This window comes from Kogia breviceps, chromosome 16, assembly GCF_026419965.1.
Source record: "Kogia breviceps isolate mKogBre1 chromosome 16, mKogBre1 haplotype 1, whole genome shotgun sequence".
NCBI lineage: Eukaryota > Metazoa > Chordata > Mammalia > Artiodactyla > Physeteridae > Kogia > Kogia breviceps.
The window spans coordinates 38,076,614-38,148,702 of NC_081325.1; positions in this window are offsets into that span (position 1 = coordinate 38,076,614).

Here is a 72,089-nt window from a genome sequence, read left to right on the forward strand (position 1 = left end):
TCTCTTGTAACAGTCTTTATTTTGAAGTCTGTTTATCTTACATGAGTATTGGTACTTCAGCTTTCTTTTCATTTCCATTTGCATGGAATATTTTTTCCAACCCCTCACTTTCAGCATGTATGTGTCCCTAGGTTTGAAGTGGGTATCTTGTAGACAGCATATATATGGTTCTTGTTTTTGTATACATTCAGCCAGTCTGTGTCTTTTCGTTGGAGCATTTAATCCATTTACATTTATGGTAATTATCAATATATATGTTCCTATTACCATTTTCTTAAATGTTTTGTGTTTGTTACTGTGGGTCTTTTTCTTCTCTCATGTTTTCCACCTAGAGAATTTCCTTTAGCATTTGTTGTAAAGCTGGTCTGGTGGTGCTGAATTCTCTTAGCTTTTGCTTGTCTGCAACGTTTTTTTGTCTGCAAAATTTTCTCCACTGAATCTGAATATGAACCTTGTTGGATAGAGTAATCTTGGCTGTAGGTTTTTCCCTTTCATCACTGTAAATATATCCTGCCACTCCCTTCTGGCTTGCAGAGTTTCTGCTGAGCACCTAATGGGGATTCCCTTGTATGTTATTTTTTGCTTTTTCCTTGATGCTTTTAATATTTTTTCTTTAAATAAAATTTTTGTTTATTTATTAATATGTGACTTGTTGTGTTTCTCCTAGGGTTTATCCTGTATGGAATCTCTGTGCTTCCTGGACTTGGGTGGCTATTTACTTTCCAATGTTAGGGAAGTTTACCACTGTAATCCCTTTGAATATTTTTTTAGACCCTTTCTTTTTCTCTTATTCTTCTGGTACTCCTCATTGCTGTTACACCAACAACTCCTTGTTGGTGCATTTATTGTTGTCCCATAGGTGTCTGAGACTGTCTTCAATTATTTAAATTCTTTATTCTTTATTCTGCTCCTTGACAGTTATTCCAACCATTCTATCTTCCAGCTCCCTTACTTGTTTTCTGCTTCAATCATTCTACTCTTGATTCCTTGTAGTGTATTTTTCATTTGTTATTCTGTTTTTCATCTCTGTTTGTTCTTTAGTTCTTGTAGGTCTTTGTTAAACATTTCTTGTATTTTCTCAATCCATGCCTCCATTCTATGTCTGAGATTTTGGGTCATCTTTACCATCATTTCTCTGAATTCTTATTAAGGTAGGTTGTCTTTGTACACTTCACTTATTTGGTCTTGTAGGTTTTTACCTTGCTCCTTCATCAGTAGCATGTGTTTTTGTAGTCACAGTATTTTGGTGGGTTGTACTGTGCTCCTGTCTCACTAGTTGCTTTGCCTGAGGTGAGGCTTCCACCACTGGAGTTTGCAGGCAGTTGGGTATAGCCTGGTCTTGGTGCTGAGATGAGGATCTCTGGGAGACCTCACTCTGATTAATATTCCTCAGGGTCTGAGGTTCTCTGTTAGTCCAGTGGTTTGGACTCAGCCCTCCCACCACAGGACTCAGGCCCAACCCCTGGGTCATGAACCAAGACTCCTCAAGCTGCATGACATGGCAAAAAAAAAAAAAAGGAACAGAACAATAACAAAGAAGAAAAAAATTAAATGAAAAAAACTAACAGATATATTACAAAGTATAAAAATATAAAGGAAACCACAACCAGAAGGTAAAACAGAAACACAATAGCAAAAAGAAAAGAGGGAGGAAAATTCCTTGGCTGGGCAGTGGAGCTTAGGTGGGGACAGAGCCTATGCTCAGCATCTACAGAGTTGGAAAACGTCTTGGGTGGGCAGGGGCAGGGCTTAGGCTCAGTGCAGTTCCTTTGTTGGAGGGCAGAGCACCAGGACCAGGACCCCAACAGTCTTCCCAGGACCTGAATGGGTGGGGGAAATACTAGCTGCATTCCCCTCTGACCTTCTGAACCCGTGAGGGTCTCCCCCTGCCTCTATTGATCACCTTGCAGTGAGTGGGTCTCTCCAGAGGTGGGAACTCATCCCATCACCCAGCTGCCCCTCTGGCACATGTGTCCCATCCTGCTTCTACTTCTCCTCCATGACCACCCCCAGCTCCCCTCTATGTCTTACCAGAGATCTGGGGTTCCTCCCATCCTCTTAGGTGTCGAGGTCCTCCACCAGCATCTGGTAGGGACCCTATTTGTGAGGAGATGTGAACTCTGCATCCTCCTACTCCAGTATCTTTGTCCCTTAAGATTTCCAATTATATTAGATTCAAGCATTTGAACTAATTTGGATGCTGAGTTATCAAGGATGGTGTCAAGAGACTATTAAGAGACTTTGTATCATTCAGGTCCATTCATATATATTTATTCTCCTTCACACATTTAACTATATAGGAGACCCATTATGATCCAAATTATTCCCTTTAAATCTGCATCTCAATTGTTTGATGATTATTGTGTCCCAGAAGGAACTAAAGTAAAAATGCAACAAGTTGAAATGATCTAAGGCTTTTGAGTCAGACTCAAGGAACTTTGTCAAAGCACACACTTTGGACAAGATAGTAAAATTTTCAAAATATTCATTTCTTATGTATTGAATTGTGGGAATTTATTGCTACTCCATGATGTTACTATGAGAACAATGTAAAATGGAAGACACATAGTAGTATGATCAGAATTATTAGCTACTATCTTTCCACAATGTCTATTCCCGACCATTACTTTGAATTAAGATCACCAGTCTTTCAGTTTTAGTTAGAACATACTGCCCCACATTTAGCAACTAAATCTGAGTTTGATCTAGACAGGCAACCTGGACATGAGGTTGTATTAGAGGAGTGTCATAAACAAAAATTGAGTCATTGAATATTTAAAATCTTTTCTCATCATTAGTGATTTAGTTACAGAATTTTGGAAGGCAGAATTACCTTCAAGATACAATTTGATAGCACTGTAAATATATTTCAGTGTTTTTCTCAATTTTCAATTCTTTCCAGGTAGCTCCAAGATGGATCTCTGAGGAGGATTAGTGCTTTATATTCCCAGACTTTACTGAATACTGAAATCATGTAGTGAGCTTCTAAAATGCTTGATGGAAAAGTCATATCCTGTATCAATTAAATCTGTATGCCTGAAGGTAAGAGCCAAGAATCAATATCAATTTTTTTTTTTTTTTTTCAGTATGCAGGCCTCTCACTGTTGTGGCCTCTCTCATTGTGGAGCACAGGTTCTGGATGCGCAGGCTCAGCGGCCATGGCTCACAGACCTAGCTGCTCCATGGCATGTGGGATCTTCCTGGACCGGGGCATGAAACCGCATCCCTGCATCGGCAGGCAGACTCTCAACCACTGTGCCACCAGGGAAGCCCCAGTATAAATATTTTTAAAGACCCTTCTCTTCTTTCACCTCATGATGATTCTACTGTGTAGCAAAAGTTGAGAATCTCTGGCTTTGGGAAATGTTATCTTCCAATTTGGGATTCAAAGATTTTTATATGTAGGCTGAAAAAAAAATAAGTTATAACATAAATGAAACAATCTATAGTTATTTACTTTTAATTATCAACTGCTGATAAAATTATTAGTTTTCTTCAAATATTCACAAATTCTATTATTATTTATTGTTTAATATGCAAAGTAATATAAAACTTACATTATTGCATTTCTGTAATTGCAAAAATGACTCTTAGCTTTAATTGTTTGGATTCAAATGGGGAAGGAGCATAAATGGCAGAAGATTTAAATATTGGTCAATCAATCTAAATTCAGATGTCTAAGGATTTTCTCCCTACTTTCTTATTGAAAATATAATGTTTCCTGGTTTTTTTCCTCTACCCAATCTGCCAAAAATCATGATGACATATAATCATCATCTCTCAGCTTATGATTTTAAATCCATTCAGCAGGACTTTTTATCAGAAATTGTATAATAAACTCCATTATCAGGTAGATATTACTAGAAGTTGTTATCAGTAACTCAAGTTGTTTTTCTGTGACTTCTTCTAGTATATCTCATTTTATGATATTTGATTCCACTTAAATTAATTATTTTCTTCTCTTAAAAATTACTTCTCTAACTACCATTTTTTTAGCTGCAATAGCCTTCATTTACTACACATATTGTTGCAGTTTATCATTATTTAGGCAAAATTTACTTTTGCTTAGGACTTATAAGTTTTATCCTTATCACTAAGTTTTGTATGTATAACACCTATATATAGAACATATATATATATATATATATATATACTCCTTTAGTATGTCACATAGTTTCTTTCCACTCAGTGAGTTGTTGACATGATGTAAAATTTGTGTCAGGAAATACAACTGTCATAGAAAATAACCCAATTGCCTGCTTAGTGGTAAACAAGCTGAAAAGAAAATAGTGAAAGCACAGATCAAGTAATCATGTTCAATCATTGTCATTATGTAGGATGCTTTTTTATAAGAGTGCTGGGTGTTGTTCAGTCTTGTTCCTTTTTTTCTTCTTGCAGTATGATATCAGTATATATATTCTGTTAGAAAAAATATCATATATATTATTCTATCAATACACTTTTATTTTATTATTTGCAATGAGGACCTAGAAATCATAACATGCTGATATAATAAACTAAGCATATTCTATACTGTATTTTATAAATATATATTGCATGAGAATCTAAGACCAATCACAATGTTGCCATCAAACTCCATTGACAAAATATAAGTGGCATAAAACTGCTTGAATGAATAATTAAAATTTACTATCAAATTATTTTTAAAAAGCTCTTGCACAGCCAGATCATGCTGATTTTGTGACTGTCTTATATCAGCAATGGGGGAACGTTAGGAAATCTATGTACATTCTGAATAAAAACTTTAAGTAGTCATGCAGTTATTGTGTGGTGTACCTGGCAATAGAGTGTGCATACATTAATGTGAATATATAAATTGTACTCAAGGTTTTAAATACGAAATGAACATATTAGAAACTGAGTTTTTCTTTAAAGTATCCAGATGTAGAAAAAAATTGATGACACCTATTACACAATAATTTGGGGAAGTTATTAACTTCTTAATATTTTTGCAAGAAGAAATCATTAAATTTATTCATGTTGCTCTTTGGTGCTCAGTGTAATCCAGTAATTGTCTGAAACACATGTGCATATACTACTTAACTAATCATTATGCATATAACAAAATGTATATTCACACAAAAATAATTTCTACATTAAAAAAATATGTGCTAAACATTATCCCTAAACCAACACTTTCAGAAAATTCAGATTTCATGTTTTTTGTTTAAAGTTGCTCCAAACTTCTTTTTGCATTTTAAGACTTAATTTGTATAATAGTTATTGTCTATGTAGTAACACTGAGCTTTTCATGGTTCTCCAAATAGTTCCTCATTATCCACTTCTTCCTAAATGGACAACAAGTTTCAGAAATTCACATATTAAACTTCTGTTTGATCTCACATCACTTACCACTTTGCATAATGCCTGATTTTGATATCCTTTTTACATTGTTTTTCAAATTAATATCCACTCTCCAAACTATCAATCTGTATTAAGCTGTAATCTGTATGAATGTTTGTATCATTACTAATATTCCTGCTACAAGGTTAATATTTGTATCATGCATTACAGTTTTATAATAATTTTATGCCAAGATTACCTTACATTTACTTCAATTTCCAGCAAGTCTGCCAGAAACATTTTTTTTGCCAGAGACTTCTCAGTGGAGAAGTGATTCTTGTAGCATGTAAAAACTTGAGTGCAGCACTTTGATTTCATTAGTATCAATTATGATAAACTCAAATAACAAAGCAATGATAAAAAGTATAAATTGCAAAGAACATATTATATCAATGAACAAGACTGGCCATTTGCTACTAGTTTGTTTAGAAGGACTATTTATCGTATTGACTTCAGTTTTTAATTTTCTATATCATTGGGACAGTTATTTTGTGAAAGTATTTCTCTTTCACCTTAGGCTAACAAGGGTAAGGTGAAGTATTTCTGCTAAACAAGTACTAGATTCCTTTGTTTTTACTTTTTTTTTTTTTTTTTTTTTGGTACGCGGGCCTGTCACTGTTGTGGCCTCTCCCGTTGTGGAGCACAGGCTCCGGACGTGCAGGCTCAGCGGCCATGGCTCATGGGCCCAGCCGCTCCACAGCATGTGGGATCTTCCCGGACCGGGGCACGAACCCGCGTCCCCTGCATAGGCAGGCGGACTCTCAACCACTGCACCACCAGGGAAGCCCCCATGTTTGTTTTTGAAAGAAAATCTCATTTCAGACTTCTTAAAAATAATGTGAAATAGTTCATTGGAGGAAAATACCACATTCAATTATTATGTACTGACTTTATTTAGTCAATCCCCTGGTAAATTTAAATCTGTCTATATAAAACTTTAATTAAAATGTTATGATTGGTAAATTTGATACCATCATAAATGAAAATTCTACTAAATTATTTTTAATTGGAGAAAAGTATTTTAACTGAGAATAATTTATAAAGCATTTTAGAATTCAAAAACAAACTAGTCTAAGGAAATTCAATATATTGTGAACAAGTTATCCTCTCCTGAAGAGGAGACAGGAAGGTCAGAGAAAGAGTAGTGGACATGATGATGGAAGCAGAGGTAAGAGAGATTTGAAGATGCTGCACTACTGTTTTGAAAATTGTGGAAGGGGGCCATGATCCAAAAATTTGAGGATAGCTCCTCAAATTCTGCAAATTCTCAACTTTTTACAAGGTAGATGGGTATAAAAATTATTTTCAGTCTTAATTTAGCACATTAAAATTTTATCTCAGAAATTATTGAGTGCAGGTATACCTCATTTTATTGCACTTTGTTTTATTTATTTATTTTTTTACAAACTGAAAGTTCATGGCAACCCTGAGTCAAGCAATTCTATTGGTGTCATTTTTCCAACAGCATTTTCTTACTTCCTGTCATTGCATGACATTTTGATAATACTCATAGGATTTCAAACTTTCTAATTATTATTGTATTTGTCATGGTGATCTGTGATCAGTGATCTTTGATGTTGTTGTTGTAATAGTTTCAGGGAGCTACAAACCACCCCCATTAAAACTGGTAAACTTAATTGATAAAGGTATGTTCTGACTTCTCCACTTACACTCCATTGTTTATCTCTGTCCCCCTCCTCAGCCTCCCTGTCCTCTGAGACACAATAATAATCAATTTTGGCCAGTTAATGACCCTATAATGACCTCTAAGTATTCAGGTGAAAGGAACATTTGTCCATATTTCACTTTAAATCAAAAGCTAGAAATAACTTAGCAAAGAAGGGATGTTGATACCTGAAATAGGCTGAAAACTAGGCCTCTTGTGCCAAACAGTTAGGTATATTGTGAATACAAAGCAAAAGTTATTGAAGTAAATTAAAAGTGCTACTTCAGTGAACACATGGATGAAACAGCCTTGTTGCTAATATGTAGAAAATTCTAGTGGTCTGGATAGAAGATCAAACCAGCCACATTTCATTAAGCCAAAACCTAATCCAGGGCAAGGTCCTAACTCTCTTCAATTCTATGGAGGCTGAGGGATGTGAGGAAGCTGTAGATGAAAAGCTTAATCTAGCAAAGGTTGTTTCATAAGGTTTAAGGAAAGAAGCTGTCTTCATAATATAAAAATGCAAGATGAAGCAGAAAGTGCTAATGTAGAAACTGTAGCAAGTTATCCAGAAGATCTAGCTAAGACAATAAATGAAGGTAGGTACACTAACAACAGGTTTTTTATGTAGATGAAATAACCTTTTACTGAAAGAAGGGCCCATTTAGGACTTTCATAGCTAGAGAGGAAAAGTCAATGCCTGGCTACAAAGGAAGGCTGGCTTTCTTGTTAGGAGCTAATGCATCTCTTGCCTGGAAATTTAAGCAAATTTAAGTTCATTTACCATTCTGAAAATCCTAGGTCCCTTAAGAATTATGCTAAATTTACTCTGCCTCTGCTCTATTAATGGAACAACAAAGTCTCAATGACAACAAATCTATTTATAACATGGTTTACTAAATATTTGAAGCCCACTCTTGAGACCTACTGCTCAGAAAAACAAAATTCTTCTCAAAATATTACTGTTCAATGGCAGTGCACCTGGTCACGTAGGAGGTCTGATGGAGATATAAAATGATATGAATGGTTTTTTCACGCCTACTAATACAACACTCATGGTGCAGCCCACGGATCTAGGAGTACTTTTGACTTTCAAGTCTTATTATTTAAGAAATACATTTTGCAAGGCTATAGCTGCATAATGATTCTTCTGATGGATCTGGAAAAAGTCGATTTAAACTTTCTGGAAATTATTTGCTTCTTATGGATGAGCAAAGGAAGTGGTTTCTTGAGAGGGAATATAGTACAAATTAAGACTTGAAATGCAAACAAAAAATTTAGAATATTACTAAACTTAGCTGATAAATTAGCATCAGGCTTTCCGAGGATAGACACCAATTTTGAAAGAAGTTTGACTGGGGGTAAAATACTATCAAAGAATTTATAGAGAAATAATTTGTTAAAGTAAGAGTTAACCAATGTAGCAAAATTTACTGTTGTCTTTGCCACAGTCACGCCAGCCTTCAGCAACCACCACTTTGATCAGTCAGCAGCCATCAACATTGGGGAAACACTCCAGCCTGAGAGGCAGAGAGGACAGTCTCACTGCATGAGTGACCTGTAGGAGAGGCAAACCCAAGATATAGGCGGTGCAAGAAGGTGGTCTGGAGATCAGTCCAAGGATTTGGAGAGTGTAGAACTCTGCCAAAGGATTCTTTTAAAATCTGTTTTAAAAAAAGTTCTGCTGTGTTCTAAAAACACCAGACCAAACCAAACAAAACATTGAGGCAAGACCCTCCACTAGCAAAAAATTACAAGTCATTGAAGGATCAGATGACAGTTTAGCATTTTTTAGCAATAAAGATTTTTTAAATTAAGGTATGTTTATTATGTTTTAGACATGCTATTTTGCACTTAATAGACTACAGTATATTGTAAACATAACTTTCATATGTACTGGGAAACCAAAAAATTCATGAACTTACTTTATAGTGATATTCACTTTATTGTGGTGGTCTGAAACTGAATCTGAAATATCTCAGAGATATGCTTGGGTTCATTAATGCTCTTCACCTTCTAAGCCCTGTTTCCTTTTTTTCTGGGAACATAATAGGATTGCACTTTCCCAACTCTTTTGAAGATAAGCACAATCATTACATTGGCCAGTGAAATGCAAGAACAAGAAATAGATATCAGTACTCTGTTGAAAAATTCATTAAGTGCCAGTACACATTTCCTTGTCAAAGCACAGGTGAATAACTGCATTAATATGAGGCCTTCATTAGCCTCTATCCCTTTGTAACCTATCTGCCCCTTCTTGGTCATGTGGTGTAAATGAGAAATAAACTTTGTTGTTTTTAGTCAATAGATTTGGGGTTAAATATTGTTAACCACCACATAACAATTTAACATGACTGATATACTAGCACCCAAAACAAAGTAATTTTAATAAAAAAACTATACCACATTTAACCTAATTACTAGTTTTTTCACTCTCATTTCCACCGTCATTATAAAATCTATATTCAGTTTTGGAGATAAGGTGATAAATATCTGTATCCTGATTATCTACAGATTCTCTATAAAGGAATACATTTTTTAAACATCTTTATTGGAGTATAATTGCTTTACAATGGTGTGTTAGTTTCTGTTTTACAACAAAGTAAATCAGTTATACATATACATATGTTCCCATATCTCTTCCCTCTTGCATCTCCCTCCCTCCCACCCTCCCTATCCCACCGCTCTAGGTGGTCACAAACGACCTAACTGATCTCCCTGTGCCATGTGGCTGCTTCCAACTAGCTATCCACCCTACATTTGGTAGTATATATATGTCCATGCCACTCTCTCCCTTCGTCACAGCTTACGCTTCCCCATTCCCATATCCTCAAGTCCATGCTCTAGTAGGTCTCTGTTTTATTCTTGTCCTACCCCTAGTTTCTTCATGACATTTTTTTTTCTTAGATTCCATATATATGTATTAGCATACGGTATTTGTTTTTCTCCTTCTGACTTACTTCACTCTGTATGACAGACTCCAGGTCCATCGACCTCACTACAAATACATTTTAATTGTTATAAAATCAACTGAATTTCTTTTCATAAATTTAATTTCTGCCTGAGATATAACGTACACAGGGCATAACTGATTAAAAATAATTTGGTTCTGCGACTGTGCCAGAGAGGTTTGCTCTCAGATTTGATATAGGACACTTGCAAGAGACAATATCTTCTTGATCTTCAAATGCAAAAGTATAAATTATAAAAGTTATTTGAAAGAAGTAAACTTGAATTCAGGATTTTATTGGAATGTAAACTTTATATTTCTCCTTGTTTATAATTTTACTCTTTTCTTAAATTTTTGTCAAGTTGTAGAGCCCCACAATATTAAATTCTTCTCTGTCATATTTAGTAATTTAATGTTTTACTTCTATAGCCGGTATGTAATGTGTGAACCTAAACCAAAAATCTAGCCACCTCCTTCCCAACCTAACATGGCATTTACCACCCTACAAATACCCTCTCCCTCTTTCCTCTCTCTCTCTCTCTCTCTCTCTCTCTCTCACACACACACACACACACACACACACACACACACACACACACACACAGAAATTTATGGTTATCTCCATTTTTCATTAAGAATTTCAGCTGATAACACAAAAGAAGCTCCAGTTGAATACTATATAGGTGATATATTTAGTTTAATTGGCCTATTATATGCTGCTATGTTTTAATATACATAACATTTACCATATTGTTCTAAGATTACCTGAGACAACAAAATGCATTTTTAGGCCATTCTTTGGTCCTATATTATATTCTACACTCAATCCCACTTCCATCAGAAAAAAATAATTGTGAACATATGCTTTTAGTGTACAACAAAATTGTCTCCCTGCTTCACAATTTCTAATTTGTACAGTTCCAAATGATCATTTTCTCACACTGGAAGTTTCCTGCTGGATTGTATTTTTCATGTTATACTGGTACATTTCTCATGTGTTGTCCTACTTCCCATCACCACTGAGTTCTCATTTCAGAAAAAGTTTCAAAGTGAATTAATTTTATAACAGCTTTATTGTGGTATAATTCACATACCCCCTTTAAAAATTATACAATTCAGTGGATTTTGGCTTATATCCGCAGAGTTGTGTTATTGTTATTACTTTCTAACTTTCAAATATTTTATAACTCCCCTCCAAAAGTCCATAGACATTATTACTCATTTCCCATTCCTCTCTTGCAAACCAGCCCTAGCAATCACTAATCCACTTTCTGTCCCTAAGGGTTTGTCTATTCTGGACGTTTCACAAGAAAGGAGATATAGGCAATGGTGAAATCAAAGGCAAGTAGGCAAATTCACAGGATATTAAAAAGCAAGTACATACCACACCAATAAAAGTATTCATTATAATAATAAAAAAAAACCTAGTGTTTCACTAATGATGGACTTTTCTACGTAAAGAGTTGATTCCATTTGTATTTTCTATTCTGCAACCTAAAGCCTTCAAGATAATGAATAATTTTAAACTCTAGAATCACTCAATAAAAAAGAATAGTGTATGAACAGGCAAGGACATAGATTTTGCTAAAACCTTAAGTCTATAATTACATTTAACTTATTCGTTTTTGTACCAAGACTCTAATGGAACAACTGAAGAGCTAAAGGATTCTGTGGGACAGATAGCTAATGAGAGATAGTTCTTTTGGTTTTACTTATAACAACTTTATGCAATATTCAAACACTATTATGTGATTGCTGTTTTGATAAATTATTGCTATTTAGAAGTAACAAACTTTTATTTTGTCTGTTCCAATTTATTCATAGATATGAAGTAAACAGGAGATAACTTTCTAAAATATTTAAAATAAAATATATTGAAATTTTAACCTAAGGATTCATTTGTATTTTAAAATGATTAGAATTAGTCTTTGGAAATCTAGCTTCATAAAGTTATTATTTACAATTGTTCTGCATAATAATGCAATAAACAATACAAATCACATATAAAATAAACTATTAAATTATTTTATTTACTATTGTAAACTCTTTATTATTAAATTTGAGTATTCTGCAAGAAGAAAAACACTTCTAGAAGTCTTCTAGTTTCACAAAAAGTTGAGTAAGATTATACTTTCTAATGATTTGAGGAATATAAATAAGTTATCTGTCCTTAAAGTAGCAGAAATAATTAATTTTTGAGCACAATGAAATTAAAATTTTTTAGCTTGCCTGATCTGAACAAAGTAAGATAAAATTTTAATACAGTGAATTAATTAGGCACATAATGAGAAATAGAATACATAATATTTCTAATTCAGATAAATAGCAAAATATCCCAGATTCTAAAAGAAATAAATATCATCCATCATAAACACATCTTAAATTATGTTTATTGGAAATATTAATGGCAACAGACATAATAGAATATTAGATTGATTCTATGGCTGATTTTGTTTCATGAAATTACATTTTATTTTGACCTTCATTTGTAACTTTCTGTGGGGTTAATCTTAGAACATTACTCATTTCTGAAGGTGTTAATGTACCGTAAAGGATTTGTATTATTGTTAGATATTATCTTTTCCAAGTTTTTCATGTTCTCTGCATCTGACCTGAAGTTCATTTAACAGCTTAAAAATCTTTGTGATCATATGATGTGTTTCTGTAACTGTCTGCATTTTTTAAGATTCTGAAGATTTTACAATTTGTAAAGATTTTTACAATTTAAAAAACTTTTTAATACAACACAACTCCTATGTATTAATTTTAATTCTTCCAATGTTTATACATATATGGAGATTATATTAATATGCTGTATGATATGGTGACTTGGGACCTAATCCCTGAAAGACAAACCATTTTACATCTCCCAAATTCAGTTTCTTAATCTACAAACCATTGTGTTTGAACTGGATGACATACAAGCAGTGGCATTAAAAAAAATTTTTGGTTTTATGATCATTACTAAATTGCAAAGTATTATGCACCATAAAATGATGAATAAAATGTTATTTCATATGTTAAAGAGATTCCTTAGACAATCACATAGACTATACAAAATATGTTTTATTTATGTTTATTTTACATTCCATATTTTTAAGCATACATACTTAATATACACCCTTTTTGGTGTCAATTAAGTAGAATTTGCATTAACTAGTTAAAAAATAGAATCAAAATATATCTTTGTATAGTTTGAGCACTCAACTACTTGAACAAGAGTTGTCATTTGTCACTAATGGTTTTTTTTACAGCCATGGTAGTTCTATGAATCTACCTTAGCTGACAGTAGTATTTTCAACTGTTAAAATTATCACCAAGATTTTAGAGGTATTCAGTAATGGAAAAGTTTTTTTTCCCTGATATTATATATCCACATCAGTACATTTTACTTCTTAGATATGGCACCAAAAATAAGTGACAAAAGAAAAACTACATAAACACTAAAAGTGTTTGTGCTTCAAAGGACACCATCAAGTGAAAATACAACTCACAGAATGAGATAAAATATTTGCAAATCTATATTTGACAAGGGACTTGCATCCAGAAAGTATATTAAAAAAAAGCATAACTCTTACAATTACACAATTAAAGGACAAGTCACCCAATTAAAAAATAGAGATTTCTTAAACAGTATATACAAAGTACCATGAAAAGTTGTTCAAAATAACTACCCACATGGGAAATGCAAATCAATATGACTTCACTTCCTCTAGGGTGGTTATGACCAAAAAGACAGATAAAAACATGAATGTGGAGAATGTGGAGAAATTGCAACCCTCATATATTGCTGATGACAACTGTGAAATGATGCAGCTCCTTGAAAAACATCTTGGCTGTTCATCAAAATGTTAAACATAAGGTTTTCCTATGACCAATCAATTCCACTTCTACGTACATAGACAATAGATATAATGATATACAACAAAAACTTGTAAATGAAGGTTTATAATAGCATTATTCATACTAGACAAAAATATAAAGAGCCCAAATGTCCATCAACTGATAATGCATAAAAATATGGTATATTTATGCAAAGGAATATTTTTCAGCAATAAAAAGAATGAAATACTGATACATGATACAACATGGATGGACCTTGAAAACATTATGTGGAGTGAAAGAAGCCAGTCATATTATATGATTCCATTTACATGAAATGTCCAGGATAGGCAAATCAAAGTAAAGGAAAGGAAAGAAGTGGTTGCTAGGGGTCAGGGATAGGTGGGGTGGAAAGAGATGAGTATGGTATGGGGATTCCTCTAGGGGGATACATATTTTCAAAAATTATTTGCAATGGTTGCACAACTATGGTGAATGTATTAAAAATAACTGAATACTAGTGATGTTGAACAAATTTTCATGCACCTGTTAGCCATCTGTAAGTCTACTCTGGAAAAATGTCTATTCAGGTCATCTGACCACTTTTTGATTGGGTTGTTTTTTTCATTGTTTGTTTTTGATAATGAAGACTATGAGTTGTTAATATATTTTGGGCATTAACCTCCTGTCTGTCATATCATTTGCAAATATTTCATTTCTAGTGGTTGATCTGTTCAAATTATCTATTTCTTCTTCTTCTTTTTTTTTTTTTTTTTTGTGGTACGTGGGCCTCTCATTGTTGTGGCCTCTCCCATTGTGGAGCATAGGCTCCGGATACGCAGGCTCAGTGGCTATGGCTCATGGGCCTAGCCACTCCATGGCATGTGGGATCTTCCCAGATCAGGGCACGAACCCATGTCCCCTGCATCGGCAGACAGACCCTCAACAACTGCGTCATCAGGGAAGCCCTATCTCTTTCTTCTTGATTCAGTTTTGGTGGGCTGTATGTTTCCAGAAACGTGTCCATTTCTTCCAGGTTGCCCAATTTGTTGGCATATAATTGTTCATAGCATTCTCTTATAGTTTTTTGTTTGTCTGTTTATTTGTTTTTTGTATTTCTGTGGTATCACTTGTAATTTCTCCTGTGTCATTTTTATTTATATATATATTTTTTTATTTTTTTGAGCTCTCTTTTCTTGGGGAGCCTGGCCAGAAGTTTGTCTATTTTGTTTTGCAAATATTTTCTCCATACCCAATGACTAGAAATGAAATAAAATGAAATAGAAAAGACAACCTAGGTTGTCTTTTCATTTTGTTAAATTTTTTTCTGTGGAAAATGTTTTAAGTTTAATTAGGTCTTGTTTCCTTATTTTTGCTTTTCTTTCTTTTGCCTTAGAAGATAGATCAAAAAAACTATTGCTCCAATTTGTGTCAAAGTGTGTTCCACCTATATTCTCTTCTAGGAGTTTTATGGTTTCCAGTCTTATATTTAGGTCTTTAATCCATTTTGTTTACTTTTGTATATGGTGTGAACTAATGTTCTATTGTTACTGCTTTACATGTAACTCTCCAGTTGTTCCAGCATCACTTATTGAAAGACTCTTTTTTCACCATTGTATATTTCTGATCCTTTTGTTGGAGATTAATTGACCATAAGTACATGGGTTTACTTCTGGGCTCTCTATCCTGTTTCATCGAACAATGTGTTTGCTTTTGTACCAGTAGCATGCCATTTCAATTAGCTTTGCAGTATAGTCTGAAGTCTAGGAGGAAATGCAAATCAAATTAAGCAATGATATATTACCACATACTTGTCAGAATGGCTATCATCAAAAGTCTACAAATAACAAATGTCGGTAAGGATGTGGAGAAAATAGAATATTTGTACACTGTTGGTGGGGATGTGAATTGGTGCAGCCACCATGGAGAGCAGTATGAAAGTTCCTCAAAAGAAAAAAAAAAATAGAACTACCACATAATCCAGTAATCCTACTCCTGGGTATATATCTGGAAAAAAAAAAGGAAAACACTAATTTGAAAAGATACACGCACCCCAATCTTTATAGCAGCACTATTTCCAATAACCAGTTATAGAAGCAACACAAATGCCAGTCAACAGATGAATGGATAAAGAAGATTTGGCATACAATTTTGGGATACTACTCAGCTATTTAAAAAAAAAGTGAAATTCTGCCATTTACAGCAAGGTGGATGGACTTAGAGAATATTATGCTTAAGGAAATAAGAAAGAGAATGACAAACACTATGATATAAATTATATGTGGGATATAAAAATAATACAAATTAAAGTATGTGTAAAACAGAAACAGACAATACAGAAAACAAACTAGTGCTTACCAAAGGGGAGAGGGAAGGATGAGGGTAAAGATAAGGGTATGGGATTAAGAGATACAAACTACTATGTATAAAATAGACAAGCAACAAGGACATATCATATAGCACAAGGAATTACAACTATTATCTTGTAATAATTTTTAATGCAATATTAAATCTCAAATAAATAAACCTTTCCTCCTAAAATGATTAGAAAAATAACAACAACAACAAAAAAACTAAAATCAGCAGAAGGAAGGAAATAACAAAGATCATGGAGAAAATAAAATATGTGTAAAAAACAATGAAAAAAATAATAAAACCAACAGTTGGTTCTTTGTAATAGTAAACAAAATTGACAAACTGCTGGCCAGGCTCACCAAGAGAAGAGAACTCAAAAAATTTTAAAAAATATATAAATAAAAATGACACAGGAGAAATTACAACTGATACCACAGAAATACAAAAAACAAATAAACAGACAAACAAAAAACTATAAGAGAATACTATGAACAATTTTATGCCAACAAATTGGGCAATGTAGAAGAAATGGACAATTTCTGGAAACATACAGCCCACCGAACTTGAATCGAGAAGAAATAGATAATTTGAACAGATCAACCACTAGAAATGAAATAGAATCTGTAATAAAAAACAAAACAAAACAAAAACCTCCCTGAAAACAAAAGTCCAGGACTAGATGGCTTCACTGGGGAATTCTACTAAACATACAAAGAAGAAATTTTACCAATCCTTCTCAAACTCTTCCAAATGATTGAAGAGAAGGAAACACTCCCAAAGTCATTCTATGAAGTCACTATCATCCTGATACCAAAACCAGACAAAGACACTACTAAAAAATAAAATTACAGTCCAATATCTTTGATGAATAGAGATGCAAAAATTCTCAACAAAATATTAGCAAACTGAATCCAACAACACATAAAAACTGTCATACACCATGAGCAAGTTGGATTCATCCCAGGGCCACAAACACTGTTCAACGTATGCAAAAGAATCAATGTGACACACTAACCACATCAACAAAAGAAAACACAAAAACCACATGGTCATCTCAATAGATGCAGAAAAAGCATTTGATAAAACTCAGTGTCCATGCATGGTAAAAACTCTTACCTAAGTGGGCATGGAAGGAACATATCTCAACATAATAAAAGCTATTTATGGCAAACACAGAGGCAACATAATATTCAATGGTGAAAAGCTGGAAGCCTTCCTCCTAAAATCTGGAACAAGTCAAGGAAATCCACTCTTACCACTTCTATTCAACATAGTACTGGAAATCCGAGCCACAATCAGACACGAAAAATTTTAAAAAGCTATCCAAATTGGAGGGGAAGAGGTAAAATTGTCATTATATGCAGATGACATGATACTATATATAGAAAACCCTAAATACTCTGCACAAAATCTACTAGAACTAATTGACAAATTCAGCAAGGTAGCAGGATACATGATCAACATACAGAAATCTGTTGCATTTCTTTACACTAACAATGAAATATAAGAAGGGGAAAGTTTAAAAAAATTCTCTTTTAAAATCACATCAAAAAAAAAAAACACAACAACTTATGAATAAACCTGCCAAGGAGGTGAAAGATTTACATTCTAAGAACTATAAAACATGGATAAAGGAAACTGAAGATGATTTAAAGAAATGGAAAGATATCCCATGCCCTTGGATTAGAAGAATTAATATTTTTTAAATGACCATACTACCAAAAGCAATCTACAGATTAAATGCAATCTCTATCAAATTACCCATTACTTTTTTCACAGTTCTAGAATAAATAATCCAGAAATGTATATGAAAGCATAAAGGACCCAGAATGGCCAAAGCAATTTTGAGGAAAAAGAACAAAACAGGAGGCATAACTCTCCCAGACTCCAGGCAAAACTACAAAGCTACAGTAAACAAAACAGCATGGTATTGGCACAAAAACAGACATATGGATCAATGGAACAGAACAGAGAACTCAGAAATAAACCCACACATGTACATACGATCAATTAATCTTTGAAAAAAGAGGCAAAAATATACAATGGAGGAAAGACAATCTCTTCAGCAAGTGGTGTTGGGAAAGTTGCACTGCTGCCTGTAAATCAATGCAGTTAGAACACACCTTCACACCATACACAAAAATAAACTGAAAATGGTATAAAGACTTCAATATAAGATATTAAAATATAAAACTCCTAGAAGATAATATAGGCAAAACATTCTCTGACATAAATTGTAACAATGTTTTCTCATGTCAGTCTCCCCAGGCAATAGAAATAAAAGCAAAAATAAACAAATGGGACCTGATCAAACGTATAAGCTTTTGCACAGCAAGAACAACCATAAACAAAATGAAAAGACAACCTATAGACTAGGAGAAAATATTGCAAATTGTGTGACCAACAAGGGTTAATTCCCAAAATACACAAACACTTCATACAACTCAATAACAAAAAAACAAATAAACCCATGAAAAATGGGCAGAACACATAGACATTTCTCCAGAGAAGACATACAAATGGCCAACAGGCACATGAAAAGATGATCAACATCATTAATTATTAGAGCAAATCAAAACTACAATGGCATACCACTTCACACCAGTCAGAATGGCTATCGTTAAAAAGTCTACAAATAACAAATGCTGGAGAGGATGTGGAGAAAAGGAAACCCTCCTACTCTGTTGGTGAGAATGTAAATTTGTGCAGCCTCTATGGAGAACAGTATGGAGTTTCCTCAAAAAAAACAATAATAGAGTTACTACATGATCCAAGAATCCCACTCCTGGGCATATATATAGACAAAATTGTTATTCAAAAACATACATTCACCCTTATGTTCATAGCATTATTTGCAATAGCCAAGATATGTAAACAACCTAAATGTCCCTTGACAGATGAATGGAGAAAGAATATGTGGTATATATATATAATGGAATATTACTCAGACATTAAAAAAATACAGTAAAATAATGCCAGTTGCAGATACATGGAAGGACATAGAGGTTATCATACTAAGCAAAGTAAGTCAGAAAGAGAAAGACAAATACCATATGACATAAATACCATATGACATCACTTACATATGGAATCTAAAATATGACACAAAAATCTGCAAAATGAAAATCTACAAAACAGGAACAGACTGACAGACATAGAAAACAGACTTGTGGGCTTCCCTGATGGTGCAGTGGTTGAGAGTCTGCCTGCCACTGCAGGGGACACGGGTTCATGCCCCAGTCCGGGAAGATCCCACATGCTGTGGAGTGGCAGGACCCGTGAGCCATGGCCGCTGAGCATGCGTGTCTGGAGCCTGTGCTCCACAATGGGAGAGGCCACAACAGTGAGAGACCCACATACCACAAAAAAAAAAAAAAAAAAAAAAAGAAAACAGACTTGTGGTTGCCAAGACAGAGGGGGATGGGGGAGGATTGGAGTGAGGGTTTGAGACTAGAAGATGCAAACTATTATATATAGAATGTATAAATAACAAGGTTCTATTGTAAAGAACAGAGAACTGTATTTAATATACTGTAATAAACCATAATAGAAGATAATATGAGAAAGAATATATATATGTATACTTATTTAGTATATATATGTATACATATTCAGTATATATGTATAAGTGAATCACTTTGCTGTACACCAGAAACTAACACATTGTAAATCAACAGCACTTCAATTAATAAAAAAGAAAATATTCTTAATGTGTATTTTAATGTTGTATCAGAAGCAATCTTCACATGCAGCTATCATTCAAAAATTACCCATTAATCAATGAGTGGTGCTTTTGAAACTATTGACAACAAAGCAAATTTTAATTGCTCAATTTCAAAAATTGGAAATTTTAATGAATTATAAACCCATTTTCTTAAGATTTTTTTTTAAGAAAAAAGCACAAATACAATTCAGTGCCAATGCTCCCTTATAATTAAAGCCTTCACTGAACACTAAAATGTCATATTTTCACCTCCCATTAACTACTCTCTACCCTCTCTTCCCCATTACATTTTTTAAAATAGAACTTGTTATACCTGCTATTCTACATATTTTGTTTATATGCTTATTATATTTCTCCCTCAACAAAATATGAACTCCTTGAAGGGATGGATTTCATTCATTTCTAAATCCTTTTTGCTTGCAACAATGGCCATAGATAGCACACTTAGTACACTTAGATAACACACATAGTACAGTGTTTTGGAAGGAAGGAAAAATTTCACTCTCAATACACATAAACATACTTAGACATAAGTTTGAAGTTGATGTATCTTTTTTTACTCATGCATAATATACATTTTGTATCTTTATTAATTCCCACTTCTCTTTTATTTCTCCAATTAGCAGTAAGAATTTTAAAAACATCTTTTTAATCTACATATAAAAGTATATTTTATGATATGTATGCATTAATCTGTACATTTAAAAATTATACTTCTGACATCCTCATAAGACTTTTCACTCCACCTTTTGTTTTAGACATCTATCCTTTATTATTATTTTTTGGTAGGAGGTACGAGGGCCTCTCATTGTTGTGGCCTCTCCCATTGCAGAGCACAGGCTCTGAAGCTATGGCTCACGGGCCTAGCTGCTCTGTGGCATGTGGGATCTTCCCGGAATGGGGCACAAACCTGTGTCCCCTGAATTGGCAGGCAGACTCTCAATCACTGCGCCACCAGGGAAGCCCCATCTGTCCATTTTTCATACACATAGACCTACTTCATTTATTTTATTTATTAATTTGAATACCATTACATGAATATATAATATTGATCTTTTTTTTCTCCCTATTTAGGTTAGTTCCAAGTTAGGTTATTGGAAAAAAATAATGATGCATTGTACTTCTTTGAACACTTTTACCTAGTTTGCATAAACAAGAATTTCTCATATATACATACATATACACTAATTCAAGATTGTGCATTTTTTGACATTTCGAGTAAAAATTTGCCTCTCAAAAGTTTATACAAAGTTATATTTCCAAAAGCAACTTCAGAGTTCCCATTTCACTACATCATCACTAACACTGAGCATTAGCATGCATTAGCTTTTTTTTCCAATCTAATAATTGTGGCATGTTTTAATTTAGTTTCTTGATGACTAGTGCAGCTGGATATTATTTCATATGCCTTGCTCATTTGTATCTATTTCTAGATGAATTTCCTGTTTCTTAACTTTGTCCAAATTTATTGGACCATTTTTTTTTTCTTTTTTTTTCTTACTTCAAAAAAGTCTCTTATACAGTGCAAATACACTTTACTTGTCTGTTTCTGATCTTGTAGTATTATGTCTTTTAATCTAGTTTGCTTATTAAATGTAATAATACTCATCAGTCCTTTATTTTATGATTTGTGCTGTTTATGCTTTTTAAAGCAGACCTTTGCTATGCCAATTCTCAAATATATATATATGAAGTATTTTCAAATTTTAATCATTTTTAACTTATCTGTAATTTGCTTTGGGAAATACTCTGAAATAGTGTTGTAATTTCATTTTTTCCCCCTATGGATAAGATATTGTCCCAGGTCACATATTGAGTTTCTTTTTCTATGCTAGTTTGTAAAGCTAATCTCTATAGCAAGTATGAATATATTTGTGGACTTAATTCTGTGATTTCTGTTTTGTTTTATTGAAATAAGTTTTAAATCATGTGACCATAATGATACTTTTTTACTTATTTTTTAATTTAAGCATATTGTTTTAATTTTTTTCAGCTTTATTGGGATATAATTGACATGTAACTTTGTGTAAGTTTAAGGTGTGCAATATGATAATTTGATACACATATATATTGCAAAATGATGACTACAAGAGCATTACTTAGCATTTCCATCATCTCAAATAATTACCATGTTTTTCTTCATGGTATGAAGTAGCTCTTTATTTAAGAGCTATTCTCTCAGCAACTTTAAGTACATGATACAGATTTGCTAACTGTAGTTACCATGTTCTATATTAAATCTCCAGAATTTGTTCATCTAATAACTAGAAGTTTATGCTCTTTGACCAACATCTCCCCTTTTCTCCATCTTCCCAGACCCTAGAAATTACCATTCTACTCTGTTTCTATGAGTTTGACTTTTTAAGTTTCCATGTATAAATGAGATCATATATCTTTTAATGTACCTGTTACGCATTTGGATGTCTTCCTTGGAAAGATGTCTATTCAGTTCCTCTGCCCATTTTTTAATCAGATTGTGTTCTGTTGTTGTTGTTACTGGGCTATATGAGTTTCTTTTATATTTTAGATGTTAACGCTTTATCAGACATTTAGTTTGCAACTATTTTCTCCCATTTTGTAAGTTGTCTTTTCATTTTGTCGATTATTTATTTTGTTGGGCTGAAGCTTTTTAGTCATTTATTTTTTGTTGCTTATGCTTTTGGTACCATATCAAAAAAATATATATATTGCCAAGCTCAATGTCAAAGGGCTTTTAACCTGTTTTACACATAGAGTTTTATGAGTAAAGGTGTTACATTTAAGTCTTTAATAGATTTTGAGTTAATTTTTGTGTGCTGTAGGATACAGGTTTAATTTCATTTTTCTCCATGTGATTATTCAGTTTTTCCAACACCATTTATTGACAAGATTATTCTTTCTCCATTAAGTTTTCTTGACCACTTTGTCAAATATTCATTGATCTTTTATATGTGAGAGTTTATAGGAAATGTATTTGATTCCTTTTATTTACTTCATGTTTTTCTTATAAAATACTACTTTCCTATTTCCTGTCTATTTATCAAAAAAATCATAAACAATGTAAGACTTTGTTATCATTTAGATTTTTTTTCTTTCATTTTGAAGGGTCCTTTAAGCCTCTTTCAGAAGGGAGAAAGGCTGTTTTAAGTCCTAAGTTATAAGCACTGGCTCTATTTTGTGAACAAGCATAAAGATTATATTTTTAAAAATATGAATTGCAATTTAATTAACTATGTATTCAATAATTACAGAGTAAGGTAATAGGATGTTAATATATACTCACAAAGATTTTGTGAATGACTTCTGACTACTTTATTCTTTATCTTCAGCAGCAGGAGATCCTTGCTTTTACCCTAATATACATAATTTTACCCTCCTTTGTCATATATCCTCCTGGAATAGAAATAGATATTTCTCTGCTATTAATAGCTTTTTTCCCAACAACTCTAGATATTTTTCTTATCTGAATGGATAAAATTGTACTAATTTTGTATTTATATTGGCCAAAAAATATTGATGTAGACTGAAAACAAATCTATGCTTAGAAAATGAAAAATACATTCATAGTTTGTGTAGGTAACTTTAGAATGAAAAAAATATAGGGCTTCCCTGGTGGCGCAGTGGTTGAGAATCCGCCTGCGGATGCAGGAGACACGGGTTCGTGCCCTGGTCCGGGAAGATCCCACATGCCGCGGAGCAACTAAGCCCGTGAGCCATGGCCGCTGAGCCTGTGCGTCCGGAGCCTGTGCTCCGCAATGGGAGAGGCCACAACAGTGAGAGGCCCACATACCGCAAAAAAAAAAAAAAAAAAAAAAATATATATATATATATATATATATATATAAACTTTATTTTTAGTTTACCCTTCCTTCCTCTCATTTCCTTCTTTCATTCTTTCTTCCACTCTTTCATTTAATGCACAGATTGAATGAGTTAGATATCCTTTAAAATAATATAAAAATTACATTATAAAATTTTCTCTCTTCTTATAACATGCAAAATTAGACATAGTGGGTAAATCAAGACTTGTTTATTTTTAAACCAGGATGGCATTTTGCTGTTAATATTATATTAACTTAATAATGAATTGATTTCCTCAAACTGATAAGGAAATTGCTGATTATATGAGGTTTCCATATTTAGTAGAGATGAATATTAATATGTAAAATGATGAATTATTAATATGGCACATTGAGCTTGTAATCAACTATAAAATATCAACTGCATAAAAGAAAATAATTTATAGCAGTAATTTTATAACTTAATTCCATTTCTAATGCCATGTATAACAAAGAAGTAGGTGATTCAACACCTTTCTATAGGAAGAAATGATGGTTTTTTCTTTAAAAATGCTAATTTTATTATATTTGGCAAAAAATTTAGCTGTGCAATCATTATCAGAATTTTATTTTAAAATGTGTTCCAGAAAGAAAGGAAAAAAATGCCTGCATGGTGGTATAAAATAAATGCTTATTGAAAATTTTATTTAATTAAATTATAAAAGTCATTCTTCATTCATAACCACAAGTAGTAATGAAACGTTATGTTAAATTTAGCTCCATTTCAGTCAAGATGTATTGCTGTATTGTCTTGTTTTTCTTTAAAAGTAATAGAGCATCGCTCTTTGTATCTAATTTTGTTTAAATATATTAGAAATGTAATCTTAACAGACAAAAATATAAACTTAACTATTAATTCCTTTTATTGACACTAAGGAAAAGTTCCAAGATTATGCTAAGTAAACAAGTATGATATATTGATATATATATATAGCTAGGTATGATATAAATAAAACCCAATAAAACATCTTTTAAAACAGAAGTATAAGACTATATGCATTTAAATATTTATATGTTCCAGATTTTAAAAGAAACCTCAGAAAAAGTTACAACATATATGACAAAAGATTAACATCCCTGTTGTTTGTATGAAGAACCTCTTGTGTACCACTTCAGATCCTCCTGTGTCTCCCTGATCTTGGCCGGGTGTTCCAACCCATATATTGCTATAACAACTGTCACTTTGCTGCTTGCCCCTGATTTCATGTGCATGGGTCCTTACTAAGACCAAGCTCATGTAAGCTTGGCTTGGCCAAGCTCAGGCCAGGGTTTTTCCTCCAAACCTGCATATTCCCTGAAACCTGGGGCTTCCCTGTTGACCTTGAGGCTTAAAATGTCTCAGCTCATATGCATGAAAAACTTAAATTTGTGGGTCAGTTAAATGTAAAATGTAGGAGTGCAAACCTTTGACTAATGTCATTTAGGATGTAATTTCTTACCTCTCCCTCTTTCATATAGTCTCTGCTAAGATGCATCCATTTTACAGTTACTCAGAAGAATGTAATAAGATCAAGCAGTCAGTAGTGTTAATATTAAGTGATAACCATCTTGCACTGACTTCCTCTTTCCCTTCTTGTCTTCTTGTTCTTCACTCTCATTCTTCTGATTCTACATTTCCTCAAAAAGTAAGTATGACATAAACATTTGTCTCCAGCTATGTTCTCTGAGAATCCTACCATACAAACCTTTGTTAGAAATAAAAAAGACCAGAGGTAAATTATATAATATAAAAATAAGCAAATAACATGAGACATAATTCACAAACCAAGAAATGCTACAAGAATATTGAAAAAAATTTTTCTACTTATGAGACATAATGTAAAATGTGATCTCCCCAAATTTAACTGTGTTTTTATACTAATAACAACATCAAACGTTGCTAATTTTGAGGGAGAAATCATACATTGTTGAATAAAATGAAAATTGTTTATTCTCTCTTCAAAAAATGTATTTACTAATGATTACTATAGGACAGTTGTTTTTCTTAGTGTTTTGCATAAACAATGCAATTCTTAAACTAACTCTAGTATAGGTACCATTGCTTTTATTTTTCAGATAAAAAGTGTAGAATCAGAGGTGAAATTGTTAGAGTTCAAACTCAGCACTCTCACTCCAGAAGATCTGTTCTTTATTGCCTGCTCACTCTCCTGCCTATTATGGATTGCAGACACTATGGTAAGTTGTAGACATATGTACTTCCAACTTCAGGGTATCCTCCTGGTGCTGACCTCAGTGCCTAAACTTCAGATTACTGAGACAACCTCCCCAAACTCAAGGTCATCAAATATCTGACTTACGAAAAGGCTTGATTAATCATTTTTGTGCCATGGAGCCCTTTGGCAGTCTGGTAAAACCAATGGATCCCTTCTGAGAATAATCAAGTTTTAGTTTAATAAAATAAATGATATGTAGAATTAAGGAAAATAATTTTATTTAAATATAGTTTACAAAATATTGAATAAGTAAATTTGTGATAAAGAAATATATAAGCTTCTTTAACAAGATCTTGTCATGGTTCCAATAACTAATTTCAAAGTAAGGATGGCCCAGAATGACTCTAAATGATATTTCAAGATATCACTGCAAGAATTCATGAGACCTGGGCTTCCCTGGTGGCGCAGTGGTTGAGAGTCTGCCTGCCGATGCAGGGGACACGGGTTTGTGCCCTGGTCCGGGAAGATCCCACATGCCGCAGAGCGGCTGGGCCCGTGAACCATGGCCGCTGGACCTGCGCATCCGGAGCCTGTGTTCCGCAACGGGAGAGGCCACGACAGTGAGAGGCCCGCGTACCGCAAAAAAAAAAAAAAAAGAATTCATGAGCCCTAAATTAGAACTTCTGCCAAAGGTTTCAAAAAACCCATGTTTTAGGACAATGGTTGGCTCGAGTGGATTGCAGTTGGGTATTTCCTTTCTCCAGGTTAGTTAAGCTCAGATAATATCCCAGAAATTTAGGCAGGCCTTTTTAAGAATAACAGAGTTGTCCTGGGATATGTCAAAATGGTTCATTTCCACTCCCCCTGCCAGAAACATGAAATAATTTTTCTTTGACATTTACTGTGAGAACCTATTCAATCTCCTGGAGATAAAACTCAAAAAAGTATGGAAGCCTGCCTATAACTATATCCTCTTGGAATTTTTAACTCTTAGAATTGTCCACACTGAGTCTCCAGCAATTTAATTACCATTCAATTTTTTCTATCTCAACACTGGTTCCCACAGCAGTTTCTGCTCATCAGTCTCTTACCCAGTAAGCCATGACTCCCTATATTCACCTCTCTCTGTCTCACCACCATAGGAGGCAGCCATTTTCCCTGTGTTCTTGTTTAAGGATTTGAGAGGAATTGGTGAATTTTCAGTCTGTTCAGCTTTTTGCTTATTGTTAGGACAGAGTGGAGGCATCCAGGCTTCCTACATGTTGAACTAGAAGCAGGAAGTCCTATTATTTATTTGGGAAGAAAATAAATTTTTTAAAAAACTGAGTGTATGCTTGTTAAATTTATGCAGGATAACTTAATTTTTAAATTTCAAAGTCAGGGCCATATGTGGCTAGAGTATAAATAGACAAATAGACTGTTGTTATAATTGTAAAAGATGTAAAAACCATCTTTTCCTATCACCTTGTCAAAGATTTTATATTTAAATGGTAGTAAATGGATAGAGTCAATATTTCAATTACATTTCAAATGTCAAAAAAGTAATTTCATCAAATTAATGCTGTTCTTTACTAATGTGAAATGTGTTTTATTTCACTTTAGTCATCCATTTAATGTAGCCACATTTAATATAAGCAATATTTTCACAAGCATTGTTTACCAACATAGACTGAATTAAAACAAATCTTCAGCTCCAGGGATAAAATTTAAATTTGACCCCATTTCTCCAATGCTTAAGTCTTTCAGTAGCTCCACATTATATATAAGCGATTCATGACTTTTTCTGTAGAGAGCCAGATAATAAACATTTTAGGCTCTGTGTACCATACAGTCTCTGTCACAACTATGTAATTCTGTTTTAACATGAATGTAATCACAGCCACTATGTGACCATATTCCAGTAAAACTTTATTTACGAAAAAGATGCCAGGGTTGATTTGACAACCTCCAATATGTAAGAAAAAACCCACAATTTTAAGAATGTTTTACAAAGCATTTCAATACCTGCCCAACCTACATACGCATTCACATTGACTACTAGCCACTGCCATCACTTTATAGCCTAGCCATTCTAAACAGCTTACCTTTCCTTAAAGGTATTGTTATGGAGGATCTTCAAGACCACCCTTGGGTAAATGATTCATTAGAAGGAATCACAGAAATCAGCAAAGCTACCATACTATCAGTTGTAGTTTATTACAGTGAAAGGAAACAGGTTAAAATTAGCAAAAGAAAAAGGTGCATAGAGTAGAGTCTGGAAGAGACCGGGTGCAAACTTCCAACTTTTCTCTCCAAGTGGAGCCACTGAGACCATGCTTATACACCTAGCAACAATGTGTAGCCACATACATAAGTATTGACAACCATGGAAGCTCATCTAATAATTGGTGTCCAGGGTTTTTACTGGGGATTGGACATGTTGGCACAGCTTGACTGCCTGCATAGATGACCTTAGTTACTCAGTCTGAAGCCCTTCTCAAGGGCAAACTGATATAAGGTGGTCAAAGGTTTCACTGTAGATTACATTGTTAGCATAAACTATCCAGCATGGCCAAAGCCTCAGATAAACAGAGATGTCAAAGACATTCTTCTTTTTTTAAACTTAAATATTGGAGGTGCATTTTAAATGTTTAAGTCAATACAACAGGAAACATAGGGGGCCAAAATAACTTGGAAAGAACAAGAATCTATAAGCTCGACAGGCCATTCTTAACAGGCAGGATAGTGTAAGTGTTTAGCGATTAACTTCCACAAGTGAGGCAAACGCCCAAACTTTCTTTGGAATGCACAAAATTTGTGCAAACCAGACCTGCAGAGTTAATACTTTACTGTGCAGGTACCCAACTGTTTTGTACCTTTGTAGCTTTGCTCATACAAATGCTTTTCTACCTGTCCCATCCTCCAAAGAGAAATAAAGATGCTACTTAGTGTAAATTCCTTTTAGCCTGGGCATTCTCTTAATCAGCTTTGTGTTGCTAGTGCATATATAGTACCCAAAATATAGTAGTGGATAAGTGTTAAAAAATGTGAGCAGGATATCACAATTCCAATCCTGGGTATTTATCCAAAGAAAATAAAAACAGTAATTAGAAAAGATACATGCAACCTTATGGTCATTGCAGCACTATGTACAATAGCCAAGATATGGAAGCAACCTAAGGGCCCATAAATACATGAATGGTTAAAGAAGATGTAGAATATTACTCAGCCATAGAAAAGAATAAAATCTGGCCATGCATAACAACTTGGATGGACCTAAAATTATTATGCTAAGTGAAATAAGTCAGACAAAAAATAATAAATACTTTATGATATTATTTATATATGTGGAATCTAAAGAACAAAACAAATGAACAAATATATCAAAACTGAAAGAGAGTTATAGATACAGAGAACAAACAGGTTGTTGCCAGAGGGGAAGAGGTTGGGGGAAGGGAAAAGTAGGTGAAAGGAGATTAAAAGGTACAAACTTTCAATTGTAAAATAAATGAATCATGAGTATGAAATTTACAGTGTGGGAAATATAGTCATTAGTAGTGTAATATCTTTGTATTATGGCATACTGTAACTAGACTTATTATGGTGATTATTTTGAAATGTACAGAAATATCCAATCACCATGTTGTGTAACAGGAATTAACACAGTTTTATAGGTAAATTATATTTCAAAAAAACAAACAAACTCATAGAAAAAGAGATCAGATTTGTGGTCATCAGAGGCAGAGGGTGGGGTGAGGGGAAATTGGATGAAGGCACTCAAAAGATATAAACTCCCAGTTATAAAATAAATAAGTACTAAGGATTTAATGCACATGATAAATATAATTAACACTTATTACATTATATATTAAAATTGTTAAGATAATAAACCCTATGGATTTTCATCACAAGGAAAAATGTTTAATTCCTTTAATTTTGTATCTATATGAGATAAGGGATGTTCAGTAAACATGTGATAATCAGGTCATTATGTACAAAATTCAAATCATTATGCTGTGCACCTTAAACTTATACAGTGCTGTATGTCAGTTATATCTCAATAAAACTGGAAGAAAAAAAATTTATTTTGAACAAAAATAAATCAAAATTTATTCTTTTTTTAATTTTTTAAAAAAATTATGTTGTTCAGGAAATATAAATTAGAATGCATCAATAACATAAAAATGCCCTCTAATTATTGTCAACAATGTTTCATCTTACTGAATTAAAACATCTGCATATAGCTTTCTCATATTAGAAACAGGTGAAATGAGGGAAAAGAAATCTAATAATTAAGGATAAAAATTAAAGCAGGAAGTATACAATATCATTAAGAAGAAATAAAATTAAATTGTATATTATGATTTTCAAACATTATTCCTATAAGTTTCATATAGTTCTAATAGGTCAACAAACTATAACCTGCCATCTAAATCTGGTCTGGTGCTTCTTTTTTTATAAATAAAGTTTTATTGGAGCTCAACCATTCCCACCATTCCCATTCATTTATGTATTGTGTATGGCTGCTTTTACATTAAAGTGGCAAAGTTGAATACAGTAGTTTGTCCTTTGCCTTGGTTTCACTTTCTGCATTTCAGTTACCTGTGCTCAACCATAGTCCAAAAATATTGAATGGAAAATTCCAAAAATAATTCATAAGTTTTAAATTGTGTACTGTTCTGAGTAGCATGATGAAATCTCATGCTGTTCACTCCATCCTGCCCTGGACATAAATCATCCCTTTTTTCTAAATATCCCACTTAGTAGCCCTTGGTTATTATATTGATTGTGTTCAAGTCATCCCTATTTTACTTAATAATGGTTTTAAAGTGCAAGAGTATTAGTGCTGGCAATTCGGATATGCCAAAGGTAAGGTGTAAAGTGCTTCTTTTAGGTGAAAAGGCATAAGTTCTCAACTTAATGAGGAAAGAAAAGAAAAAAATATATCCTGAGGTTGTTGAGATCTATGGTAAGAACAAATCTTCCATCCATGAAATTGTGAAGAAGGAAAAAGAAATCTGTGCTAGTTTTGCTGTCACAACTCAAACTGCAAAAGTTACAGTTGCAGTGCAAAATAAGTACTTAGTTAAGATGGAATAGGCATTAAATTTATACTATGAGATATTTTAAGAGAGAGAGAGAGACCGTATTCCCATAACTTTTCCCACAGTATTTTATGATTAGTTATGGTTAATCTCTTATTGTGCCTAATTATATTTTTAATTTTAAAAAAATTTAAATTAATTTTTATTAGGGTATAGTTGACTTAAAATCTTGTGTTAGTTTCTGCTGTACAGCAAAGTGAATCAGTTATACATATACACATATCCACTCTCTTTTTAGATTATATTCACATATAGGTTATTACAGAGTATTGAGTAGACTTCTCTTTGCTATACAGTAGGTTCTTATTAATTATCTATTTTATATAAAGTAGTGTGTATATGTCAATACCAATCTCTCAACTTATCCCTCCCCCTCTTTTCCCCCTTGGTAACCATAAGTTTGTCTTCTATATCTGTGACTCTATTTCTGTCTTGAAAGTATGTTCATTTGTACCATTTTTTTTTTATTTCATATATAAGCAATATCGTATGATATTTGTCTTGATTTGTTTGACTTACTTCACTCAGTATGAACATCTCTGGGTTGCAGATGACATTATTTCATTCTTTTAATGACTAATATTCCATTGTATATATGGGCTACATCTTCTTTCTCCATTCCTCCATCAATGGACATTTAGGTTGCTTCCATGTCCTGGATATTGGAACTAGTGCTTCAGTGAATATTAGGGTACATGTATATTTTTGGATTATGATTTTCTCCAGGTATATGCCCAGGAGTGGGATTGTTGGATCATATGGTACCTCTATTTTTAGTTTTTTAAGGAACCTCCATACTGTTCTCCAATGTAGCTATACCAATTTACATTCCCACCAACAGTATAGGAGGGTTCAATTTTCTACACATATTCTTCAGCATTTATGGATAGTAGATTTTTTGATGAAGGTCATTCTGACTCGTGTGAGATGATACCTCATTGTAGGTTTGATTTGCATTTCTCTACAATTAGTGATGTTGAGCATCTTTTCATGTGCCTTTTGGCCATCTGTTTGTATTCTTTGGAGAGACAAGGAAAGATACTACATAATGATCAAGGAATCAAGCCAAGAAGATATAACAATTTTAAATACAGATGCACACAACATAGGAGAACCTAAATATATAAGGCAAATGCTAACAGTCATAAAAGAGGAAATCAACATTAATAAAATAATAGTGGAGGATTTAAAAATTCTACTTACACCAGTGACAGATCACCCAGACAGAAAATTAATAAGGAAACACAAACCTTGAATGACACATTAGACCAGATAGACTTAATTGATATCTATAGTTCATTCTATCAGAAAGCAGCAGAATACACTTTCTTCTCATGTGCACATGGAACCATCTCCATGATAGATCACATTTTGTGTCACAAATCAAGCCTTGGTAAACTTAAGAAAATTGAAGTAATATCAGCATATTTTCTGACCACAACACTACGAGATCAAGTACAGTAAAAAAAAAAAAAAAAAAAAAAAAAAAAAAAAAAAAAAAAAAAAAACTGTAAAAATCACAAGCAAATGGAGGCAATACAATATGTTACTAAATAACCAATGGATTACTGAAGAAATCAAAGAAGAAATCAAAAAATACCTAGAGACAAATGACAACAAAAACACGACAATACAAAACCTATGGGACACAGCAAAAGCAGTTCTAAGAGGGAAGTTTATAGCAATACAATCTTACATCAGGAAACAAAAAAAATTCCAAATAAACAACCTATCCTTACACCTAAAGTAACTAGAGAAAGAAAAACAAACAAAACCCAAAGTTAGTAAAAGGCAAGAAATCATAAAGAACAGAGCAGAAATAAATGAAATAGAGATGAAGACAACAATAGCAAAAATCAATGAAACTAAAAGCTGGTTCTTTGAGAAGATAAACAAAATTGATAAACCTTTAGCCAGACTGATTAAGAAAAAAAGGGAGGGAGGCAGGAAGATGGTGGAAGAGTAAGACACGGAGATCAAATTCCTCTTCACAGATACCTCAGAAATACATCTACACGTGGAACTTCTCCTATAGAACACCCACCAAATGCTGGCAGAAGACCTCAGACCTCCCAAAAGGCAAGAAACTCCCCACCTACCTGGGTAGGAAAAAAGAATAAACAGAGACAAAGGATAAGGATGGGATCTGCACCAGTGGGAAGGAGCCCTGAAGGAGGAAAGGTTCCCACACACTAGAAGCCCCTTTGTGGGCAGAGACTGCAGGTGGCGGATGGGGAAGCTCTGGAGCTGCGGAGGAGAGGCCAGCAACAGGATGCGGAGGGCAAAGCAGAGAGATTCCCGCAGAGGATCGGTGTCGACCAGCACTCACCAGCCCGAGAGGCTTGTCTGCTCACCGGCCGGGGCGGGCGGGGGACGGGAGCTGAGGCTCGAGCTTCACTCAGATCCCAGGGAAAGGTCTGGAGTTGGCAGAGTGAAAACAGCCTGAAGGGGTTAGTGCACCATGGCTAGCCGGGAGGGAGTCTTGTTGAAGTCTGGAGCTGCCGAAGAGGCAAGAGACCTTTTCTTCCCTCTTTGCTTCCTGGTGCGCGAGGAGAGGGGTTTAAGCGCGCCGCTTAAAGGAGCTCCAGAAAAGGGAATGGAGCTACCGAAGAGACAGGAGTTTTTTTCTTGCCTCTTTGCTTCCTGGAGCGTGAGGAGAGGGGATTAAAGGCACCAAGTAAAGGAGCTCCAGAAACGGGCACGAGCCACGGCTGTCAGCGCGGACAGCAGAGACGGGTGTGGGGTGCTAGGGTTGCTGCTGCCGCCAACAATAGGCCTGTGTGTGAGCACAGGTCACTCTCCACACCGCCCCTCCCGGGAGCCTGTGCAGCCCGCCACTGCTGGGGTCCCAGGATCCAGGGACAGCTTCCACGGGAGAACGTGCGGCACGCCTAGGGCAGGTGCAGTGTCATGGTGGCTTCTGTTGCCGCAGGCTCGCCCCACATCTGTGCCCCTCCCTCCCCCTGGCCTGTGCCAGAGCCCCCGAATCAGCTGCTCCTTTAACCCCGTCCTGTCTGAGCGAAGGGCAGACGCCCCCGGCTGACCTCCATGCAGAGGTGGAGCCAAGTCCAAAGCTGAACCCCAGGAGCTGTGCGAACAAAGAGGAGAGGGGGCAGTATCTCCCACCAGCCACAGAAGCAGTAGATTAAAGCTTCACAATCAACTTGAAGTGCCCTGCATCTGTGGAAAACCTGAATAGACAGAGAAATATCCCAAGTTGAGGAGGTGGACTTTGGGAGCAGGATATACTATTATTTTCCCCTTTTTTTCTTTTTGTGAGTGCATATGTGTGTGCTGCTGTGTGAGATTTTGTCTGTATAGCTTTGCTTTCACCATTTTTCCTAGGGTTAGACTGACCTTTTTTTCTTTTTAATAGAAATTTTGCTTCTTAATAATTATTTTTTATTTTAATAACTATATTTTATCCTACTTTATTTTGTCTTCTTCCTTCCTTTCTTTCTTCCTTCCTTCCTTCTTTCCTCCCTTCCTTCCTCCATTCCTTCCTTCCTTTCTTCCTCCCTTACTTTCTTCCTTTCTTCCTCCCTTTCTTCCTCTCTTCCTTCCTTCATTTCTTGCTTTCTTCGTTCCTTCATTTCTTCCTTCCTCCCTTCCTTTTCTCCTTCCTCCCTTCTTTTCTTCCTTCCTTCCTTCCCTCCCTCCTTCCTTCCTATTTCCTTTCTTTCCTTTCTATTTTTGCTCCCTTTTATTTTGAGCCGTGTGGATTAAAGGCTCTTGGCCCTCCAGCCAGGTCTCAGGGCTGTGTCTCTGAGGTGGGAGAACCAACCTCAGGACACTGGTACACAACAGACCTCCCAGCTCCACGCAATATCAAATGGTGAAAATCTCCCAGAGATGCCTGTCTCAACACCAAGACCCAGCTTCACTCAAGGACGAGCAACGAACAGTGCTGGACACCCTATGCTCAACAAATAGCAAGACAGGACTACAGCCCCATCCATTAGCAGAGAGGCTGCCTAAAATCATAATAAGGCTACCAACATCCCCAAACACATCACCAGACGTGGACCTGCCCACCAGAAAGACAAGATCCAGCCTCATCCACCAGAACAGAGGCACTAGTCTCCCCAGCCAGTAAACCTATTCAACTCACTGAACCAACCTTAGCCACTGGGGAGAACCACCAAAAACAATGGGAACTACAAACCTGCAGCCTGCAAAAAAGAGACCGCAAACATAGTAAGATAAGCAAAATGAGAAGAAAGAAAAACACACAGCAGATGAAGGAGCAAGATAAAAACACACCAGACCTAACAAATGAGAGGAATCTACTTGAAAAAGAGTTCAGAATAATGATAATAAAGATAATTCAAAATCTTGGAAATAGAATAGATAAATTGCAAGAAACAGTTAACAAGGACCTAGAAGAAATAAAGAGGAAGCAAGCAAGGATGAGTAACACAATAAATGAAAAGAAAAGTACTCTAGATGGGATCAAGAGCAGAATAACTGAGGCAGAAGAACGGATAAGTGACCTGGAAGATAAAATAATGGAAATAACTACTGTAGAGCAGAATAAAGAGAAAAGAATGCAAAGAACTGAGGACAGTCTCAGAGACCTCTGGGACAACATTAAATGCACCAACATTTGAATCATAGGGGTCCCAGAAGAAGAAGAGAAAAAGAAAGGGACTGAGAAAATATTTGAAGAGATTATAGTTGAAAACTTCCCTAATATAGGAAAGGAAATAGTCAATCAAGTCCAGGAAGCACAGAGAGTCCCATACAGGATAAACCCAAGGATAAACACACCAAGGCACATAATAATCAAACTGTCAAAAATTAAATACAAAGAAAACATATTAAAAGCAGCAAGGGTATAACAATAACACACAAGGGGATCCCCATAAGGTTAACAGCTGATCTTTCAGCAGAAACCCTACAAGCCAGAAGGGAGTGGCAGGACATTTTTAAAGTGATGAAGGAAAAAACCTACAACCAAGATTACTCTACCCAGCAAGGATCTCATTCAGGTTTGATGGAGAAATTAAAACCTTTACAGACAAGCAAAAGCTGAGAGAGTTCAGCACCACCAAACCAGCTTTACAACAAATGCTAAAGGAACTTCTCTAGGCAAGAAACACAAGAGAAGGTATAGACCTACAAGAACAAACCGAAACAATTAAGGAAATGGTAATAGGAACATACATATTGATAATTACCTTAAATGTAAATGGATTAAATGTTTCCACCAAAAGCCACAGACTGACTGAATGGATACAGAAACAAGACCCATATTTATACTGTCTACAAGAGACCCACTTCAGACATAGGGTCACAAAGAGACTGAAAGTGAGGGGATGGAAAAAGATATTCCATGCAAATGGAAATCAGAAGAAAGCTGGAGTAGCAATTCTCATTTCAGACAAAATAGACTTTAAAATAAAAACTATTACAAGAGACGAAGAAGGACACTACATAATGATGAAGGGATTGGTCCATGAAGAAGATATAACAATTGTAAATATTTATGTACCCAACATAGGAGCACCTAAATATATAAGGCAAATACTAACAGCCATAAAAGTGGAAATCAACAGTAGCACAATCATAGTAGGGGACTTTAACACCCCACTTTCAGCAATGGACAGATCATCCAAAATGAAAATAAGTAAGGAAACACAAGCTGTAAATGATACATTACACATGACGGACTTAATTGATATTTATAGGACATTCCATCCAAAAACAACAGAATACACATTTTTCTGAAGTGCTCATGGAACATTCCCCAGGATAGATCATATATTGAGTCACAAATCTAGCCTTGGTAAATTTAAGAAAATTGAAATCGTATCAAGTATCTTTTCTGAACACAACGCTATGAGACTAGATATCAATTACAGGAAAAGATCTGTAAAAAATACAAACACATGGAGGCTAAACAATACACTGCTTAATAACGAAGTGTTCACCTTAGAAATCAAAGAGGAAATCAAAAAATACTTAGAAACAAATGACAATGGAGACACGACGACCCAAAACCTATGGGATACAGCAAAAGCAGTTCTAACAGGGAAGTTTATAGTAATACAATCCTACCTTAAGAAACAGGAAACATCTCGAATAAACAACATAACTTTGCACATAAAGCAATTAGAGAAGGAAGAACAAAAAAACCCCAAATTTAGCAGAAGGAAAGAAATCATAAAGATCAGAGCAGAAATAAATGGAAAAGAAATGAAGGAAACAGTAGCAAAGATCAATAAAATTAAAAGCTGGTTCTTTGATTAGATAAATAAAATTGATAAACCATTAGCCAGATTCATCAAGAAAAAAAGGGAGAAGACTCAAATCAATAGAATTAGAAATGAAAAAGGAGATGTAACAACTGACACTGCAGAAATACAAAACATTATTAGAGATTACTACAAGCAACTGTATGCCAATAAAATGGACAACTTGGAAGAAATGGACAAATTCTTAGAAATGCACAAGCTGCCGAGACTGAACCAGGAAGAAATAGAAAATATGAACAGACCAATCACAAGCACTGAAATTGAAACTGTGGTTAAAAATCTTCTAACAACCAAAAGCCCAGGACCAGATGGCTTCACAGGCGAATTCTATCAAACATTTAGAGAAGAGTTAACACCTACAGTTCTGAAATTCTTTCAAAATTTGCAGAGGGAGGAACACTCCCAAACTCATTCTATGAGGCTACCATCACCCTGATACCAAAACCAACACAGATATCACACAAAAAAAGAAAATTTTAGGCCAATATCACTGATGAACATAGACACAAAAATCCTCAACAAAATACTACCAAACCAAATCCAACAAAACATTAAAAGATCATACCTCATGATCAAGTGAGGTTTATCCCAGGGATGCAAGGATTCTTCAGTATTTGCAAATCAATCTATGTGATACACCATATTGACAAATTGAAGACTAAAAATCATATGATCATCTCAATAGTTGCCTAAAAATTTTGACAAAATTCAACACATGATAAAAATTCTCCAGAAAGTAGGCATAGAGGGAACATACCTCAACATAATAAAGGTCATATACAAAACACCCACAGCAAACACCATTCTCAATGGTGAAAAACTGAAAAATATCCTCTAAGATCAGGAATGAGACAAGGATGTCCACTCTCTCCAGTTTTACTCAACATAGTTTTGGAAGTCCTAGCCACAACAATCAGAGAAGAAAAAGAAATTCAATTTGGAAGAGAAGAAATAAAACTGTCATTGTTTGCAGATGACATGATACTACACATAGAAAATCCTAAGGATGCTACAAGAAAACTACTAGAGCTCAACAATGAATTTGATAATGCTGCAGGATAAAAAATTAATACACAGAAATCCCTTGCATTCCTATACACTAACAACAAAAGTTCAAAAAGAGAAATTAAGGAAACAATTACATTTTCCATCACATCAAAAAGAATAAAATACATAAAAATTAACTTACCTAGGAAGGCAAAAGACAGATACAGATGAAAGAAATAAAAGAATTGCAGAGATGTGGAGATATATCATGTTCTTGGAATGGAAGAATTGAAATGACTGTACTACCTCAAACAATCTACAGATTCAATGCAATCCCTATCAAATTACCAATGACATCAGAGTTAGAAAAAAAATTTTACAATTGTATGGAAACTTAAAGGACCATGAATATCCAAAGCAATCTTGAGAAAGACAAACAAAACTGGAGAAGTTAGGCTTCCTGACTTCAGACTATACTACAAGTCTACAGTAATCAAAAGAGTATGGTACTGGTGCAAAAACAGAAATATAGATCAATGGAACAGGATAGAAAGTGCAGAGAAAAACATACACACCTACGGTCACCTAATCTATGACAAAGGAGCCAAGAATATACAATGGAGAAAAGACAGCCTCTTCAGTAAGTGGTGTTGGGAAAACTGGACAGCTACATGTAAAAGATTGAAATTAGAACACTCCTTAACATCATACATAAAAATAAACTTGAAATGGATTAAAGAGCTAAATGTAAGGCTAGATACTATAAAATTCTTAGAGGCAAACATAGGCAGAGCACTCTTTGACATAAATCACAGCAAGATCTTTTTTGATCCACGTCTTAGAGCAATGAAAATAAAAACAAAAGTAAACGAATCTTAAAAACTTTTGTACAGCAAAGGAAACCATAAGCAAAATGAAAGACAACCCTCAGAACAGGAGAAAATATTTACAAATGAAGTAACCAACACAGGATTAATCTCCAAAATATACAAACAGCTCTTGCAGCTCAATATCAAAAAAAGAAAAAACAACCCAATCAAAAAATGGGCTGAAGATCTCAATAGACATTTCTCCAGAGAAGACATACAGATGGCTACAAAGCACATGAAAAGATGCTCAACATCACTAATTATTAGAGAAATGCTAATCAAAACTACAATGAGGTATCACCTCACACCAGTCAAAATGGACATCATCAAAAAATCTACAAACTATAAATGCTGGAGAGCTTGTAAAGAAAAGGGAACTCTCCTACACTGTTGGTGGGAATGTAAATTGGTAAAGCCACTATGAAGAAGAGTATGGAGGTTCCTTAGAAAACTAAAAATAGAGGTAACATATAATATAGCCTTCCTATTCCTGGGCATATGTCCAGAGAAAACCATAATTCAAAAAATACATGCTCTTGGGCTTCCCTGGTGGCACAGTGGTTGAGAGCCCGCCTGCTGATGCAGGGGACATGGGTTCGTGCCCCAGTCCGGGAGGATCCCACGTGCCGTGGAGCAGCTGGGCCCGTGGGTCATGACCACTGAGTCTGCTCATCCCGAGCCTGCGCTGTGCAATGGGAGAGACCACAACAGTGAGAAGCCCGCGTAACGCAAAAAAAAAAAAAAAAAAAAAAAAAAAAAAAAAAAAAAACCTCTGATATGTTCTTTGTAGCAATTTTTTACAATAGCCAAGACATAGACACAACCTAAATAGCCATCAACAGAGGAATGGATAAAGAAAATGTGATATATATATATAATGGAATATTAGTCAGACATAAAAAATAATGAAATAATGTCTTTTGCCACAACATGGATGGATCTAGAGATTGTCATACTCAGTGAAGTAAGTCAGATAAAGACAAATACCATATGATATCACTTACATGTGGAATCTAAATAAAACGTTACAAATCAATTTATCTACAAAACAGAGACAGACTCACAGACTTCAAAAACAATCTTATGGTTACCAGGGTGTAAGGGGTTGGAGGGATAAATTGAGAGATTGGGATTGATATATACACACTGTTATATATAAAATACATAAAGAATAAAAATATAAAATACATAACTATTAAGGACCTACTGTATAGCACAGTGACCTCTACTCAATACACTGTAATAGGCTATATGGGAAAATAATACAAAAAAGAATGGATATGTGTATATGTATAGTTGATTCACTTTGCTGTAGACTGGAAACTAACACAATATTGTAAAACAACTATACTCCAATAAAAATTTTAAAGAATTGTTACCTTAAAGGTTTAGTTCAAGAAGTCATTACTAGGCTTTACTAAAATGAGTCTAAAAAGCTCCCTATAGTTGCTTGAAGAATCATAATTTGCATTTATATTGGCAAATATTTGCTGTATATATACAGAGGTAGAATATTTTATTACTTTACATTTTTAACAGTCTTTCCTCTATTACATGTATATGCAGGTAGGATGTTTTATATTGAAGAACACTTCAAACATATGCACATTTGATCCAAAATAAGTGATATCGATTAGTAAGACAATAAATATAAGCTTTAATGTTAAATACTTACATATAAATGAGCTCTGATCCATAAAATAGTCTATAAATATCTGTTTAATGTATCTATATGCTGTTTTTGTAAAATATCTTTTATATATTGAGGCTATCAAGGTACAAATCTGAACCAGGTTTCTGAGATCAAAATTAAAATCTTATTTAGAAAATTTGGTTGTTTCCTACAGAAATGACTTTGGGGTTGATATATAAATATTATATTCATGTATAAGTAAAATTTTAACTAAATTCTTAACCAAAATTACAATACCAAATAAATACCAACAGACCTGGAAATGACTACTGATTCCAACCGTTGGGATATTACAGCATGTACCTATGTTAAGATGCACACATACAATGACAGTTGAATTGCACCAATGCAATTCAGTTGAGAATAGCAAATCTTTAACAAAGATGTCAGAATAAGTGAATTATCTTTTAAGAAAAAAAAATATATAAAGAAAAATGATGTACTTTAACCTATACCACAAACCATAAAGAAAATTTAGTTAGGAATGAATTGAACATTTACCCATAATGCACTTATCAAAAATATTTTATAGATAAATGGTAACTTTATAAAAATTAAAGCCCATCTATCAAAATTCACCTTAAGAACATGAAATGAATGATACAGATTAAAATAATTTAATAAGTGTATATATAAATATATCTATATATGTATATATGTACATGTGTGTCTAGAAAAGGATATATAAAATATTTCTACAAATCAATAATAAGAAGACAAATAGCACTGTTGTTTTAAAAGAAGCAATATTTGATCAGACCACTTCACAAAAGAATGTATACAAATAACCAATAAGAACATGAAAAAATATTCAACATATTTGTCATAGGAGAAATGCAAATTAATGAGATACTACTTCACAATAATATACCACTTCACAGCACTAGGATAGCTATAATTAAAATGCCTCAAATTTGGAGAGGATGAGAAGCAACTGGAGCTCTCACACTTTGCTGGTAGGAGTATCAAATGGTAGAGTCACTTTGGCAATCTAGTTGATAATTTTTAAAAATTGAAATATATGTTATATACTTATTTTATGGTAATCCATATGACCTATTCATTTAACTGCTAGGTATTTACTGAATGTATATCCACAAAGAGACTTATAAAAGAAAAATTGATGTGGCTTTAGTCATATGAAAGAAAAACTGGAAACAATACAAATGTCCACAACAGAAGAATTCATGAAAAATTGTGCATATAGATTCGGTAAAATTACACAACAACATGGATGACTTTCAGAAACATCATTTTGAGAAAAAGAAGTAGACACAAATAAACCCATATAAAATGATTTAATTCAAATGAACTTCTAAAACAGGCACAGCTAATTTATGGATAGAAATAAAAACAGTCATTGACTAGAAAAGTTCACAATAGAGGCTAGTTGAAAGAGACACAAGAAATTGCTAAAGTGATAGAATTGTTTATAACTTTTCAGGGATATGATAGGTATATACTTGCCAAAATTCACCAAACTGTCCATTTACAAACTGTGCCGTTTATTCTTGTAATTACATTTCAACAATAGAAAGCTCATAAGATGTATGTTATTTTATATTTGCTTGTGTAGTTTTGTATGTAGTAAGGTGTTAAGAACTAAAAATTCTAAGATTTTAGCCTATTGTAGCTTGACAAATTTGCCTATCTCTGTTTTAGGGATGGTGGCAGAAGAAGTTAGATTCCTAGGTTGATGTCAAATTCCTCTATCACTTATGGGGCAAGAGTCAGGATAAGCTGTGTGTTTGCACCCGTTCCCCTTGCTCCCAAAGTCACACATAGGGGATGTGGAGTGGCCCTGGTAGATGACTGAAATGTATACCATGTACACCATGGGTTTATGTCAGAGCAGAGGAACTCTAAGCTGCTCACAAACTTGCCCAAACATTGCCCTACAAACAATGTATTATTTTGTTCAGGAAACACATCTATCTCTACCTTGAAAAGAGACACTATGTCCATCTTGCAAAGCTGTTAGCTACACAAACACACTTGAAAAGATATCTGGGAAAAGCTGATGTTAGTTATGGAGAAAGGCCATGGAAAACCGTCTCCAACATATAGGTATTTTCATTTAAAGATAATTATGTGGGAAAGTACTAAATATATTAAAAGTTATTTTTTCAAACATGTGTGTATATTAGATATTTAGTATAATATTCTGTCAAATCATTTAGCCATGTATATTTTTTCAGGAAATAATGTAAAATAAGACCAGTACTCTTTTTAGTAATTAAAAAAGAATAAGCTTTTTTTTTGGATTTCATAGACATTTAAAAATGCTAACATTAAGACTGATAAATTTTATCTGGAAAAATAAACTTCACCAAATATTATTTTTTCTGTTGTTGGTTTTGTTGTTTAATACCTTTAATACCTTTCTGCATTCTCAGGAATCAAAGTGAATGTAGCTTTCTTTTCTTCCTTCACTCTGAGACTGATATAAGTATTTTGGGCTTCCTGATATTCTCATGTTTACTGAGGGAATACTAGTAAACTGGTTTTAAAGTTAGAACACATACATGATAGAATAAGCTCTTGCTGAAAAGGAAATTTTTTAGTTGGAAAACCATTTTTTCTCTCTTTTGAGAAATGAAATAAAAACATTCTAATTATAGCAACAAATATCCAGTTAAACATCAAAATAACACTTGATTTTGGGGAGCCTTATCTCTTAGTACTGTCACAACAGCAACCTACAGAACAAAAGCACAAGCTTATAAGAAAGAAGAAAAAAAAATTTTAATAACACAAATATTTCCATTTTGGTGAGAATTTATGAAAATATATTTTTCTATAAAAGAAATAGCAACCTAACAAGAAAAATCTCAATTCCAAGTTACTGAAATTGATTTACATCTTTATAATTCTTATATTCTTTTGTCAATCATAAGATGTTTAAAAAATTTGTCCTCCAAAATACACACTTTTTTTTTTTTTTTTTTTGCGGTATGCTGGCCTCTCACCGCTGCGGCCTCTCCCATTGCGGAGCACAGGCTCCAGACGCACAGGCCCAGCAGCCACGGCTCACGGGCCCAGCCGGTCCGCGGCACGCGGGATCCTCCCGGACCGGGGCACGAACCCTCGTCCCCTGCATCGGCAGGCGGACTCCCAACCACTGCACCACCAGGGAAGCCCCAAAATACACACTTTAATATTTTATACCTTATTTTTTAAGATTGCATCATGCTAAGAAATTGAGAAAATTTACACAGAGAAACAACAAAGTCTCCTTATGTTGATAAGCAAGATAAATAGATTATAAAATAGATCCTATCTATCTCTAAAGTAAATGACCTCTCATCAACCCTTTAGCAGCAAAATGGAAAATGAAGCTATCTTATAAAAAAATGAAAACAGGAAACAAGCAAATAACAAATAATGTAATACATGCCATGGTCCACACATGCTTGGCATGGAGGGTCTCTCATGTTTGAGGCAAATATAGAAAGAAATACCTTTTCAGGTAATGTGTGTAAACCTTCATCAAAATATTTTGCAATTTTAGATACTTAAATACAGTTTTCTAATTAAAAATATTTTTTCCTTGGTGCACTTTACCCAAAAATAAATGAAGCAGCAGTTGATGTATATAATGAACTCCTCATTGTTGCCAACACTTCATTCTGATTCTATTCTAGGACAGCTTTTCATCATTAACATAATTGTGAATCTAGTTTTACTGAAATATTTATTGTGTAGATTTCCTTTCCAACTCTGGATTTTGGGCCCAGGATTGTGAGCTCTATTCTGGTTAGTATCACTATCTCCTTCAGCATACCCACTTTTACTTCAGAAAATGTGGAATGTCGAAAATTGAAGGAAGGGATGCATTGTATCCTTTACCTTCCCTTAGCACTTCAAGACACTTGGGATGTGATGAAGTGCATTCCACTCAGAAAAAGGCTTTGTGGGTCTTATTGTCAAAGAAAAAGATAGCAAACAATAAAAAAAAAAAAATCTACTTGGTTCCTGGAAGGATACCTTGTCATGAATGGCTTTTCAGTAGCAATCCCTGTAAATAATGGCAGTCCTTCTGGCTTTCCTGAGACTCAGGGAGGATGCAGACTCCAGGGTGACAGTGACAGTGATGTATGTAAAGGGCACAATAGTATCATTCTGTAATATGCCTCAGGTGTACACCATCTACTGATTTATGAAAAGGAGCTGTTAGGAAGGAGGACTCTATTGAGAGAATGACACTTCACACTTAAAAATCTTTCAATTTCACACAGTTGCTCTCAGGAAAAACCTAAATTAAAGCTGATCTCTACGTATCAGCCACACTTACCTCATATTCCTTTTCTTTTCCTCTCTCATTGTGTTCCAGATATACTGAACACCTTGTAATCCTTGAAAGAAATGTGTTTTCCTAAATAACAGAGTTTCAACCAATGTATTCATGGTATTCAATGTATTCATTATACACTGCATAATAATTCCTTGTCTATTTCTTTCCACAGCTTGAAAGCTCTTTCAGAACAGCAGACTTTCTTTCCCCTGTTTTATTTTCAGTCCTTGGCATACAGTAGTGGTAAAGAATATTAGACAAATTAATGAATTAATTCCCAAATGGATAAAAATATGAATTTTAAATTAGGGAGCTTGTTTCTAGAATTATACTCTCTACTAAAGAGTTGTAGTAACTGGCCAGATTACAAGAATGCTGAGGCATCCATTATGACAAAGGGCCCCTCCTATTCATATCTCTAATCACCTTTAACAGACTATTATATGTGTTATATGTGTGAGGTATCGAGCTATTACAGAGAACTAGTTTCCCTTTCAATTAATAGAAAGCAGAAGCAAATATCAGTTTTATAAACTGATCAAAGCTAAATAAACAACTATTAAATTATTTGATTAAAGTTAAAAAGTATCAGATTATTTGAATAAATATTGATGTTTTCCTCATCTCCCAGCACCACTGTAGTGGGTGGGATGTTACACTAAAGTTGTGTCTACATATAAAAATACTTAATATCAAGAAGGCAAAGAAAAGCCATACAAGCTGTTGGTATAAGTTAGCAGATGACCTCTAACTCCATCACCTCTATTATTAGGCACTTTGAGAAACACATAAAGTCAAGTGTTTACTCCCATATTTTAACTGGATCAGGCGATCCAATTCTGATCAGCGTTCTCCATTAAGTGCTTGTCTGCTAGGTTCATATTTTTATACATTGGTCATGCAAAGATGGTAATGCCTATGTAATCTTTCTTGGCATACACATTTTTTTAACACTATCCATTTCTCCAGGGAAAATTATTTCTAGCATCCCTAACATTAAATTAAAACCTTCTGGTAAATACTTAGATAAGGATGATTAAAGGGTACAGCCTTTTATGTGGTGTGCATTAGTTAATAATGACTTTCAAATGCTAATTATCTGCCCCCAAAGTTGTAGACAACATATATATTCATATGCAAATATTTTAAAATAAATTACAGTAAATTTCAGATTTATAAATATTTGGTGAAAAGGTGAGAAGCAAAATCTCAAGCTTGAAGACCACTCGGAATCACTAAGAAGGACATTGTCTTCCCTTCATCCCCTTTGTCCTCAAAGGCCTTTGGAACCATAAATTTATTTTGTGCTTTTTTTCTCCATATCTTTCCTAGGATAGGATCATTTTCCTCAACTTCTTGCCCTCCTATGGTTACTCCAGCTGGTGTCTTTTTCTCAGTAATTCAAGTACGCATAATGCCTTTAAAAGGCAAATAAACAAAACTACACAAAATTGAGAAGAAAATCTGCTCCAAATATTTTTTTTTTTCTTCTCTATTTTGTTCTGAGTCATATGATCAGTAGGTTGCTAAGGTTGCAGTTTACTACAGTTCTTTTCAGTATGTGACATAAGTATTATATCTTACTTTCTTCAGAAAACATGGCAAAAGATTTAAATAACATTGTCCATTTAGGGGACTGTTTGCTCTAAATTAAGGTGCATTGTTGAGCAAAAGGAGAAGCATATGAGAAAACAAAACTTTTATGCACCATGGCTTATATATGAAAGAGCTACACCTGCATTGACTTCTTAGGAGATATAAAAGTTCATGAAATAAGTTATCTTATTAAAATAGAAGAAAAGATCACAAGTGTATCGCAGTCATAGCAACAAGCAACAGATGCTGAACTAAGAGGGACGTAAGTTTTTGTGGAGGTGGGCCTAGATAGTTCACACTGAAAAAGGAAGGCATGTTGCTGACTCCCCAGAATTGACAGTGACTAAATTTGAGCTGTCATGCCTCTGGGAGAAGTGGGTATAGAGTGGACTGCTAGGGAAAACCTACCAACAAGTAAAGAATTGATGTGAGAAACGATTTATCTTTTAGAACTCTGTTTTCCTTTCCAATGCCTAGCATACTAGAAATTGGCTTATCACACTGGGTAAATTAAGGGATATGTACGTATGAGCCTTGGTGATTAAATATTTTTTATAAAAAGTATTTAAGAGGAAAAATACAAAATGTAAGGAAGGTATCAATATTATATTAGAATAACATGTTCAAATATTAAGTTAGGAAATACAAATAATTGTACAATATTTAATAAATAAATACTAGCCTAGTCCCAGCTAGTATATTGAAATCGCTAAACAAAATTCTAGATCAAGACTTCTTAAACATGATCTCTTTAATTTCTTTATATCAAGATTAACTACAAACATCGTTCACATGAGTAGCTGATAAAAAATTAAACATTTTTTACAAATATTCATAATTAAAAAACAGTTAAAATTATATTATTGAAAACCATGTCTCCTATTTCATTAACATAGATAATGTTGAAAATGCAAATTAATTGGATTTTGGTTGAATTTTTCTTATCAAATCTTTCAAAATAATTAAGAAGCTCTAATTAGCAGGTTGATGGAGCAGTTCTACCCTAGCCAGCCTTGATGCCATTAAAAGGATATTTCTAACATAAAGAGAGAAAAGTATACAATATGTAAGAAAGGTAGATATTCAAGACTCTATACACTAGACCTGTGCCCCAAAATGTACACTGATTCCTCCATTCCCTCCCACCACCAGCCATCTCTTTTCCTGACATACTTCTAGGTTGAGTGCCATATTTCTTAGAACCTAAGACGTTAGCTCCAAGCAGCTCTACAGTATTTTTATCTACCATGTGCTATAGTGTTCTCGGCTGATGGCTGTTGAAGTCAATATCTGGGAATAGAACTTATCCTTGGCCATGCTCAGCACATTTTTGCAGGATAGTATGTGCTAAATATCACTCTTGCTTGCCACCTCTGATGACCACAATGTAAGCCATTTAACCTTGCTTCAAAAGTGACATTCTAAAAAGACCCTCAGAGGAGGCTGCTTGTAGCCAGGGATGACAGACCCAAGAACTCTAACCAATCTAGTCACTGGTCAATCACCCTAAGGACAAGTATCAATTTCCTGGTGCAACTGTGGTATGTAATCATTGGGAAGTTCTGATACGTAAGTTCTAACATTATAGAAGAATGTTGTGGTAGCTCTGTAGAAATTTCTGGTTCACATGTAAGAAGTTATATTAACTATTAAAAAAAACAATTGGTAGAAACTTAAAAATTATTTGTTCAATCAATGTTAAATAAAATTCAAAGTATTATAAATGAATCTGAATTCAAATCTCAGATGTATATCTTTTCAACATAAAAAGCAATGACTCAAAGTTTACTGTTGATAATTCTTAACCTCTGTAGAAGAAAACAATAAATGTCTCATAATAGAGCAGATACCTAAAAATGAGTCAAAGAAAGCAATTAACTAAACTCATAAAAATGTGTATTGTTGTATAATATAGAGTAGTAAAATTTTTTTTTATAAATGTGTTTTATTTTATTTATTTTTGGCTTCATTGGGTCTTTGCTGTGGTGTGTGGTATTCTCATTGCTGTGGCTTTTCCTGTTGTGGAGCATGGGCTCTAAGCACACAAGCTTCAGCAGTTGTGGCACACGGGCTCAGTTGCTCCGTGGCATGTGGGATCCTCCTGGATCAGGACTCAACCCATGTCCCCTATATTAGCAGGCGGATTCTTAACCACTGTGCCACCAGGGCAGCCCTAGAGTAGTAAATATTTTTAAACAGTCCATTTTTATAATAATTCAGTAATGAAGTGATTCTCAAAGTGTAGTCCTCAGACCAGCAGCATCAGAATCACCTGAGAATGAAAAATTTAAGGAACCACTCCAGACTTACTGAACTCGAAACTCTAAGAGGATGGATAAGCAATCTATGCTTCAGGTAGCCCTTCAGAGTACGATGCGTGCTTAAGTTTGAGAACCACTAATTTAATGAACCATGAAGCATAAATACATTTTTTGTGCTGCTAAAATAAACATTGTTTAAACTGGGCAGAAGCAAATTATGATATACTCCTAAATGTAAGTGCAAGTAAGGCATTTGTTATCAATATATAAACTTGTGTGGATGTGATCAAGTTAATTAGCCCACAAATATGAAAATAGGCATAGAGGTCTGACAGAAGAATTATTCTTCATATAGTAGTTAGAACACATTTTGAGAGTTCTCTGTTTTTCTCTATATATAGAAGATAGCTAATCAAAATTTTCACAATCTAAGAAGAGTACAAACTTAACCATAAACAAGTAAAATAGAAAAACCTTAATTTGTGCTTTCATAAGAGAATAATTTATTTTTTATGATTTAAGGGAACAAATACCTGTTCTGTTAGCAGAATTTTTAAATTAAATGATTGAGCCATTATATATATATATATATATATATATATATATATATATATATATGTTTCTTAGTCAATTACTTATCTCAGAAAATATTTTGTTTTATTTTATTAACTATCAATAAACATATAGAAATACTGTAGCCAAGACAGCAAGGAGGAGGAAGGTGTATTTAAATCTTAACTAAGAAATTTATCCCATTTGTCTTGTCTCCAGAAAGATGCTTTTCTTACAATAGTATTTAAAATTTGAAAATTTCTCCAGTGTTTTCATTTTTATTTAAAATAATTTTAATGTCACTTAAATTATAAAATACAAACATAATTATAGAATAGATTTCTGTAAATAGGATAAGTGGAAAAAACTAAAATCATAGTTTTTATTTACATGGTATTATCTTATTTCTATCTATTAATAGATTTATTTATAAATTATTTCATGAATATTATAGAAGGTAAATTGGAGAATATAAGGAAAATATTGTTAAAATCTCACTATTTCAACACAATGAATATGTAAGCATTTACATAGCTTCTCTATATCAACTCCTAAAAAAGTCTTAGGAACAAAATAGGTAATGAAACAATACAAATAAGTAATATTGCATAACGCTTGTCCTTATATCATACTTATAATTTAGTAGGGAACATAAGAAATTTTAATTGTAGATTTTTTAAAAATCCAAAAATTTGTTGTAAGGGGGGATATAACTGTAGTATTAGAGGGATTAGAATCAAGAAAGATGACTCCCACTGGTTTGTTCTGAGAATTCCTCTTAGTGACTTGATCTCTAAGACTGAGAAGTAATCAGATAATTGAAAATTGTGCATACAATTTTGCCTCTGATGTTTAATTGAATTGAATTATAAACATATTTCAGCAATCAAATAAATTAGTGGTTAGATGCAGTCAAATAAAAGAAAAATTGATTTATTACCAGACTTAAACATTTGGTATTGTTTCTTTCTCAACACTAATCTCATGACTATCTATCAATGACTAAAAAGTTTCCTGAGAAAAAACTAAAGGACTTTTTTACAATAGGATGATTTCTAGTCTGCATTGAAAACTTGGATCATTAAATTAAGATTATAGTTTCCACCTAGTATAAATAGAATATGATGGAATTCTGCCATCTTTTGGATTCAGGAGAAACATTGCACATTTGGTAACTGTGGTAAGCAGCACAGAGATTTTCTGTTATAGAAACTAAGTTTTACAAAGAACTTTTAAAAAATGACCAGCAGATAAAGCTATTCATTCGTGAACAGGACATTATCATCTGCTGAATAACTGAATACAAGAAGGTTTATCATAACTGATGTTTGGCATATTTTATACTATTTTCTCACATTTTAATATGGTGAAAATAATTGCAAAATTTGAAATATGAGATAATCTTTGTTTCTTATAGAAACTTAGCTTATGACTACAGATTAATTTAATTTCAAAGAAAGTTTTCCTTAATTCTGTGAAAATAATTTTTCATTTACCAAATTACCAGTCAGCATTCATAATAGAAAACAGTTCTGTTCCCTGGAACTAGGTCAGACCACCCCTCATTATAGCAGACATATTCCCTTTTGAGTTATTTTTTAATCATTCCAATCTTTTCTAACATTTCATCCTCCAGATTATACATGAACTTTTACCAGTTGACTTGGTAAGTGACCATCCTGACCCTTAGTCCCCTCAGCTTGACTAAGTTTCTTCCTGACTATAGGTCCCTGACTTTCCTTTTCTTAGGGCATATATTTTAGAAAACTTGCGATTATAATTCTTTCTCTAGCCCTTTGAGAATTAAATCATCTCCCAGCCTCTTGCTAGGTTTCTAACCCAGAAATGTCTTTTTCAAGGACTAGGTGTCATTCCTTTGAGATGTAATCATCAAGAAAGATAAAACCCCTATCTCTTAGTCTCTATGGGAGAATAGGTTCTGACTTTGATAAGTGCCAATTAGTAAGCACAGGTGATCTAATCACATTGACCAACTTCTCTCCTAACATCGTCTAGTACTTTTCCACTAGCTAATCCCGGCGTTTAAAAACACTCCTATCTTTTCTTTCCTCAGATTTAATTCAGTCTCTCTTCCTACTGCAGTAAACATGAATAGAATCTTCCTTTCCCCTTTAACTTTTCTGGTGCGATTTTTCTTTGATATTAGCTACGAGCATATTGGTAATCAGAAGTTTTATTATTTCTATAGGGAATTATAATTTTTGTTTCCTATCACCTTGTTTAATATGTTTAAAAAATACATTTGAGGATTACATATTTAAAACTAAAAGATAACTACTGAGAAAAAATAAAAATAATTCACAAGCAAGTTTAAAGTGTACTTCTTAGAGGGAAGACAAACACTAGTATTGAAATATTCATATACTTTCACAAATCTGCCTCTCCACATATGGAAACCTCACTCTATTAATGACCCTACAGTTTTTTCTAGCTAGGGTTGACTTGAAACATTAAGCATATTTTATTCAATATTTATTGCACATCTGTTATGTCCCAGACAACTTAGCTGTATTATTTGTTAGCTCAGTCTATTTTAAATAAGTATTTGTGAAAAGATATTTCCCTTTCATAAACCATTTAAAAGTAGACTATGTCTGAATAATTCTTGTACTCCCAATAGCACATATTTTTGTGCCTTGGGTAATAGGTATTTGATACTTTTAGATTGAGGCGTAGAATGTACTGTATTCACTTGAGTTTCAAAGTCAATTTCTTTTAGAATTATAATACCTAAATGATTTAACAAGTTATTACATTTATATTTATATAATATATATTACATGTAATATTATAAAATTTATCTATACAGTTTACCTTTGAATAACGTGGTTTGAACTGTGAGTGTCCACCTACATGCAGATTTCTTTTCAGTAAATATGTACTATAGGGCTATACAGTCTAAAGTTAGTTGAATCCAAGGAGGCAGAACCTGGGATATGGAGGGCCAACTGTACAGTTATAGGGAGATTTTTGACCACCTGGGGCTCAGCATCCCTAACCCTTATATTGTTAATTCAAGTGTATATTGATTCTTATATATTAGATTTTTACCCTAAGATACAAATAGATATCACATATCTTTAACACATAAACATATATTTATTTGCATAAAAACATCAAAAATTTAAGTCCTAATAATTAATTTTTCTGATAAAAATTTTTCTAATAAACTATCATCCTTGTCACTAAATTTTGGGGGATGAGTAGGATATAATTAAAAACAGTATTTTAGATAATCTGGTTAAAGTATGAAAGGTAAAATTTAGGCAAGCAAGTCTAAAATACAGAAAGTAATTCCAAGAACCATCTAGATTGCAAGAAAGAACTAAACATGAAGAGCAGAAGTAAGAATGATAAAGAAGGATATATAAAAAATATAATTTATGCATATATATATTTTCAATAAAAAAGAAGTAATTTATTAACAGTGATTATCCATGTATATTAAGAGTTGGAAAAAGAAAGAGTTAAATATAACTCTAAGATTTCCCCTTTGTGGCTGAAGGTAAGGGAACACTGTGAACAGAAACAGACAAATGAGGAGAGGGACTGTGTGGGAATGAAGGTGAGAAAATGGTTTGGACAAGTTAACAGGACATCAAGATGAAATTATGTTAGATGGAATTAGACAAGACAGCCTTAGAGTAGATCTTCAGATTCTGAGCAATGACATCTACCTAATAGGACCAAATGGGGCAAAAAGGCAATAGTGAGAAAAGAAAGTTAGGCAGATTTTTATGTACTGTATATTCTCCCAGAGTTTCATTAAAAAATCAAAAAAACATGTACTAATCTATGCTATGTGTACAGGGTTCTGCATCTTGTATTTTAATTTAAATGTATGTCTTAGAGCACATGTCAAGGTAATATTTAGAATATTTAGTGCTCTGCATGACTACTCCATGATTTATTCAAATCTTCCTCTCTTGATGAACACTAAGATTTCCTGTCTTTCCACTTTTTAAACTCCTCTTCTAATCAGTTTTTGTCACTTATATCTTACCTCTCCTATCTCTTTCAATCAACATACAATAGAAAAATCATATGGAAGGAATAAATAAACCACAAGTAACAAAAATATTAATGCCAAAAATTTAGTACAATGCAAATTCAAAGATTTTACTTCTCTTAATTGTTTTTAATCACACTTTATTATAAGAGACTATTAACATTCATTAGCAATCAATTGCTTAATTTCATCACTGGTGATTAATCAGTTTAGGATTTAAAAACTATCCTCTAATTATTTTGTTAACATAGATTACCCTGTTTGTAGATTATTTAAGTAAATGTCTCAGGAACTTCTAATATATACCTTTGTTAGGGCCAAAAAAACAGGATAATGTGAGAGCCTGCATTGGATGTTAAAACATGATAAACTCAAACACCCAAAACAGTTTGTGGCTCTGTCTCTTGCATTTCCACCATTTAACCCCTGATATATAGAGAAAGGGGAAACACAACCACAAAATTACTGGGTGGTTCTTGAATTTGTAAAAGTTTATGAATTATTAATTTTATGACAATATTTGGTAATCTGCCTAGACTCTTAGTCTCCTGTTGAGACTCTCAGATGAAAAGAACACAAAGTAGAGATGCATAGCTGTCCACCAAATTTATGATCAACTTCTGTGATGTAACCTGTTTCTGAGAAGTGTCTGAGAAACCTAGCACTACATTAACCTGCTCCCCTTGACCTAGGCATGCAGGTGATTAGCTCTCACCAGTCAGAATTTATTATATTGTGACAATTGTTTATAATGACATTTATGGAACAGGTTTGTTGATGTATCCTTCCTCCTATGCCAGCTGGGTATAGATAAAAAACAGCCAATAAAGGGTGGTGGAGGTTTAAATTGGAAGAATGCTGTGTTCTTGATTCAAAGTATAAAGGAAGGTGCCTGCTTACCTGAAATACCCCATGCGGGACTGTCATATGAGCAAAATATACATTTCTACTATATTAACCCACTGAAATTTCACAATATAAATTTTTCAGTGCCTAGTGTAACAACAATTAATACAAAAGAACTAAGCATATGAGGTCATGTAAGATTTACAACATGCCTTCTGAATTCTTTCCTTTTTTTTCCCTTTCTTCTCTTCATCCCTTCTTCCTCCCTTCCTCTCTCTCTCCTTTCTTTCTTTCTTTCTTTCTTTCTTTCTTTCTTTCTTTCTTTCTTTCTTTCTTTCTTTCTTTCTTTCTTTCTTTCTTTCTTTCTTTCTTTCTTTCTTTCTTTCTTTCTTTCTTTCTTTCTTTCTTTCTTTCTTTCTTTCTTTCTTCTCAGGTATTTCATTGATTCACTTCATGTGATTATTGACCGAAGGGAGCTTGAGATATGTCTTTAAAAATCAGGCTGCTATAACTCATCTGAAGACTCTTTAATGACACACACCAGTTAGGCTGCAATGGGTGTCTGCACATCTGCGAACATTCTGATAATAGGAATATCAAAGTAGAGTGGTAGACAAATAAGGACACTCAGTGGAGGTAAAAGCTCTTACCTTTCACTTTGGCTTTCCTAAGCAGCCCCTCAGGACTAGTTAAATACATACTTCCCAAAGCATTCTGGCCCTGATTGATAAAAAAATGTAAGATGCTAACAAATATATAAAGAAATTCTCAGCACCTCTTCCTATATAATATAGGAATATAGAATTTTCTGCTAATATGAAAATCATATTTAAAAATTAATGATGTGTTACATAATAGTAAAGTTCTAAAATACAAAGTGAACTTGACAAAATATAAGGAACAAGATTAAACGAACAAACAAAAAAACTTTTGTATTTTGGATATACACTCCAACCACTAAACACATATTCTCCCTAATCATACTTGTTCAATTTTCTTCCCTCCCTCAGTTGTAACAGTTGAAAGGGAAATCTCATTCTCAGACATTATTAATGCTCTCTATAATTACATTAGATTCTGCATAGCTTCTGGAGACTGAATTCCCCAAATGATTATTTCGAGCTGCCTACTATAAGCTATAAACTAGGTTCACATGAACAAGATTTTTAATGAAAGATATAATCTATTTAAATAAATCTCTATATTCCTATCAGTTATATCTCTCCGAGAAAATGATTGTTTATAGAAGGATCACCACTCTAGGGGTGTGACAGTAAATAATAAATTCCTCATCACATAATTCCAATATGTCTTGAAAGAGGCATGTCCTACAGTTTTGAGTGTTACTTTATGAATTAACTGAGACCCAGAGAGATTTAGTAATCAAATAGTCCATAAATATTCAAAGTATATATGAAATTGTATAATTGAGCTTCACACCTATTAAAAGCAGTGTTCATTTATATTCACAATTAGGGTATAAAAGATAGAATGGAAGAGAATTTGCTCTTTATGTGTTAACTTAATCTCTATACAAGAGCAAGATAGAAGTGATAATGATTTCTAGCTCTAGCTCTCTGCAATTAATAGTCATGCATACCCTCTTAGCATACCTGATTTTCAACCTCCCAGAAGGACATTTTCCTATGGAAGAATGCAGTTTCCTATAGCTGTAGAGGCTTTCCTTCCTGTGGTTTAGTTCAGGTTATGTTGCACAATTTAAATTTGGGGAAACATGAACTCATTCTTTCTGTAGAATAGGTTAGCACACTGAGAGCCCATTCCCTTCTATTCTGCCTCTCATGCCCTCATTATAAATGCAGATGAGCACTGCTTGCTTTTAAATGAGTTTCAAGACTTATAAATTTCACATGCATTTGAAATATAACATTCATGGAGTATTCAATCACCAAACAATCCGGGTCTCAGTTTGTTTATAAAGTTACACTCTTGACTGTGGAACATGTCATTAGCAAGACATTAGAATTATGCAATGGGAGGTTCACTCTCTAATATTGCATGCCCACCTCTACATTCCTCAAGGTGGTTTTCTCCTTCCATTTCCATAATCGTTTTAATGATTTTGCAGATGTAAATTATGTTAAAGCATTAAGATTTTCAGAATACTGGACTAATGTTCCCTGACTTAGCAAAAAACTTTGTTAATGATACATTTTTTCATAGGTGTTGCACCACCACAGTTTTACCCATGTGTTTCCCCTCTCTTGACAACCCTGACCAACACACTAGCCTCCTAACTCTCCTGCTACAGTGTCAAGTTCTAAAGAAACTTTTCCCAGATCTTGACTCACTGATATTTCTTTACCATGTTTTCCCATCAGAAACATATATTTCTTCATATCACTTATCTTAGTTATTTAGTAATTTTGTTTGCCTTTTTTATTTGTTTCTGTATTTACAAATTAATTGAAAATTCTAAAGCATGCAAGCTAATGATTGGGTATATTTTGGATCCTGTTGTACACCCTTGTAGAGCTCAGTGCCTTTTTGGGAGTTCAATACATTAATATATTTTATCTAATAGAGAGACACAACTTTATCCCTGATTACATTCAAATATAAGATTGTCTAGACATAGCAGAAAGAGTTGCCACTACAGAACTCAAGATCTGATGCACCTTTAAGGGCATACAGCAATAGAAACAATTTACAGCATGTGCTTTTCACCAGAACATTCTTTAACTGGTATAGATCTGTTATTTATTTATTTACTTATTTCTATGTGATTTTTACACATCTCTGAGGTGGAATTTTCAAATTAAAAGAAGCCAACTTACAGATAGTAAAAAGTGGAGATGGAGGATATAGCAAAAAATTTACCTTTGGTGATGGTTAAGAATGAGGGTGAGAGATAAGAAAGTAAGCTGATTCTCCAGTCTGTAAACCAAATGGCCTTTTTCCATAACTATTGTTTCTTTGAGGGCCTTTCTCTTCTACTCCATTAAAATCCCAGTTTGCCATCTACCAAGCATAAGACCTGAGAAAAATCATCCCGTTCAATATGTTTCATAATATGTATTTCATTACTGGATATAATATTCTATAGTGAGTCGTGGAATGCTCCTTAAATTTTTGCTACTGATGCTGCTCCCAAATGTGCACGGATAGGAAATGCTTGAATGCCATCCAGTTATCATGGCTGTTCTAATAATGTATTCCAGGTTCATTGTTGTGTCTTTAGCTCACAAACTGTTTTAAAAAGAAAATTAGTGCACTTAATAAAAATTAAAATTTTATCTGAGAAACAATAGCCTGGGTTAAAACATTTTTGTGTGTTTAACAAGTAACATATAAGGCAAGTTAAGTACTTATCATATCACTGTAAAACAAGAACCAGACCATGTGAAACTATGCCAGTTATTTGTTTAGGTTGAAGGTTTACAGAGAAATTATGTTCCAAAACATTTTATAACACCATCAGTAAGTAATTAGAAGTCTTTATGTCTTATAACCTATGGAATCTCATAACAATGCAGATAATTATCAGGCATCAAATGTTAAATTACTTTTTAGACAAGTATGTATGTGATAAGCCTGTTTCATCTCATTCACTTCAGAAAGAACTGACACTTTGAAAACCAAATCTTTACCCGTATATATTGCTATTTCAGGCAACATACAGATAATTTGGCCTTGGTTTTAATTTGGAAGCAAAGTTTTATTCTATTTTATAAAATCTCCCTTTTTTTGTATCACAGTCTCAAAATGATTCTGATCAAACCCTAACTGGCATGGAAAAACACCTTCCAATTAGTAAAGATAGTAAAAATCAATCTAAATCAGGATAAATGAAAGCCTTAAAAATTTATAGGATTAGTGCTGAATGAATGTGGCATAAATCTGTCAAGATTTTATACAATAAGCATGCTAAAACATTCTGTTGAGTTCAAAAGTAGAAATCAACAAAAAAACACCTCATGTAGCTGAGGGATTCTGAAATTTAAACATCTTTTTGATTTATACCTATTGACTACACACAAATAGTTATTTCATCTGTCTATCTATGTAAGGTAGGTCTTATTTAAACACAATGATTTGAACTTCAGCTAAACATCTTTTGCCATTATAATGCAGTTGTCTCTTGAATATCCATACAAAAGGAGGAGTGCTTCAGCAGATAAAAGAAAGTTTATTCAAACTACAAATCAAATTTTGTTTCATTAGAGTAGTGAAAAGTTATTTTCCACCCCAGGGAAAATGCCTCAGTAAAGTCTATTTTACATCAGAAAGTAGATTTCTGCTATACTCATCTCCATTTGATATCAACTGTATGTCTTGCCTAAATACCTAAAACTAGAAAGTATTTTTATAGGCAAGGCATGTAAATAATTTATTTCATTTCTGATTCCAAGATATTACCATTAAGTAATTTTCTATATACAAAATGTGTTTTTTTATGTCACTTTGACAATATGACAAAACAACTCAATCAGTAATAACATTTATAATTTGTCTGAAACACTAAACCACCTCTGTCTTAGGTACAAATGCTTATTTGTATTCAATTTAGTTTATAAACAGTGTGATTTAAGATATGAGCCTTTAGGTTCATATTATTATTGTCTTTTATGTAATATATAATGCTCTCTACCTGGATGGTGATAGAAATTTAGGTAGGTGGATAGATAGATAGACAGCTGTATGATAGGATTTCTGGTTGCACCAAAAACAGTAATAGCCATAGGAATGTTTCATGACAGGCCTGGACTTGTGGGTGTTTGGATCTTAAGAATCCATACAGATACACAATTTTTTAAAAGGAAATGGAGCCTGAGTGGAAGAGATCAAGAAATAGACATTTGGAGACAGTAGTCAATATGACATTTCTTTCACATAGAATAGTTCTGAGCCATTATATGAAAGGAGTTATAAGAACAAAACTTAAAGATGGTATTTAACCAAGGGATTGATTGATTGATTGATTGATTGATTGATTGATTTAATGAGAGTTAGGCTATAGGGATATTGGAAAGTATAATGGGCAGAGAGACATTTCTAAACTTTGTGCACAGAATGGAAGGAACAAGCTATGATATTTGGGTTTCCCCAGGCTCAGTGGAAGCAATAAAAACGGCAAGGCTGGCTTTTAAATGTCTTTGCCAGTAGCTGACAGTATGAAAGGGACCACAATCTTAGAAAAATAAGACAAATGAAACTAGTGTTGTGATTATACATGAAATTCCCCAAAGGATTATCAGAAATAATTGGGAAAAAAACCTTTTGAATGGGAACTGAGTTCCTATGCTACATAGGTAGAAGTCAAGAGGCAGTTAAATCAGAGATATTATTGTTAATTTTATTTCATGTTTAAACATAGTTTTGTTAGGCCTACACAAATAAATTTATATATATAAATATATATATAACCAAATGAATAGAATCATACTTCTAAGTGTATATTACACATACACACACATTAAAACCCTGTGAATATGTGGGTGTATGAGGGATGTGAATTAGACATTCAGATGTATGATTTCATTTATTTGATGTTACTTATAACAATGATGACAATGAGGAAAACCTAAAACTATGGAGAAACACAAATTTATCTGCTATAATTCAAGAATATATTTCTTTTTAGTGAATGTATTGATTTCCTAGGACTGCTGTAACAAAGTACCAAAGACAGTGGCTTGAATAAAAGAAACTTATTTTATCATGGTTCTGGAGCTAGAAGTCTGAAATCAAGTGTTGGCAGTGTTGATTACTTCTGAGGTTCAGTAAGGAAAGATCTCTTCCAAGACATTTGGCTTGGCTTATAGATGACCAACTTTTCTTTGTGTCCTCACATTATCTTCTCTCTGTACATGTCTAGGTTCAAATTCATTCATACGCAAACATGTAAGAACCAGTCATATTGGATTAGCACTCTGCCTAATGAACTCATTTTTAACTTAAGTACTTTTGTAAAGAGCTTATCTCCAAACTACAGCCACATCCTGAGTCTTAAGGGTTAAGACTTCAACAAATGACTGGGGGCAGATAAACCATTCATCAGTGAATTATTTTTATCTTCTAAGTGAGAATATTGAGCCCATTTTATTAAAAGACTTCTGAGGTCTTTTGCCCAATGTTGATTCTTTACCTAGGAATGTATTGGCTTTATTTGTTTGGTAGGGTTGGTGTGGGAGAAAGTTAAGGAAAATCACTTTGAAGAAAATCTTACACCACTTGCTTTGTTGAATTTAAATCTATACCTTGATTCAGCCTTTTATAATATGCTGAACAAATGTAACCTGTGAACATTCTCTTAAGAACATCAGACATATTTTTACTTAATTATTTTTTGTTTGTAATCACCTTCCACAAATAGAATCTTTAAAAATGTCTTTCAAAAGTTAGTAGACCAATTGCTTTTGCTTGTCTTGCACAGAGGTCAATGTTCATAGTAATAATGCCAACTTTTCATAAGCAGTTTAAACATGAATGGAGGAGAATGTGATTGGCTTAAAAGAGCATCAGGCCTCTTTTTAACTACGAATTAGATGTCAAAAAAGGCCTGTTAGTGCATTCAGGCTGCCAATATGGTGGCTGGTTCTTGACACCACTGTCACAAAAGCACTGCATTTGGGAAACTTTGCTTCTAAGGATACTGATAAGAACAGTATTAAAGAAAGTTTGAGAATAGTTTGCATGGGATGGAAAATAAATTTGTTTTCATATTTTAAGGATAAAAGCTTGAAAAGATAGTGGCTATAAAAAAAGTAGAGTTACAATAAGCTTTCATTATTGTTAAACTGGTTTCTTACCTGAAAATAATTAAAAATAAGTTAAATCTTTAAAGATCCTTATAAAATGGTATAATTTGTGGTTAATTAAAAATGCTGAATGTTTTACATAAATGCAGGCTTTGCCATTTATTCATTTTGTGAGTTTGATGAATCAATTTTCCCTTGTGTCTAAGATTTATTTTATCTTTTTTTTTCTGAAAAATTAAGACACACACAACATGTGACATGTGACATCACAGAGTATACTTCCTGCTGGACATCCCCTGTGGGGAAATACTCAGTGGCTCCCTTCCCAGTGGAAGCGCTCCAGTTCCACCTACCTCACACCATAGCTTAGTGAGGTATGTGGAGACTACTGCAACAACTGGGGAGCATATCATGCCCCAGACAGGGCTGTGACAACCAAAGAAGAAAGACGAGGCTTTCATCACCCAGTGCAAGCTCTGGTCACCACCACACCTACCACACTCCCTATGAGGGGGATAACTGACAGTACACCCTGAAGAAAGACATGGCAGACACCCATAGCAAAAACAGACTTTTTGTCAAGTATGTTAGATGCCTGCAAACTACACAGAGATGCTCCTACATAAAAGCAGCCTTTCAAGACCACAGTAGATAACTGTTTGTCCTAAATTAATGAGTCAGAGAGATATAAATAAAATGAAGAAGCAGAGGAAACACTCCCAATTGAAAGAACAAGAGAATTTTGAAAGATCAAACAATGAAAGAGATCTCTCCAGTCTACTAGACCTTGAGTTCAAAAGGGAGGTGATAAAAATCCTGAAGGTATTAAGACAGACTATTGATAGAAATGCATATCACTGTTTCAAGGAATGAGAAACTATAAAGAGGAGCCAATCAAAATTAGAAAACTAAATTGCTGAGATGAAAACTGAGCTAAAGGCAGTAAATAGCACAGTAAATCATGCACAAGAACAGAAAGCTGATCTGGAAGATAGAATAATAGAAATCACCCAATTAGAACAGCATCCTGAAAGATAAATGGAAAAAAAATGAAAGCAATATGCAAGACCCATGGGATAATATAAAGCATGCCAATCTATACATAATACAAATCCCAGGAAGAGAAGAAGGAGAAAAGGGGATTCAAAATGTATTTGAAAAAATTATAGCTGACAACTTATCTAACCTAAAGAAGGAAACAGATATCCAGGTACAGAAAGTACAGAGAGTCCAGAGAGATGAAGCCAGAAAGACCTAAACCAAGACATATCATAATTAAAGTAGCAAAAATTAAAGATTAAGAAAGGATTCTAAAGGCAACAAGAGAAAAACAAAGAGCTAGTCACAAGGGAACCCCATAACACTATCAGCTGATTTCGCTACAGAAATGTTGCAGACCAAAAAGTTGCAGACCAGAACTGGCAATATATATTCAAAAACCTGAAAGGGAAAACACGGCAACCTAGTATATCTTTCCAAGAAAGATTAACATTAAAAATAAAAGGAGAGATAAAGAATTTCTCAGACAAGAAAAACGAAAAATATACACCAATACTAAATGTATTCTAAAAGAAATATTGAAAAGTCTTCTCTAAATAGAAAATAAGTAATAATCTGTAGAAAAGAGAACATCACAAAAGGAAAAGCAGACGTATAAATGGATTCTAGATCACTTAAATAAGCCAGGATATAATTTAGTAAGAACAATTAAAAAAATCAAAAAAAGTTTGAAAGCAATTATAACTAGAGTGAATAACAAAGGGATAAACATGAAGATATAAAATAAAGTATTAAAATCATAACGTGGGAAAGGAAGTAAGGAAATGTAATTTTTTTGTTTGTTTGTTTTTTGTTTTTGTTTTTTTTAGAATGTGTTTATATGACTACCAGTCTAAAACAAGTAGATATAGTAATGGGTTAACATACTTGAAAACTAAGATAACCACAAATCAAAAACATACAATAGAATCACAGAAACTGAAAATAAAGAATTCAAGCATAATACAAAAGTAAACTATCAAACCACAAAAGTAAACTATCAAACCACAAAAGGAAAATCAAAAGAAAAATAAAGGAAAAAAGAAAAAATACAAAATCACCTAGAAAACCAGGTTTAAAACAGCAATAAATACATACTTGTCAATAATTATCTTAAATGTCAATGGATTAAATACTCTGATAAAAAGACATAGAGTGGTAGACTGGATGACAAAACAAGAGCCTACAATATCCTATCTATAAGAGACCAACTTTAGGGCAAAGGACACACATAGATTGAAAGTGAGCTATGAAAAGATATTTCAAGCAAATGGAAATGACAAGAAACTGGGGATTGCAATACTCATATCAGACAAAATAAACTTTAAAACAAAGAACATAAAGAATGATAAAGAAGGACAGTATATAATGTTAAAATAATCAATACAAAAGAGGTCATTACTCTTGTTAACATATATGCACACCTAAATACATAAATACTAACAGAAAAAAGGGAGAAATTGACAGGAATACAATTACAGTAGACTTTAACACCCCACTGACATCATTGGACAGATCTTCCAGACAGAAAATTAATAAGGCAACAGAGATCTACATGACACAATGAAACAGTTAGACTTAATTTATATTTTTCAGGACATTACATCAAAAAAGCAAAACAAAGCAGAATACACATTCTTTTCAAGTGTATATGGAACTTTCTCTAGGATAGACCACATACTAGAACACAAAACAAGCCTCAATTGCATATAAATTATTTAAGAGGATTTAAAATATTTCAAGCATCTTTTCTTACCAAAATGGCATGAAACCAGAAATCAACCACAGAAAAAAAAAGAGAGAAAAAAGATTACATGGAGACTAAAAAACATGCTAGAGAAAATCAATGGGTAAACAATGAAATCAAAGAGGAAATTAAAACAACCTTGAGATAAATGACAATGAAAACACAACTGTACAAAATCTATGGGTTGCAGCAAAAGCAGTCCTAATAGGGAAGTACATAGCAATACAGGCCTTCTTCAAAAAGAGAGAAAAATCTCAAACAAACAACCTAAATGACCACCTAAAACACTTAGAAAAAGAAGAAAAATCAAAACCCAAAGTCAGCAGAAGGAAGGAAATAATAAAGATCAGAGAGGAAATAAATAAAATAAAGTTTATAATAGAAAAAAAAAAAAAACTAAGAGCTGGTTTTTTGAAACGATAAACAAAATTGACAAACCTCTGGCCAGACTCAGCAAGAAGAAAAGAGAGAGGACACAAATAAGTAAAATAAGAAATGAAAGAGGATAAATAGCAACCAATACCACATAAATGCAAAATATCATAAGAGAATACTATGACCAATCATATGTTGACAAACTGAACAACCTAGAGGAAGTGGACGTTTCTAGAAACATATAGCCCACCAAAATTGAATCAAGAAGAAATAGATAATTTGAAAAGACTGATCACTAGAAGTGTAATAGAATTTGTAATTAAAAGAAAAAACTCCATGCAAACAAAAGTCCATGACCAGATAGCTTCACCAGGGAATTCTATCAAACATACAAGGAAGAACATATATTGATCCTTCTCAAACTCTTCCAAAAGACTACATTGGAGGGAACAGTCCCAAAGTCTTTTTATGAAGCCATTATTACCCTGATACCAAAACCAGACAAAGAAAAAGAAATAAAACGTTTCCAAATTGGAAGGGAAGAGGTGAAATTGTCATTATATGCAGATGACATAATACTATATATAGAAAACCCTAAAGGCTCCACACAAAAATATTAGAACTGATAAACAAATTCAGCAAGGTAGCAGTATACAAGATTAACATAAAGAAATCTGTCTGCATTTCTTTTCAATAACAATGAACTATCAGAAAGAGAAATTATGGAAATGATCACATTTACCATCACATCAAAAAAATAAAATACTTAGGAATAAATCTGAACAAGTAAGTGAAAGACTTACATGCTAAGAACTATAAAACATTGATTAAGATAATTGAAGATGATTCCAAAATATAAGAAGATCCCATGCTCTTGGATTGGAAGGATCATTATTGTTAAAATTGCCATACTACCCAAGGCAATCTACAGATACAATTTCATTCCTATCAACTTACCCATGACATTTTTCAAAAAATTAGAATAATCCTAAAATTCATATGGAACCACAAAAGGCCCAGAATAACTAAAGCTATCCTGAGGACAAAAGAAAAAGTTGGAAACATAACCCTCCCAGCTGTGAGACAATGCTGCAAAGCTACACTAAGCAGAACAGCATGGTAATGGCACACAAACATATTGATCAATGGAAGAAAATAGAGAGCTCAAAAATAAATCCACACACCTTTGGTGAATTATTCTTCAACATCAGAAGCAAGAATATACATTGGAGAAAAGATTGTCTCTTCGATAAGTGGTCCTTGGTAAACTGGATGGCTACATGTAAAAAAAAAAAAAAAGCTATTAGAACATTCTCTAACACCATATACAAAAATAAACTCAAAATGGATTAAAGACCTGAATGTAAGACCAGATACTATAAAACTCCTAGAAGAAAAAATAAGCAGGACACACTATAACATAAATCATGGCAATATTTTTTCTAGATCTATCTCCTAGAGTAAAGGAAATAAAAACCAAATAAACAAATAGGACCTAATTAAACTTAAAAGCTTTTGGACAGCAAAGAAAACCATAAACAAAATGAAAAGGCAACCTACGGAAAGGGAAAATTATTTGCAAACTATGTGACTGACAAGGGGTTAATTTCCAAAATATACACACTGTTCATATAACACGACAAAACAAAAACAAAAACCAACCCTAGCCAAAAATGGACAGATGACCTAAAGAGACATTTCTCCATAGAAGACATACAGATGGCTGATAGACACATGAAAATATGTTCAACATCGCTAATTATTAGAGAAATGCAAATCAAAACTGCAATGAGCTATCAAAACTGCAATGAGCTGTCACCTCACACCAGTCAGAATTGCCATCAACAAAAAATCTACAAATAATAAATGCTGGAGAGGGTGTGGAGAAAAGAGAACCCTCCTGCACTGTTGGTGGGAATATAAATTGATGCAGCCTCTATGAAGAATAGTATAGATGTTCCTTAAGAAACTAAAACCATATGGTTCAGCAATCCCAGTTCTGGGCATATGTCTGGAAAAGATGAAAACTCTAATTCAAAAAGATACATGCATTGCAATGTTCATTGCAGCACTGTTTACAATATACAAGACATGGAAGCAACCTAAGTGTCCATTAACAGATAAATGGATAAAGAAGTAGTGGTATATATGTATGTATATATAAAATTTCTACTAGCTTTCTAAATGGTTTATGTACTACCAGTACTGTGTATTTACCTTTACCAATGAGGTTATTTTTCATAATTTTTATATTTCTAGTATGGTCTTTACTTTCCTACTTAGAAAAGTCCATTTAACATTTCTTGTATACCTGGTTTAGTGGTATTGAAGTCTTAGCCTTTGCTTCTCTGTAAAACTTTTATCTCTCCTTTGAATCTGACTGATATCCTTCTGGGTAGAGTATTCTTTGTTGTAGGTTTTTTTCTTTCACTACTTTAAATATATTGTACCACTCATTTCTGGCCTTCAGAGTTTCTGCTGAAAACTCAGCTTTATAGTTTTATGGGAGTTCCCTTATACACAACAAGTTGCTTTTCCCTTGTTGCTTTTAATATTCTCATATTATCTTTATCTTTAAATTTGACATGTTAATTAGAATGTGTCTTGGTGTAGACCTCTTTTGGTTGATATTCTTTGGTACCCTCTGTGCTTCCTGAACCTGGATATCTGCTTTCCCTCCAAGGTTAGAAAATTTTTCAGCTACTATGTCTTCAAATATATTCTCTTCCCCCTTTTCTATCTCTTCTCCTCTGAGACCCCTATAATGTGAATATTAGTTCACTTGATGTTTTTCCAGAGGTCATTAAACTATGCTAATTTTTTAATTCTTTTATTTTCTGTTCAGCTTTAGTGATTTTCACTTACCCGTCTTCTAGTTCACTGATCCATTCCTCTGTATCATCTAATCTAATCTGTATTCTTTCTAGTGTGTATTTTATTTAGTTATACTCTTTTTCACTGTTTTGTTTTTCATTATATTGTCTAAATATTTGTTAATTTCCTCATTGTGTTCACTTATTCTTCTCCTGAGTTCATTGAGCTGTCTTACCATTATTGCTTTGAACTCTTTATTTAATAGATTGATTATCTCCATTTCACTTAGCTCTTCCAGAGTTTTATCTTGTTCTTTCATTTCAAAAATATTTCTCTCTAATCTCATTTTGCCTGATGCTTTGTTTTTATTTCCATGTTTTAGATAGGTTGATTACATTTCACAATCCTGGAGAAGTGGCTTTATGTAGGAGATGTCCCATGGTGCCCAGTGGCAAACTCTCTTCTGTTCACCAGAGTTGTGTGTTCTAGGGTTGTCCCATACCTGGGCTGTGTGAACACTTCTGTTCACACAGAAGTGTGGTGAGACCAACTACTGTGACATTAAGTAGGTTTGACTGTCTGCTAGCCAAGTTGGTTGCCAGGCCCTGCCTAGTGTAGAAGCTGCTTGTTGTTGAAGGGTGGTGCCAGGTCTCAGGGGCTGTCTGCAAAGCCCAGGGAGTCTTGGATGCTGGTGCCAAACCATTGGTGGGTTAGGCTGGATCCAAGTGATGCTGGCTGAGGGGCCCAAGGTGTCTCAGAACTTGTATCCACCTGCTTGTGGGTGATGCCTGGGCATGATGCCCCCAGTGGTTTCTGGGGAAAGAGTTGGCCCACTGGTATTCAGGGTCAGGTCCTGGGCCCTCTTGTGGGTGGGGATGAGTCCTGGGGTTGATGAAGAGTTCAAGGGAGTCTACAGCACAGTCAGAATGCTAGTGGGTAAAGCTGTTTCCCCATACAACCAGCTGCTTGGCCTGGGGTGCCTCAGGACTGTTGCCAACTAGATGTTTGATGTGGCTATGTCCCAGCACTAATAAATTCAGGGAGAAGTCCAAAATGGCACTTGTCAGCACCAGAGTCCTTGTGGTAAAATGAGCTCCTAAAATGGCTTCCAAAAGCATCTATATCCCCAATATGAGTGCCAGCTGCCTCCTGCCTCTCCAGGAGCTTCTCCAAGGAAAAGTCAGACTTCTTTCAAATTACTCCTTCTGCCTTTGGTCTCAGAGAAAGTGAGATTTTTGTGTGTGTCTTTTAAGAGTGGAATTTGTTTCCTACAGCCCTCTGGCTCTCCTGAAAGCAAACCTAGCAAGTCTTTGAAGCCAAATGTTTTGGGTGCTCATTCCAGTGTAGAACTCTTGGGTTGGGGAACCCAGTGTGAGGACCCCTTGCTCCTTGTGAAAACCTCTGCAATTATGATTATCCTCTTGTTTGTGGATCACATACCTGGGGAGTGTGAGTCTTGACTAAACTCTGTCTTTACCCCTCCTACCAGTCTCATTGTGGTTCCTTCTTTATATCTTTAGATGTAGTTTATTTTCTCTGCTAGTCTTTAGGTTGTTCTCATGGATAACTGCTCTGTAAATTATTGTGTTTGGTGTGCCCATAAGTGAGCTCATTTTCTACTCAACCTCCTTGGCCATATACTCATGGACTCAAGAGATATTTGATGCCCAATAAACCAATCTGAATTCTCTTTCCTGGGAAAGCTCCATTTGGAACTTTGGTCTAAAGGCTTGTCATTTTAATGGCAAAATGACCAATGTCAGGAGCCCCTGCAATATAAAGTCCTCTTGATGAAGACAGCCCAGAGATAGAGACTAACAGTGGAGAATCCACTTACATAAGGGACCTCAGGGAATACATCTCATATGCAGCCATTTTTATCTCTTTTGATGTTTCTCTTGTTAGTCCTACAATGTTCTTTGTGATTATCTCTAATATCTCTTTAGGAATGATACAATCTATAGAGACAGCTAAAGAAAATGTAAATAAATTGCTTAGAATTTTTAAATTACTCAATTGATTTGGTGACTCCAAAGAAGTCTCCTTTACTTATGCTGGGTGAATACAGAAGGCCAGCAACACTGAGAGTTTGGCTGAAAATTTGTAGTCATTCAACATTTTCAATATGTGAACTGTAGCTCAGTATTAGTATTCAAAAGCTGTAGAAAAAAAGTCATTGTTACTCTCACTTTGCAGAAAAGAAAACCTTTATCACGCTCTCTTAAAATAGCTCAGCAAGAACCCATAGCTCCATTTCACCTAATCCTAGGATCTAGGAATTTTTAGTTTTTTATTCTTCTACGGAAATAAGAGAGAAATGAACATTTGCATATTGTCTAGAACTTAAACTCTTGAGTGTCCCATTCTCTAGAGCAATCAAATAAGAAATCCAGTTGAAATAATGTTAATTTATTCCTGCAGAGATGAATATTATCCATAATAGGAGAGGGAGAATGAATTGTAAATGGATTCTGATTGGTTGAATAAAAGTAATTCCATATTGAGTGATCCTTGAAAATTGGTGATGTTTGAGATCAGTAACATCATAAGGTTGATGTGTTATCATTTCCTCCCATAATATACTCTTCATGGATTTATTAGAGGTCATTAATGAGATGATAAAAGCAATGTTTCAGAATAGTAAAATAAACTATTAAAATTTTAAGCTCATAACACCTTTCTCTCTCTCCCTTTCTTTTTCTCACCCTTTCTCTCAGTATCTCTCTATTTCTGTCTCTATTATACTTGTTGCTATTTTTTTTAATATGAAAATTTTAAATCTGATGTTAGAGTCCCAAGTACTTCTTCTGAACTAGAACAGTGTGACATTGGCAAATTTTACAATTTTAAGATAGGGAAAATACTAACAATCCCCTAATAAGATGCCAGCAATCATTGAAAGAGTTAATATATGTAAAATGCTTAAAATGGATTCTATCACAATTTTTATTCTCAATAATCAGTGATGATGACAAAAATTATGATTTTAATGATTTATATTCCTCTCTTGGAAATAAATTGGATGACTTATATTTAAACCATATTTTTCAGTATAAGTGTTTTTTTTTTAGTTTTTTTCTCTTTCTAATGACAATGCTGAAAACAAAGAGAATAAATCCCCTGTATAAAGTCATAAATGTATCTCAAATATAGAAGAGCCACAAACAGAGACTGTTTCTCTCGATCACCAACACACCTGTTTTCCTCAATACTAAATAGAGTTGGTGGAAAGGAAGAATCATTCTTTACCTTTGTAACAAATTAGTAACATGACCGGCGGTATTTGAAATTATTGCTTTGATGTCTGAAATTATTAAAAACTTTAGGAAATTTTCTGAAACTACATTCAGTTAGATATAGGTTCCATCACCTAGTAACTCACTGCAGGGCATTCGTATCTTCAATCCTGACACCAAACTATTGTCTCAGAATTTATCTGCTGTTTTCCTTGCCAAATTGTTCACAAAAAGAACTATAAGCCTGCCAGGTCAAGCAATATGTTTAAATGGATAGTTATGTTAAAAGTGGTCAAATAGTGTACATTTAAAATTTTTTTGTATGGCCTTTTTAGTATATGTTTTGAAGCATAAATTATTGAAGCACAAATATTTTGTAGTGACAGATGATATTCATCCTGTTATATTTCTTATCAACCTCTGATATACCATTCTGCATCTTACAATTTCTGGCATTTTTTTCTATATGTACATGAATAGAGGAAGTTATTTAAACCTTGAAGACAATGAATATTTATCTCATAAGGACTTATAAATATTAAATGTGTTATTACTTGAAAAATGCTTTAAAAATTGCTCAGTTAGAGACTCAGTAAATACTAAAGACTCAATAAACGTTACATATCAAATAATTATTATTTTTATTATCATTATTATTAAAATTCTATGTCTCTTATACCTGAACTTATAATTAACTTTATGTATGCACTGATCAAGTGTATTAGTTTCAGCTTCAACCAAACAAAAAAATAAAGCATTTTGATTAGAGGACAGATACTTTCTATGAGGATTTCTGAAAAATAAAAAAAAAGTGTTGGAAGTTATACTATTTGAGCTTTCTCTTTATTTAAGTCACTGGATATTTCTACTTCAATTAATATAACAGAGATATAACTTTAGAAAAAAGAGTACAACCTTACTAGTAAAAAGATAAAGGAGCATAAAGCATTTTAAGGGAGGAGATTTGAGCAAGGTGGTTCAGGGTTTTATATTTCTCTGAGTTCCTACAGTTAAATGTTGCAGTAATTTAAAGTGAGGCTAACCAAAGAAGTTTTGCCATAGAGAAATGTCATCTTGTTTGTGTCCAGCTCATCATTCATTCACTTTACTACTTGCTAGCAAAACTAGTGCCTGACTTTCTGACTGCTTTTTTAAATAAATTGCTAACATGTACCATTGTACATCTTACAATTGCTGGTGTATTGGTAAAGTTTTAAGAGATAGTTCTTTTCTTGAGTACTCCATAATGTTCAAGTGGCCTTCTCATCTCCATTTTTAACTTCTTCCATCCATTTTTCATATGATTGCCAGCATCTTTCTAAACATAAACCAGATTATGTCACTCTAGTTAAAACATTGCAATGGCTTTCTATTGATCTAGGAGGAAATTCAGAACTCCTTACTGTAACTTACAAGGACCTCACATCCTAGCCAATGATTTCTCTGACCTCATCTCATCCACTCCAGACATTCATCAATTTCCAGCAACACAAGCCTTCTCTGTGTTCCTCCAAACTCCTTGGCTGGCTTGCCTCAGAGGCATTGAACTAGCATCTTCTTCTTTACAAGATTTTTACATGTTTGGCATCTTATCATATTTAAATGATCTGTTGCAATACAACTTTCACAAATATGTCTTCCCTAGACATGTAGTATCCTGGACATTCTACACATTCTTCAATTCTCTATCACAGTTCACAATATTTCCTACAAAATAGAATCACCTGGGTAATTTAAAATAAAACAAAACAACCTATGCCTGGATTCACTCCCCAGACCAATTAAATGAAAAAATATGAAGACAGAGACAGGGTATAAGTATTTAAAAACAAATGT